Here is a 71,113-nt window from a genome sequence, read left to right on the forward strand (position 1 = left end):
AAGCATTATAAAATGCTTTCCTGGTTTTAATTGGAGCACATATGGAGGAACTGAACTCTGTCTGCAGGTGACAGACGGATAGTCTGGAAAGTTTCTATCCAACCTGCCTGTACGAGAGCAGGGAAACAAGAGCCCACATGAGAAGGGGAGAGATTGTTTGGTCATTGCGCCCACCCCCTTCATGGTTTCTGCTAGAATGCTCAAGGCATCCTTAGATAAGCAAACAAATTGTGTTAATGCCATTTATCATCACCATTAATATAATACGCCAAAAGAAACTTCCAGTAAGACTTTTTTGGTTTTGCTTTTCTAAAATGAGACAGACTTGAGCCAAACGCCAGATTTCTAACAAGACATTTCTGAAAACCTGCACAATTCCAGGTCCGTATCTGGGTTTGGACCGAATTTTGTCTCTGTGCCCTTTTTAGATATGCAGCAGGAAAGCCTGGATCTACTCAGTGTCACAAACTTCCAGTGTTCAAAATCCAGGTTTGAGCTATACACTCTGCACTCATCTCTGCCACCAGGGAGGGACAGCATCTACACAAAGCCTTTAGGAAAAGAACTACTGTAGCTTCATTCGTTCCCTATTCCACCAGGCAATTCCCTACAGATCAGAGCAGGAACAGTGCCTACCCCTCCATCTGAAGGAAGCAGGACACTATCCTACAGATGCTGTTGACTCCACTAACAGCCCATTGCTTACTTCCATAATATTCCCCTTTCTGTGCACAAAGCACAAGTATATTACTAAACTTCACTCAGACAGGAATGCAGTGCTGCTGGATCCTCAGAGTCTTGCTTTCAGAGAGCCAAAGGAAACAGGCCTGTATTTTCTCCCACAGATGCTCCATACCAACATGCACACACATCTCCTGCAGCTACACTTACACAGAGCTCACACAGAGCCTACAAACAGCACAGGCTTCCTCGCTCTGGGGACACATAAGTACCAGCAACACAGCCCAACTGCCCATTGACCATCACTGTCCAGGCCTGCAAGAGCTGTGTGTGCTCCTGCTGCTGGGAATGCTGGAGATCACCCTTCCCACCTCTGGCTCTGTGTGCTTGCCTTGGAAAATAACACCACAATTACATCTGAAAAACCATCTAAACTCAGTAAAGCAAGAGCTAAACACAGCCATGGTCAGTTCATAATACATCTGCTTATTCTCCACACTTGCTAAGAAAATGACACCATTATCTAGATTTTAAACCTCCATAAACTCCCTTTAAAATGTTCATCTGCTGAAGGAAGAGTTTGATTTGCCACGAGATGTATGGTCCAAACAGAAAAGCCTTTTATCATCCAAGCAGGTTTATCACTAAACTGCAGTCATTCCTCCCATGTTTACAAGGCTGTAGGTAAACATGTTTGGGAATTGTCACTCATGTGGAGAAGCCTCCCCAGAAGAAGAGTTTCCTATTTTCTTAATATTTCACATATATATACACATATATATGAGGATAGAAGAGCCGTGATCTAACGGCTTCAGAAGCTGAACTGCCCAAACCCAGCATTTCTCAGAAGAAATGTTCCAGATGTTGCACAGTGTTTAACCCGCACTAAAATCAGGAGGAACTTGTGCAGCTAAACCCTGCCTGGGCTTTGAAAGGGCAAGATTAATGTAAATACTGCACAGCTTTGCCTGATCTCCAGTAGGAAAGTGTTTAACACTGCAGCTTTCTCCAGCCTGAATCCAGATTACAGATTTAAGGAGCATTTCTGACATCTCCAATGCACTTCCCCCATTCACAGCAATGTGAATGCCCTGCAAAGAATAATTAATATTAAATGAAAGAAATTACTGCACAAATGGAGAACTCAAGCCTCTGGGGTGAAAAGCAGAGCTCAGATGGTGACTGGGGACGTCTGTGGACATCTGCGACAAGTAGTTGAGTGAAAAATGCACACATGAAGCTGAAAAATATACATAGCTGGTACTGCAAAAGCACGACTCCTTCAGATGGCTCCTTGACTATAGAAATGTGGGCAGCTTGGCACATTTTCATCAGCATCATTCAAATGTAAAGCAAATACATTTTCAGTCTATTACTACACTTCTGGCATCACTGAATCTACGTACATAGAGCCAGTCTAACATTAGAGTTGTTGGAAGTGCGTTATCTGGGGGGGGAAGATTTGGCTCAAAGGAACAGACACCAAACTGAAGATGGGTGGATGGGGCTGTTTGTATTTCCTGGTACTGGGATTGCTCACCACTGCAGACTGAGGGTTTCATCAGAAAGCATTTGGAGTTTCATTGTTGCCCCCATTCTGCTTGAGGTAGAAAAGAAATTGCCCGTAATGTTTAAATACAAGCCCAGAGGGAAAGCCTCACTTTCTTAAAGCAGCATTTAACCTGGAGCTCAAGCACTCACAGGAGAGAGATGAGAGCGCCTAGGTGGACCAAGGACATGACCTCCATCTACCAGAATCTCTATGCTACTAACTGTTCTGGACAGGATGTTTTACTGCTCATAAATATTCACCAGGCCAGAAACAGAAGCTGAAAAGAAACCAGGGCATGAATATCCCCAACTGGCTGGACAAAGAGACTGGAACAACTTTGAAGGAAAGTTGCACGTGGGGCATATGCCTAAGATGAGAGGAGCCAGGCTTCCGAGAAGGACACGAAGGCCTGTTGTATTTATTAGGATAACACCATCAAATGAGGTCCAACAGGAGACTACTACAAGTTCCCTGCTGTCCTCTGGGGCAGCTCCCAGTTCCATCATGTTGATCTCTGCTCCTGCTTCCACCCCTCCTAAGCTCTCTAGTTATTCTACTCTTCATAACCCAGTTATTAACACAGGTAAGGGCAAGCCCTTCACCTCCTCAACTGCCCCAAAAGCACTAAAACTTCATGTTCTGAGGCTCTTAGCTTAGTTAATCGTAAAATCATAGAACAGTTAGGGTTTGAAAGGACCTTAAGATCATCTAGTTCCAACCCCCTGCCATGGGCAGGGACACCTCACACTAAACCAGGTCACCCAAGGCTCTGTCCAACCTGGACTTGAACACCGCCAGGGATGGAGCATTCACAACCTCCCTGGGCAACCCATTCCAGTGCCTCAGCACCCTCACAGTAAAGAATTTCTTCCTTAGATCCAATCTAAACTTCCCCTGTTTCAGTTTGAACCCGTTACCCCTTGTCCTGTCACTACAGTCCCTGATGAAGAGTCCCTCCCCAGCATCCTTGTAGGCCCCCTTCAGACACTGGAAGCTGCTCTGAGGTCTCCACGCAGCTTCTCTTCTCCAGCCTGAACAGCCCCAACTTTCTCAGCCTGTCTCCATACAGGAGGTGCTCCAGCCCCTGATCATCCTCGTGGCCTCCTCTGGACTTGCTCCAACAGTTCCATGTCCTTTTGATGTTGAGGACACCAGAACTGCACACAATGCTCCAAGTGAGGTCTCACGAGAGCAGAGCAGAGGGGCAGGATCACCTCCTTTGACCTGCTGGTCACGCTCCTCTTGATGCAGCCCAGGGTACGGTTGCTTTCTGGGCTGCGAGCGCACACTGCAGCCGGCTCATGTCCAGTTTCTCATCAACCAACACCCCCAAGTCCTTCTCTGCAGGGCTGCTCTGAATCTCTTCTCTGCCCAACCTGTAGCTGTGCCTGGGATTGCTCCGACCCAGGTGTAGGACCTGGCACTTGGCATGGTTAAACTTCATCAGGTTGGCATCAGCCCACCTCACAAGCGTGTCGAGGTCCCTCTGGATGGCATCCCTTCCCTCCGGCGTATCAACCGAACCACACAGCTTGGTGTCATCCGCAAACTTGCTGAGGGCGCACTCAATCCCACTGTCCATGTCACCGACAAAGGTGTTGAACAAGACCAGTCCCAACACCGATCCCTGAGGGACACCACTCGTTACCGGTCTCCAGCCGGACATCGAGCCATTGACCACAACTCTTTGCGTGCGGCCATCCAGCCAGTTCTTTATCCACCAAGTGGTCCACCCATCCAATTGATGTCTCTCCAATTTAGAGACAAGGATGTCGTGTGGGACAGTGTCAAGGGCTTTGCACAAGTCCAGGTAGATGACGTCAACTGCTCTGCCCCTGTCCATCAGTTTCGTAGCCCCATCATAGAAGGCCACCAAATTGGTCAGGCAGGATTTCCCCTTAGTGAAGCCATGCTGGCTGTCACCAACCACCTCCTTGTTTTTCATGTGCCTTAGCATGCCTTCCAGGAGAATCTGCTCCAAGATTTTGCCAGGCACAGAGGTGAGACTGACTGGTCTGTAATTCCCTGGGTCACCCATTTTCCCCTTCTTGAAAATGGGGGTTATATTTCCCTTTTTCCAGTCATCAGGAACTTTACCTGAAGTTCTTTCAGTCTGGCTGAGCAGTTCTTTCAGTCTGTCAGAATCTGCTCTGCTGAAATAGAGAACTCAAATTTAGCCTTCTATTTAAACAAAATAACCTACTATTGCATGAAGGTCATTTTTAACAACAAGCTCTAGCAATTTTAGAATAGCATCTCCTTTTTTGAGTTAGTGAATATTTATGCTAAAACATTGTTGGCTAGAAACTGAACAGTTGTAATGTGATAAAGGGCTGATAATAGTGTACAGTGACCTAGAAATAAAATAAGACTGGCATTTTTGTCCATAGCTTACAAGCAAATTAAGAACAGAAATGTGAAACAGTTTAACTCCATACCATTAACTCAAGATCTACTCATAGTAAATTACACTGTAGCACTGCTATGAGTCTGCAGCAAGTATGTGAGACTTGCTCTGACGGAATGCTCCTGGAAAAGTACTGTCAGTGTCAGAGCCTGCACAGCAAGGGCAGTGCTGTTCCTGACCCCACAGAGGGAATGTTCACAGAAATCCCTTCTTCTTTGAATGTATATTGCAATGAACTTTGGTATCAATGCAGCAGGGTATACATGGCAAACAGCAGCGTAAGTGCACAGTGCTTTATTTAGCTTTACAAGAACCAGCACATATGCTCTGGAGCTCAGAACCATTAGGCAATGTAATTAAAGTGCAAGCGAGCAGTTCGTTGTGGCAATGAGGTTTGTGCCACCTCCTCTCCCCTGCCCCAACAGCAGCCTTCTCTGTGCCAGAAGCAGGGGTATGGTGTGTCAGCTGGGGGCACATTCACCAAGTCTCTCACTTGCTCAATGCATTAATCCTGTCTTTGTTTCACATGGCCAAGTTGTTCCTTCCGCCTCTCCCCAGGGGGTTGCTGAAAGGCTGTTGTTTCTAATCAAATCATGGTGATTTTCAAGTGCTTCCCTTTCTAGTTAGAATATCTCTCTTTTTTTCTGCATTTGCCCTCCAAGAAAATACTTGCATAAATAAGGTATTTATGCATTTAGAACATATTTAGAACCTTCCTGCATACACAGCACCTGTGGGTCAGGAAGAATCACAGTAACAGAGACAGCTCACAGAGGAAGGAGATAGACAGACCTGGTTGCTATGGAATAGAAACTCTGTATTGTCCCTTCTGTTAGCACTGCCAGCCCAAGCAGCCACTTGCACAGATGCTCTGGGACTCCCCCCACATGATCCCCACCTGCCTGGCTGCTCCTCCTTGCCGGGAGACTCCATAAACAGGAGGGGACAGGAGCAGCACAGGGGCTTTCACTGTGGCTCCTGCTGCCATTGCTTTCTCCTTTTGCCCAGGGAGGTACTCGTTTCCAAGCAGGACAAAATCAGAGGACTGTTTCAAGTTCAGTTTTGCGGTGTTCAAGAGAAACCCAAATAGAAGTGGCACTTGCCTTCACCACTAAGCTACAGCACACGAGAAGCTTTCAGAACAAGACTAACAAGAGACAGAGGAACAAAAGCCACACCACTTTTACAGTTCTTTTCCTTTGACTAGAATAAAGGTTCTTCTTTAATTTGAATTCCTACTTGAGCTCCTGCTCCAAATCCCAGCCTGTGAACACAGCTCAGGAATTGTGGATTTCAAGGACTTCTCAATTACTTCTTTTTCTCATAGTCATCCTTGGCTATTTCCCAGACATTCAGGAAAGCTTTCATATCCTCACAGGGTCTGCAGAATAATTTGCCCAAGGAAATCTGGACCATATCAGCCTACTTGAGAAGCCCAGGGACCACACACACCAGCAGCTACTACCACCTCTGTCTGCTGCTGAGCATCACTGCATGATTCATTCTCCCTGAGCAAGACAGTTATGAGGCTGCCAAGCAAGATAGCTTTGCAGGTTTCAGCCTGCGACAACATGAATTGGAACTAACACATTCCCAACAAGATGATGCCTAAACCACCCCATTACAAGCAAAAACTTTAGTTTCATCAAATGATGCCTAATGACTCAAAGTGTTAAGTTCTCTTTGAAAAAAAAAAAAAAAAAAAAAAAAGGCTCGTCTTTTTTCCTATGGGGACAAAGCAGCAAATGCAGGGAAAATACTACACTATGATGCCAGCTACAGAGACAGGGAAGCTGGCAATAACAACTCTGCTACTGTGCAACAGGATATTGATGACATAGTACTATTATAGCCTGACTGGAAAAGTAACATGAGAATTGCATCAACGCTTATTAAAATCAACATGTTACCGCGAAGTTGCATTTCACAAATAAAGCAGTTCCCATTGCTCCAGCTGGGCTTGGGAGCAGCTATTCAGGATTAGAAAGAGGCAACACCACCACCGTGTGGCCGAAATCAGCCATGTCACAACAAAGTGGTACACAGAGACCTGTCTGGAATCCCGAAGAGCAAGTGCTTGCTGCATTTTCTTTTTTCATTAGTCAGACACTCCACAGCAGGCTGCTGAATTCACGTGAAGAAAGCACGGACTCATATGGGTATATACGGATATATATAAAAATATATATATAATATATATATATATATATACGGGTATATACGGATTTCTGCTATTTCCCCCCAATGCAGCACATGGCATCATACGTTAAACTCGGCATCATGGATTATAGAATCACAGAATTCCAGACTGGTTCAGGTTGAAGGGAGCTCAAAGCTCCTCCAGCTCCAACCCCTGCCATTGGCAGGGACCCCTTCCACTGGAGCAGCTTGCTCCAAGCCCCTGTGTCCAACCTGGCCTTGAACACTGCCAGGGATGGGGCAGCCACAGCTTCTCTGGGCACCCTGGGCCAGCGCCTCAGCACCCTCACAGGGAAGAGCTTCTGCCTAAGAGCTCATCTCAGTCTCCCCTCTGGCAGGTTAAAGCCATTCCCCTTGTCCTGTCCTACAGGCCCTTTTCCAAAGCCCCTCTCTAGGTTTCTTCTAGATTACACTGCAGTTATTCCCAATCCTCATGACATTTTCCACATATTAACAGATACAAGACTACAGCTACCATACAAAGGTGTGCCGGGGGGGGGTGGGGGACAGAGTTGGGGGGTGAGAACAGAGAATGTGCACTGTCAAACATCAGGTGAGTGACAAGGTTGGATCAGAGACAGATTGTGGCCCTACAGTTCACCACTTGGTTTGACACTGATCACATTCTTCCAAGCAGCCAGGTAGAAACAGGCTGTTTTCAAAGCTTTGCTTCAAATCACAATAAAGCATCTTATGAATAGGATGGAAACAACAGCTCACATCCAGGTAATACGCCAAGTAATAGGAAATGAGCTCTTCTGGCTGCAGCAGTCCCCAGGTCAGCTTCTAAGCAGCTCCATGTACACCAAGGTGCAAGAAAAGTACAGTTGACCTCCCTCCTGCAACAGAGATGGTCATCTCTCTGCCTGGGCATATCTCCTCTCCAGTCAGAGCTCACAGGACAGTTGCAGCATGCAGCTCCCCAAGCCTTCACACAGAACCATATAGTTAGGGTTGGAAACGGCCTTAAGATCATCTAGCTCCAACATGCTGGAATTTAGCTGACCAGGTAAATCATTTAAGTCATCCCAGGCCCAGCAAGTGGTTATTCACCAGTGTGAAACACAGCCTGATGTGGCTGGATGCAGGAGACTAACCAGACAGGAAATCCTAGATCTTGTGCCTAAACTTCCCAGACATCCCTGAAGGAATTTGTAGTATTTGAAAGCACCACGGACTGTTCCCAAGAACAATTTGTGCTTTGGGTTTTCTTCATTTGTTCTCCTGTTGCTTTATCCAGGCTGTCTGGATCTTCAGGTCTTTTTACCAGGTCAAGAGATAAATAATCCAGATTTTCAGTTAAAGCAGTGCAGCCCCAGATGATGGAAGCAGCAGTTACAGCCTTAAGACTGTAAGCATGCAAAAGCTGCTGACTTTGTGCTGGAGCCCTTTAGACACAACAAAAGATCTAGGAAAATCCTGCAAGAAACTTTTGTAAATGTTTAGTTGCATTTCCTAGTGATCAAGACAGTTTCTCCGATGGTTTCTGCCAACATCACCTTTTCACAATGTTGTTTAACATGCCTGAGAGCTACCACCTTCCACACAAGGCACATCTGCATTTCAGAGACACAGAGAGAAGCACCAAGAATCACCCAGATGAATGCCTGTAAACATCTACAATATTCATGTTTCCCAGTGCTTCCAAATTGCTTTCATTGTAGTGACAACGAAAACTCTAGTCTGAGCATTCTCTCCTTTGCATACAAGTACCTGTCCTTTCCTAACAGCCAGGAGTTGTGACTACACATGGTTAGACAACCATACTCCATGTGTTACCCCACCCTTTGGTATCCTGAGCAACTGGTCTCCAAACCACTGCAATATGAAGCATTTTAATGTGTACTTTGTGAGAATAGCCGTGACCAAATGAATAATTTAGTAACAAAGTGTTTGGAGTAAAGCAGTTGAGTAAAGCTGCAGAGAGCATGTGCAATGGGGCTGGATTTGAGCAGCAGCTGCTCCACATTTGTAGAATAATAGATCTGATGAACATATCTGTGAGGAAGACTGGGCACAGCTGGGATGCAGCTCAAATGAGAAACAGCAAATTGTGAGCAACTGCATCAAAGGATTGTTTTTCAGACCAACTCCACTAAAGTAGCATGTAGATGGGTTTGGGAGTTTTAACATAATAGTTTGGCAGACAAGGGAAGGAGGGAGAAAATGCCTGTGTCTGAAGTAATCACTATTTAAAGGTCTGTAGCAGAGTCAGAAAATCAGTGTTCTTTTAGAGTACAGAAGTAATTCAATTGAGTTCAATAAAAATTATATGAACAGACATATTGAAGAGAAATTCCGTGCTTTCCCAGAGAAACAACATAGATCAAAGCTCATGGCATACTAAGTACAGATATTAAATCATCAGAGCAAACCTTCAGTTGCTGTTACACCCAAAAGGAACCTACAGTTTGCACCTTGCCTTCTAAAAGTCATCTCAGGAGCGGATGTCACACAACACAGGAGTCAAGATTTCAACAAAGCTGTTGGAAAAGCATCTGCCAATGGATTATTGGAGATTCAGTGCCATAGAAACATAACTGTGCCAGAGTTATCAGTAAACAGCATACAATTGAAACTATATTTCTGAAAGATATGAGGTGAAATAATATTGTTTCATCAGCTTGGGAGATTCCTCAGCTTAGTTCCACTAAGCAAAGCCAAAACCAAATCATATAGGCACACATATGTTGGATCAATAGAGATAAGAGTCCTTGCAGGATGGAAACAGCCCTGATCACTGCTTCATAGTGTAACCCATTAACTATGGATAGCCACACTCCTGAGGCCATCTTCCAGCAGTATCAGGAGGCTATCTCATAAGCAGCCCCCACACTGTACTGGTGAATAGGGACAGCCCATTCTGGGTGCAGGACTCTGCACTGTTCCCTTCCTTTCTTCACTGTATAATGAGCTACAATCCTCTACTCATCCTTACTCCCTCCCAGACCAGAAGAAACTGATTGAAACCCCACGTAGTCAGCTGTTTTCCCTCTATTTTCATCATAGAATCATAGAATAGTTAGGGTTGGAAAGGACCTGAAGATCATCCAGTTCCAATCCCCCTGCCATGGGCAGGGACACCCCACACTAAACCAGGTCACCCAAGGCTCTGTTCAACCTGGCCTTGAACACCGCCAGGGATGGAGCATTCACAGCCTCCCTGGGCAACCCATTCCAGTGCCTCACCACCCTCTCAGGAAAGAATTTCTTCCTTAGATCCAATCTAAACTTCCCCTGTTTCAGTTTGAACCCGTTACCCCTTGTCCTGTCACTACAGTCCCTGATGAAGAGTCCCTCCCCAGCATCCTTGTAGGCCCCCTTCAGATACTGGAAGGCTGCTCTGAGGTCTCCATGCAGCTTCTCTTCTCCAGGCTCAACAGCCCCAACTTTCTCAGCCTGTCTCCATACAGGAGGTGCTCCAGCCCCTCCTCATCCTCGTGGCCTCCTCTGGACTTGTTCCAACAGTTCCATGTCCTTTTTATGTTGAGGACACCAGAACTGCACACAGTGCTCCAAGTGAGGTCTCACGAGAGCAGAGCAGAGGGGCAGGATCACCTCCTTCGACCTGCTGGTCACGCTCCTCTTGATGCAGCCCAGGATACGGTTGCTTTCTGGGCTGCGAGCGCACACTGCAGCCGGCTCATGTTCAGTTTCTCATCAACCAACACCCCCAAGTCCTTCTCTGCAGGGCTGCTCTGAATCTCTTCTCTGCCCAACCTGTAGCTGTGCCTGGGATTGCTCCGACCCAGGTGTAGGACCTGGCACTCGGCATGGTTAAACTTCATCAGGTTGGCATCAGCCCACCTCACAAGCGTGTCGAGGTCCCTCTGGATGGCATCCCTTCCCTCCGGCGTATCAACCGAACCACACAGCTTGGTGTCATCGGCAAACTTGCTGAGGGCGCACTCAATCCCACTGTCCATGTCACCAACAAAGATGTTGAACAAGACCGGTCCCAACACCGATCCCTGAGGGACACCACTCGTTACCGGTCTCCAGCCGGACATGGAGCCATTGACCACAACTCTTTGCGTGCGGCCATCCAGCCAGTTCTTTATCCACCCAGTGGTCCACCCATCCAATTGATGTCTCTCCAATTTAGAGACAAGGATGTATTTTCATCTATTTTCTTCTACTCAGAAAGTAAAAGGATGTCCAGCCTCCCCAGATGAAGTTGTTGGATAATTTGGGACATCACCAGTTCCTTACTTCACCACATATTTCCAAAGGCCTAATAGATTAGCATAAGCAAGAACAGCAAAAAGCATTGATATTCCCATCAAATATTCAAGTACAGGGGGTGAGGGTGGTTATTATTATAGCTGTAACCAAAATGATTTGGGAAATGCTTTTCAGAGAGGAGATAAATATCCAGAGGAACTTCCAACTGTCTGGAGAAGAGTTCCTCCAGGTAGATCTGTGCTTTGGTGAATAGGCTGGATCCCACAGCAAGTAAACATTTTTACCAACACCATGGAGTGAGTAAGCAGCTTCAGTCCTCCTCCTATGCACCCAAGCTAGCAAGCAGCAAACACAGCCGAATCCCTTCACTAACCTATACTTACTATCCACTATTTAATTAAGTCTTAAGCTAAATGACTGGGGGAGAAAAAGCACAAGTTAATTAAGATATCATGATGGAGGATATAAAACCCCTTTGACAGAATACTACATAATACATGAAAGGCAAAGCAAAAGGGCTCTAATTTCAGATTGGCTGCAGAATACCTCAAGCCTCACACTGTCTATTAATTAAGTGTGTTTGAAGCCAGGACATCTCTAGTCTCCACATACAAAGACTTTATTTATAACTACAGCTTTAGATACATAGCACCAATACTTAACAGACTCAGGTAGAGCAGGTGAAATGGATACTGCTATGTCATTTTTATATGCAGTATCTTTGAACCCTATTAAAAATAAAACAGGCTTTCATTAAAGCTGCAGCCTTCATCTAAGATGGTTGCAAGCGCTAGTTGTTAATTATAGATTAAACATTGCCAAAAGACTTTGTACTTGAAGCTAACCCACATCAAGCAAGCTCCAAGCTCAGCATTTGAGAATTCAAAGATCACACAGCTTCACACACATTCTAGTTGTTTGCACGTACTCGGATTCTCTTGCAAAGAGGCTCTTCATGCACATCACCCTATAGTAGCATCAGGCTCATCTTACAACTACTCCTGCTAGATCTACTTACACTGTTATACACAATCCTCTCATCCACTTAAGATTATTTCCTTTAGAGCAACAATAATAATAGATAGATAGCTGTTACATGATTATTTCTACACTAACATTGTTCCAGACATGCCTTTTAAATATTTTTATTCAGCCCAAACAGTTATTTACATTCCAAGAGCTATTTATATTCCTGAAGTAATAATATAAATACAATATTCAACTGCTACAAGGTTAAGGGATTGTGTACCTTAAAAATCATAATATTATTAAAGACTTCAAGGTTTTTGTCATGATTTCTACAAAGCACCAGTACATTTCCACAAGCCACTACAGAACAGCTACTAAGAACTTTGTGCTGGAGAAACAGGATTAAAACCAATGATGGAACTGAACATTTTCCTACCTGGTGTTACAACAGCTTGGAATCTCAAGGTTTACTATCAGGCAGACTAGTAAAACAGCCCTCTCAGGAAATCCTCCAAGCAGGGCTATAGGCAGAGGAATGCTTTATAGACTGTGCTTTGCTTCTGTTAACCAGCACACTACTGGGGAGTGACCCCACCCCTCCTCAGGTGGGATCCAACAGGAGGATGAGGATGAGGATGAAGATGAAGGGCAGAGTCTGAGCAGTTCATGAAGCTTTTGTTAGTTCATTAGGAAGGAAGGAGGTAGGCAGCTAGGTCAGTGCACTGAATGACGTGAAACTTGAGTGAAAAGAAGGTGCACGGTGTTTCTCTATATCCATAAAGTGGAAGTTGAGCAGGCTGCTGTTACCATCCTCTTTCAGAGAAAAAAAAGAGTATGGTGCTCAGGTTGCTCGAGTTTAGAGAATGTGAGCACATAGAATTCCTCAACATTTGCAGGAGAGACAAAAATGCTTGAGGATCCTGAGTTACTGAGGAGTAGAGCAGAATAGCTCCAGTAACCATTCAAGGCTGAGCAGCAGCAGGATTTACCCTACTTATTTGGTTCATTTTTTTTCTATGCTCAAGCCTCCTCTCTAACTGGTTTCATGTACAAGTGACTGGCTCTACATGAGGTAAAGTGCAACAACAGGAGAAAAAGATACAGTTCTAAACTAAGATTCTTCTTCTCTTTCAAATTCTTACAAACACATTTTTATGATAAAGTAAAATTTAGCATTTCCTTCCAGTGCCTAAAGGGGCCAACAAGAAAGCTTGGAAAGGGGTTTTGGACAAGGGCCTGTAGTGATAGGAGAGAGGGGAGATTGAGATGAACTCTTAGGCAGAAGTTCTTCCCTGCGAGGGTGCTGAGGCGCTGGCACAGGGTGCCCAGAGAAGCTGTGGCTGCCCCATCCCTGGCAGTGTTCAAGGCCAGGTTGGACACAGGGGCTTGGAGCAAGCTGCTCCAGTGGAAGGGGTCCCTGCCCGTGGCAGGGGTTGGAGCTGGAGGAGCTTTAAGGTCCCTTCCAACTCAAACCAGTCTGGGATTCTGTGATAACCTTCTCAGGCCATTTTCATCTATTCTTATTCCCACACTGATCCTTCCAAAAAGTCTGTGCTGTCACTATAAAAGCACAGTCATTCCATCTCCAGAAAGCAGCAGGTCAGCTAAAGTGTTGCTATCTGAAAGCTGGTAAATTCCACTGAGCTGCTTTTCTAAGGAAAAAAAAAAAAAAAAAAAAAAAAAAAAGAAATTCAATAATATTGTAATGAAATGATGGCAATTGCTGCAGTTTGTCTTCAATGTGGATCTCCCCCAGGCACATCCTGCCTGGATTAGATTCTTTGTCTATAATATGTTGCTCTTACAGAGTGTCTTACTACACATGGAAAAAAATTCCTCACTGTTTAATATCCTCAAAGAATCATGTTCTTGGGGGCAAAACAATGCTTAAATGCTTCATCGAGAAATGTAAGCAGCTGAGTTCTTATCTGGTTACCTCAATGACACAGTGAGAACTCTGTTAAGGACTCAATCTTTCAACCTTTACACATTTTTATGCTTCTTGTTTATCTTACTAAATGCCTGGCAAGTTGTTTCACCTACTGTAAGTGTAGAAGCCATCCCCCTTATGGCAAAATTTAAAGAGATGTGCATGAAAGAAGAGGAGCAGCACATTAACAAAGCATGCTCTGTTATCTTCACAGCATTCATAGACACTGTGCTGGGGCAGGTTCTTGGCTTTCCTGCTGACTGGGATGTGTAGGTAAATACATGTTGTAAATGTGTTTGTATTCCTTAATGACAAACACAGAAAGCTCACGTTATCGCAGGCAGTCTCCATAATCTGTTCCCTTGTTTTAAAATCACTTTCTATTGGAACTTAAGGGCAAGAATGTTAATTCAGCTGCACTAAACATCAGGAGATCACTTGGCACTTCTAATAGGCTTTATTCCTGTGCCTCAAACCAGTTAAACAGAGACCTACAGCATATGCAGTGCATCCTTCCTCATCTGTTTAGTGAAACAGAGTGAAAAACAATCCAGAGGGGCAGCCATAACCTTGTGTTTAAATGAACTCAATCTCTATTTATTTTACCTTCTACTGTTAGTAGTAGTAGATACCATCAAACAATTATAAATGGAAAAGCAGAAAATAAAACTTTACTCTCCCCATGACTTTCCTTCACATGTTTTGCAGAACTCTGGATGTGAAGAGTTACCAATGCCCCTCTATAGCTAACGTGGGCTGGTATTTTTACAGATAGTTGGTATTCTCTAATGAGAATAAAGCAGAGAAAACCACTGAAAGATGAGGAAATCTCATTGTAAAGGCATAAAACTAGCTCTAAGAATATTTTTAGTGACCTGAAGGTACTCTCCAATCACTTTAAGACTTCTTGTATTTCCAGTTGATTGCATCTATTCATGACTGTGCAGTGGTAACAGTACAGAACACCTTCCTCCGTGAAGTAATTTTTCTTTAAGTAGGAAAAACTACAAGCAAGAATAGACTTGGAATTGAATTGTAAAAGCAGAACAAACTACTTTTGCCCCCTGGGAAATGAATTAAAGCACTTTAAGCTACAAGAGTGGAACACTGCTTACACTAGGTGCAAAGAAGATGGAATGCAGTAGTTCCCAGACTACTCCAACTGTTACTTCTACTGTATTTGCCAGACATGTCCCTAGAATCTCTTTACTTGATCTAAGATACGAAGTTTTACAAAATGTATTAGACCATTTCCAGGCAGGAGGTTGAATGCAATTCAAGGACTTCTCTAGTTACCGCAACCAGCATTGTATAACCTGAGAGAAGGAGTATGGGAAATGATCCATAGGGAAGCAGTTGGAGTCATCATTTTCTGCAGGCTTTACTGGTGGAGATTTCCCCAAGATAATCAGTAAACTGATTTATACTCTTGAGCAGGTTTAGAGCCTGGGTCATTGGTAAAATCAATACCACTTTCTGGCTTGGCAACCGCTCATCAGGCAGTTTTGTTAGAAAGGAAAACAGGAGGTGGGTTATTGAAATATATAAGTGATGAAGAGCAGCTCTAAAGTTTTTGAAACGAGGGAGAGAATACACATCTTTCTTCTTCTAATCAGATGCAAAACGTAAGTAAAGTAACACAGCTTCACTGAATTCTGACTTGTTTACTGACTCCTAAGTCTACAACTCCTGGCTTACCAGCAGGTGCTACAGCTCAGATCTGACAGCGGTTACTCAGAGCCAGCTTTGCTTGGCTCCTGCAATTAGTTTCTTAAGCACATAAAAGAACGACCTCTTTCTTAGTAGGGTCTCTACATGAGAAAGAGGTTTTCTCAGAGCTGCTCTAGACCTGGTTCTGCTGGGTGATGCAATCAAGGTGGCTGTGTCTTGGTGCTTTGGCTTTTTATTTCCCTTCTTTTCATTAGACTGCAACTTTGGGTCTTACTGCTTGAATCTATTTGTGATGCTGGTGTGTTTTGTCACAGCAGTAGCATTTTTATCTCTTCTTATAAAAGTGTCTGAGGCATTTGTATGTCTTTGCTGGCTATAAAGGACATTTAAGTGAGGAGCCTAAAATATTTGAGTGATGGATGGCTGTATCAAGAGGAGCTAAAATCCTCATGAGGTATTGATAGCTCCCAGGTTACAAGTGGGCTTGGTCTACAACCCCTGAGAAAGAACACTAAAAAGAGAAACATGGGAGCTGTGGCAGTGCAGTGTTTGTGAGGTTGTTTGGGGTTGGTTTCTGATGGGGTTTTTTGAGGGGTGGTCTCTGGTACACCTGTATCTATAGGAAATACACAGGATGAGACAAGGTACTTGAAAGAATGTGCTTTCTCCTGAAAGCAGTTACCATGTATTCAGGCAGGTGTGTGTAAGCTATGGAACAGAGAAGCTGTGGCTGCCCCATCCCTGGCAGTGTTCAAGGCCAGGTTGGACACAGGGGCTTGGAGCAAGCTGCTCCAGTGGAAGGGGTCCCTGCCCGTGGCAGGGGTTGGAGCTGGAGGAGCTTTAGGGTCCCTTCCGGCCCAAATCAAGCTGCGATTCTATAACCTAAGAATTGTGCAAGCCACGCTTGCTTCTTGAAGTATTGCCTGTGAAAACCAAGTCATGTAACACCAGTCTGGTTTTTTGGCATCAATAAGCACAGTAGGTTTCTGAGGACTGACCTGTGGCGGCATTACGGGCTTGTGTATGGCTTCTATTACACTTTGCTACTCCGTGCCCGCAGGGCAGGTGTCCCGGCTGAGAAGCATGGCCATCACCCGAGGGCAAACCAAGCAGGTGTCCCGGGGAAAGCGCAGTTCATTAACACACCCATGTGTAAAGACCCGAGGAACGCTCTAGTAGCTCTGCAGCCCCCAGCACACTCCTACACCGCTGTCCGCCGATGAACGCTACCGGAACACAACACAACCTCCGCTCTCTCCCCTCAGGCGGACGCATCCTGCGTCGCGCCAGGGTCACGTGCCCGCCTCCTCGCCCAATCCGCTCCCTCGCGTCCAATTCAAACCGCGGGGCGGTGGCCGTGGCCGTTGGGCTGACGCGCGGAGGGAGGGGCAGGGCGGGAGCGGGACCCGCCCTCCGCGGGGCCGCAGGGGCTGCTCTGACCGACATGGAGAGCCGGCCCGCGGCCCCGGGGCCCTACCGAGCCACCAAGCTGGTGAGGAAGGCGGGCAGGGGCAGCCCGGTGGTGCGCGGGGCGGGTTGGTGGCATGAGGGGAGGGGAGGGAGGTCGGTGGCTGCCGTGATGCCCGGGGCTCTCCCTGAGGGTAAAGCACAAATTAACGTTAGCCGTTCTGGACCCCTCGGGCAAGTGGGTTCCGGCCTTCCCGGAGCACCGTGGTGGGAGTACGGCTGTGTGGGCCCTGCGACCCTCCCCAGAGAGGGCTATGGCGCTGGCAGTGCCTTGCTCACTGAAAGCTCGGTGACAGCTTAGGAAGGAGCCTGCTAATTGCAGCGTGTCGCCTAATTTTGTGTGAGAAAAGAGTTTAAAAATGGACTTTCTGTGTCCTGCCAGCTGGATTCACCCGCTGCCTGACGGCTGCGGTGGTTTGACAGTGCCTCAGGAACTCGAGCTGATGTACATGCTGGGCATGAGCAGACAGAGTCAATAAAACTCGTTATGTTTGTGAAATTATAATCTTATTCTCAGTTAGATAAGAACAAGACAAAAACCTAAATGAAATGCTTATGCATTTTTTTTAATCTGAACTTTGTTTCTATAATGCTACTTCTACGTTAAGTAGGTCGAGGGAGGGGATCCCGCCCCTCTGTTGTGCTCTGGGGAGACCCCCCTGCAGCCCTGATCCAGCTCTGGGGCAGCAGCACAAGAGGGACGTGGAGCTGTTGGAGCGAGGGCAGAGGAGGCCATGGAGCTGCTGCGAGGGCTGGAGCAGCTCTGCTCTGGAGCCAGGCTGGGAGAGCTGGGCTGGGGCAGCCTGGAGAAGAGAAGGCTCCTGAAGGGGAGACCTGAGAGCAGCTCCAGTGCCTAAAGGGGCTGCAGGAAACCTGGAGAGGGGCTTTGGACAAGGGCCTGTAGGGACAGGCCAAGGGGAATGGCTTTAACCTGCCAGAGGGGAGACTGAGATGAGCTCTTAGGCAGAAGCTCTTCCCTGTGAGGGTGCTGAGGCGCTGGCACAGGGTGCTCAGAGAAGCTGTGGCTGCCCCATCCCTGGCAGTGTTCAAGGCCAGGTTGGACACAGGGGCTTGGAGCAAGCTGCTTCAGTGGAAGGTGTCCCTGCCCGTGGCAGGGGTTGGAGCTGGATGAGCTTTAAGGTCCCATCCCAAGTCATTCTATGGTTACTTAGGATAGCTATCCATATTTCTTAGTATTAAAGTTGTGATTTGGTTTATATGCTTATTAATGTAATACTGCTTTAGTTGATACTTACAATGATCAGTTTCAGGCTTTGATCTTGCATTCTTTCCTTGTTTGTTTCTCACGCAGTGGAATGAAATTACAAAGTATTTCCGAGCAGGCATGCCACTAAGGAAACACAGGCAGCATTTCAAGAGACATGGAAGCTGTTTCACTGCATCAGAAGCTATAGACTGGCTCCATGAAGTGCTAAGGAATAACAGTAACTTTGGTCCTGAAGTTACCAGGCAGCAGACTATTCAGTTATTAAGAAAGTTTCTCAAGAATCATGTAATTGAAGATATAAAAGGGAGATGGGGATCTGAAAGCTTAGAAGACAACAGTGCACTATACAGGTACTGAAATAAAGACCAGTTAACAGAGCTCTTCAGGTTGAGAATTTTATTTCAAAATCATTGTGTTCAGATTCACAAAGATATCTTGCTTTGGGCTGAGCAGTTCAGCCATAGACTAATCACTAGCACCATTTCCACTCACTGTTTATTTTACTCTGAATTGCAGTACAAACCATACATCCTGTGTGCTGAGGGCTGTTTACATGCCTTTGTCTAGCCTGGTTTTTCACTGGCAGGCATGCATGCTGCACTCAAGTGCTTTGAAGGGGAGCCAAAGAGAACTTACTGTAGTAGCTCCATGCTGTGCTACCAGCCCTGCATTTACTCCTCTTGTACATTTTACAGAAAATCAAGTGGGAAACAGCCTATCTTAAGTTTTGAAGTTAAAGGTATTAATGGCCCTCACTTCTCAAATTCCAGTCTCCGTGCTGTGTAAATATCTAAGTATCTTCAGCTTGACTTTGGAATCAACAAAAGTAGCCCAAAGCTGATTTATAATATAATGCTAAACAGTGTTCTAAAGAACACTGTTAATTTCCTGGATCTCTTCAGAATCTTATGGAATCACACTAATATGGAACCAGAGTATGGCTTTGGTTAAGTGACTTCTAATGTTTCTAATCTAGTCTAAATATATTTAACATCTTTTCTGTTCATTACAGATTTCCTTCAACATCTCCAGTTAAACCTCTACCAAGTCCATGTACACAAAAAGAGAACTTGGAAAACTTCTCTAGAGACAAAGAAAGACTTTTTAAAGTGCCACATTTATCCAAAAAAGCTTTTAAAAGACATGAGTTACTGCAGTCTCTGGTAATAACTTATGTTTTTTACATGTTTATAGTTGCTGTGTATTTTCTTTGTTCTTTAACAAATAAAACTGGAAGCAATCACTTCTTAGTGCCACTGTTCTGTTGTGTCATCTTCTCACTGAAGAAATAAATTAGTAGGTTCTTTTAGACAGTGAAGTAGAACATTTATATATAACTATGATAGAAAGATACAGCTATATTTTATAGCAAAGTGTCTTGGTGATGTGTGCTGTTTCTCTTCAGTGTGCAAAAAAAGGTTTTATTAAATAACCTGTAAATATTCAAACAAAATACGTACTTGTAAAATTATAGCTGTGACTGTAACATGGCATTTTTGAAATGCTGGCAGCAAATGACAGGGATTGTGCAGTTGATGCTGAAAACTATATGAAGTTGTTTCTTCTAAGCTTATTGGCAGTAGTTTCTTGGGAAGAGACGTGGGGGGTAGATTGTAATTAATGCAGACATGTTACTTAGAATGAAGGGTCATCTCACACCCACAAACACCCCTATTGCAGTATGGGGCTTCTTTTATGAGACTTACGAGATTGTGTAGAGTTTTGGGTCATCAGTATGGAGCCATTTGTTTTCTTTTAGATTGTTTGGTTTGTTTTGTTTCCTTCAGTGTAGTATTATCCCTGCTAAGGTATTTTAAAGTATTGGGAGGGCTGGACGGTGGAGTTGTAGAAACGATCTGGACAATGTATCCTTGTTGAAACTTAATACATTTTGTTTGTTGACAAGGCACAAATGATTTAACTCTTCCACTTTGTGGAAAAGATTGAATACAAGTGCTCGGTCCTTTATTTTTTTGAGATCTCTGTGTGTGTGTGCATACTTTGTGAATTTAGGTTGTGATCCTAAAGGAGAATACTTCACTTACTGACACGTTTGGATTTGATGTGTTTCAACTTCTTCAGTTCCTGACTTCTGAACTGATCAGGTCTTTCTTCATAGTGTCCACTTTTGCTTGGTAATTGGGCATGCTTACATTGCAGTGCAGGGACTGGTAAGGTTATAGGAATTCAATGTTCTGCAGAATGCCCTATACTTCTGAGACTAATTTTTACTTAGTTTTGAATTATTTTAAGAGGCTCCTTTATCTTATGGTACAAACTACTAATTTTCAGGAAAACTTGGAGAAAACAAAGCCTGAGAGAATAGAAGAAAACAAGGAAGATATGCTGCATAGGAAGGAAATAAGCCAGGAATACGTGAAAGAAACTTGGAGAAATATCATTCTAATACAGTGAGTAACACATTATAAAAAGCACCTTCTTGAATATGTGCTTTGTGTGTGTAACAGCCTGATCAAGCTCTTGGCTTGCAAACTTTTCTTGAATCTTTAAAACTATGTTTTATCTTGAACATTTTTACTGTTGTTTATGGATGCTTTCTAAATAACATTGGGTTGTTGCATTTAAGAAATTTGTTGAAATTTTATTATTGCTGGTGTTGAATATATTTTATGTACCATAGAGGCTCTTTCCTAGTAATTTTTTGGTGTTTGTTCCAGGCAAAAGTGCGTCCTCAAGTTGTCCTTCTAGAAGTGCAAGTGTATTAAATAGCAAGCTAGCTGTTGTTTGAGTAGACAAGGGAAGAACTTGTCTAAAAGGTTTACAAGTAATGAATGAAAACATCTGCTCTCTTACTGCCCACAGTTTGCAAACCATTTTAGGCCTTCCATCTTTGGAAGAAGTTCTTCAGCCAACACAGATCGTTCCTGAGTACGTCATATACAACATGACTAACACGAGCAAACATGGTGTTGTGATTTTGCAGAACAAATCAGGTACAATTTCTTTTCTCTGGTTTTTCTTAAAGATTCCATGTGGCCTAATTACAGCAAACAATAAATAATAATTAATGTAACATGTTTCATTGTCTTTTACATTTTTCCCCAAGCTACATTACAGTTCAGTATAATTGTCAAGAAGGTTTTGTAGGTTTATTGCATTCACTTTTAAATTACATGTGTAGCAATATTTAAAATTAGTTCCAAATTTCATCTTCTGTATTTATATAAATATAAATATAAACACACATATAAATACATGTGTGCCATTATTTATGTTGGTTATTAAGTCTTTGAGGTTGTGTATAAATAATGTGTTTGTGTGCTTATTTTAGAAGACCTCCCACACTGGGTGTTGTCAGCTATGAAGTGCCTCGCATACTGTAAGTTATTAAACACCTTTTAACCTCTTTTGAGAGTTGAAAGTGAATACACCTGCGAGTTGAGATCAGTTGTGATGTTTCATTTGGAAATTCACATAATCTAAGTGCCTTGATATGCTGAGAAGCAGTGACAGCAATCCATAGCAAATCATTGCACAGAAATGTAACCTAAATGAGCTAACACATGTTACATTTCAGGTAATCGAGATATCAGACCTCTAATCTAGCTACTAATCCTGCTTTTAGGCTGCATCATCTGCTTTCGACTTTCAGCAGTGTGAACTGATTAGGAATTAGTGGAAGAAGAGGGGCTTCAGTGTTCCTTAATCCAAGAAATATGCAAGAGAATTCATTACCTCTGCAAGCTTTCACTGGAGTTGTCCTGTCCAAGGCCATGGAAAAGCTAAGCACTGTAACAAAAATAATTCCTATTAACAAAGAGTCAGGCAGGAAGAAAACTAGTGCTTGGGCAAAACCTGTGTGTGGTTTTTTTCTGATGCAGTTTGCCAGGAGTAGAGGGGCTTTCCTTTTCCAGTTACTGCCTTTGAGCTAGACTGAAACAGTTCCTACATTTCATATTAAACTGGGGAGACCAATTCACAGAAAACCTGTTGATTTTTTATTTGTGTTAGAAGAAAGCAAACAAAATTTTGCAAAGGGTTTGATGAGATGGATTTTTAAAGTCTGACATTTTATCTGTGAAACATGTTTTGTGACAACTGAACTTCTATTGTCTGCAGACCAAGAGTCACTCATCCCTTGTTTTGGTATTAATGTAAGAAGTATCAAGCAGCAAAACTGGAAGTGGTTACAACTTAGAAAAGCTTGGTGCTTCTGGTTTGTTTTCTTTGTGTATTTGCTTAAGAGTAGAATTTAGGAAGGCACAATGTTAAATCTTAAACTTCAGAAAAGAAGAATCAGTTACCAAAGGCATCAGTATTATGTGTACTTGAGCAGCTGCCTTGGAGCTACTGGGAAAGTATTTACTGTGGAGTAATAGAATTAACAAAGGTTCTCACAAGTTGAGGAGGGAAAAATACTTTCACAGAGAACCTGATCAAGTTCAGTTTCTAACGGCTCAGTCTGATGTGGATTCTCTTGCTAATAAAAGGTGTGGGTTTGTTTTTTAACAAGTGCTGCAGCAGACCTGTGTGGTACTAAGTCTTTCTCCTTTACAGTACCATTGATTTTTATGAAACTTTGAAGAATCTATTGGTCTTTGAAGTTTCTTTTGTCAGATGTTTGAAGTTGTTGCAAACACATACAGATCTCTATTCTATGTAAGATTTGCATCTCTGTGAAGCAGATTCTGAAAAGATTCTGGAGAAGAGAGGATAATTTCTTCTTACCCCCCCCCCCCAAAAACTGCCTCTTTAAATGTCTAACACTTAGATGAATGCCTCTCAAATGAAATCAGAGATGATGAGCTTTTTATCTGTGTGCTTGTCCTGCTGTTTGACTCTTGTCCCTTTTCCTGGCAGTCTCCTTCGCTAGCTTCCTGCAAAGCTATACCATAGTTAGGTGGCATGTGTTGTATACACCTTGTGTGTATGTCTGGCTGCTCAGTGGAACTGTGGTGGGGTCCGTGCAGGGTTAGTGTGTCTTCACAAGTTCAGTTTGCAGCATGCAGTCTTATGACAATAACCCCTTTGGTACTTGTTCAACATCTCCCCTTCCTTCAACTGCATTCCCTAAAAAAATAGAGCCTCTTACATGAAGAACACTAGTACGAAAAGCAGGACAGGGAAGAGCTTGGTGAGCGGATTTAAATCAGAGTGAAAAATACAGCTGAGCACTGGTCTCTGAGCTTTTCGATATCTTAATCCCAACATCAGTTCTGTACTTAGAACTAACAAATAGGTCTTTGTGGGTTGGAAACAGCAAGCAAGATTCCTGGGCTTTTGAATTCTCCATTTCTAATTTGAGTGAATTAGTTCAAGTGGAGACTTTATCTCTGCAGATGACAGCTATACTGTAACCAAATGATTTAAGGCAATAGTTACTTTGCACAGCAAAAACTAAGTATTTATACTGTAGGGGGAATACTGCTCTCCTGTATTTTTAGTGTATGGTAATGTGATTATGATTATAAAGATTGATTGTATCAAATCTTACCTGGTTCTATGTGTAACTTAAACAGCCATCTCCCAGTTCATTAGAATTGTCTTTGTAAGGCAGCTGATTTCATTTGTAGGAGCTCAGCGGAGTATAACATTAGGGTTAACAGTTTTATGCCATGTCAAGTTTTATTCCTACATGGAACAATTTTGTTTGTTCCTTTCCTGTCTGTAGCCACACAGGCAAGGTTTAGCAACTAGATCTCTTGGATTGCTCATCTGTCCATGTCTGAATAAAATCAGTTGTGTATAGCAGTGATTCACCATGAGCTTAGTGGTGAACAAAACTCTGCTGGTGGAACTTTTCAGTAGATGAGTTGATAAAAGTTGCTCCCTGCAAAGGGAAGATGCTGTTAATGTCTTTCCTGTCAGTGTCCAAGGCCAGGTTGGGTGGGGCTTGGAGCAACCTACTCAGGTGGAAGGTGTCCCTGCCTGTGGCAGAGGGTAGGAACTGGATGAGCTTTAAGGTTTCTTCTGACCCAAACTGTTTGGAAATGAAGGAAAGTGCTTAGAGTTCATTATTATTTTGCTGAGGAGCCTATGAAGGGTATAAATGAGTTTTCATTTATTTTCTTGGTGTAGAACAGCTTGTCAAAACTGAATGCAACTGTTCAGTGGCTACATAGAATCTCTTACACTATTTTTGCTTACAGATGATACAGTACTCAACTAAAAAATTTGCATATTGCTGACATGATTCTTTCCTTCCTAACAGAATAAACCTATATTCACTTTTTTTAAATTAATTTAATACTGAATTTGTGAAAATTTGTTTGTGATTTTTCTTTCTTCACCTCTTTTTAGGGCCTAGAAATAATGACATGAGCCAAGCAACTTACAGTGGGTTTGAGCGTGATGTGTTCCGAACGGTTGCTGATTACTTTCTCAATCTCCCTGAGCCATTACTTACTTTTGAGTACTATGAACTTTTTGTTAATATTTTAGGTATGTATGAATTGAGAAATACTCTGTGCAAGCTGTAAGTTTATATCAACTGGGGAACAAATCAGTACCTCAAAATCTGTACGGCAGATCTGAGGAAGATCGTCAATGATATCTTTCTGTATTATAGTATTAATTGGCATACAGTTCTGTCTCATAATTCCCTATGTAAATTGCTGTCTGAGCTAACATCCTAAATATGCAGTAACCATAATCTAAAAACTACATGCTCGTTCTGTCTGTCCCTCATTATTGCAGTGTGTTAACTATCTGTCTTCTTGCATGGTGGTTGTTAGATCACTTTTGGACTGAGCTGATTTCTTCTTAGGTTTTACTAACATGATCATCTATAAATTAGTATCTTATATTTGTTGTCCTCTCTGCTCAGTTAGCATCTTTCTTTCTAAACTTGTTCATTTTTCATACCACTTGCATCTTAACTGATATTTCATTTTCTGATAGTTATGTGTGGCTACATCACAATTCCAGATATATGCAGTGGAAAACATTCTGTCCAAGATGAGAAATGTGACTCTCAGCCTTCAAAAACTCTTCACTTGAACTCTTTCAAGTCGACTGAGTGTCTTCTCCTAAGCCTCCTTCGCAAAGAGCCTGACAAAAAAAAGAAAGAATGTGACGCTTCCATGAAGTGTTCTTCAGAAGAACTAACTATTCAAAAACAACGTGCAAATAAATTGTGGCAGCATAAACAGACATATAAACAAGATAGTTCTCCTAATCTAATAGGAGGAAGCTGTCAAAATCTTTCAGCTTTCAGGAATGAACAAGGTCCACCTCAAACATTTAGGACAAGATGTTACTCTTTGGAAAGAATTGGAGATGCTACTTCAAGTGCATGTAATAAAGTAGGATCCGATTCCCTCAGGCAAAGTGATGTGAACACCATCCTGAGCACAAGAAATGGAAAAAAATCACTACCTTATGAGCATAAAGCTAATTCTGTGTTGGAGCTTGGTTTTGATAACACAGGTCAAGACCAAACCCATGCTATCAAAAGAGTGTCTGCATCAGCTCTTCAGGATAAAGAGCTATTTATTGAAGATCATGGACTGAAGCAAATGCATGGGTCTCTGAGTTTACTTGGCAAGAGGAACTCCAGAAGTTGTGCTAGGATTAATATGCCAGTTGCTGAAATCACAGTGAAACCAAGTTCTCCACTTTGTGGGCAAGGAAAACCAAATACCTGTGATGTGGCTACTTCAGTGGACATCAGGACTGAGGTTTCTGATACCACCATGAAAAAGAGACTCTGCAAAAGTACCACAGAACTTTCAGAATGCTCTTTCACTCACTCTTCTTATATGTTGACTGGCACGCAAAGTAAGATGGCTTTCTAAAGCATGTTGTATTGGCTTATCATGTTGGCAAACTAATCTCTGCTTCCTTAATCTGGCACTGATGCTAGGGATTTTTTGATATGTGTGTAACATGACATGTGGGGTTTTAGAAACCAAAATGGTTGCTAAACTGCATTATTTAAAGGTAGCCCTTTGTACCTCTGCTAACGAATAGTAGTGGGTAGTATCTTTGGAGTCTTAAACTTGTTGTGTCAATAATTCGCCTTTCTTTGAGGTAAGTGGTAAGTAATTCTGACCTAGACACTTAGTGTGGCAGGGAACTAGCAGAGACCTGCCTGGTGGAGGCGATATCTTTTTGCAGTCTTTGAAACACAGTTTCTGGACATAGTTCAGGGAGTAACAGTAGTGCCATTGTATCAGCAGTTTATCATGATGAAGCAAGTTGAAGATGGCCACACACAAAAAGGCCACAGAACTATGTAGTATGTTACAGCTGGTTTCTATGAAACATAAATTATCATCATTGGATAATGACACTGGCACAGGGTGCCTGGAGAAGCTGTGGCTGCCCCATCCCTGGCAGTGTTCAAGGCCAGGTTGGAAGGGGCTTGGAACAACCTGCTCTAGTGGAAAGTGTCCCTGCCCATGGCAGGGGGCTGGAACTGTATGTGCTTTAAGATCCCTTCAACCCAAACCAGGCTGGGATTCTATGATCATGGTTAAAAAAAATTACTTTCTTGTTCCTAGATTAAAATATCCTGAAAATTGTTTCAAATTGTACTGACGGCTGTCTGTACAATTAACTTGTAGATCTCCTTCAGCCTCATTTAGAAAGAATTGCTGTTGAAGCACTGCAGATATGTTGTTTGTTGCTTCCACCACCAAACCGTAGGAAGATTCAGCTCCTCATGCGCATGATCTCTCGGATGAGTGAGAACGTGGATATGCCACGACTGCATGATGCAATGGGCACACGCACTTTGGTAAGAGACTCATTGGTGCTGTGTATTTATTGGTCTAAGGATGTTGCTGAGAATACTGGTAGTGTTCTGTACTTGAGGTTCTTGTCTCATTGCAGTTAAATAGTGCAATTAAATTAGATAGGCTTTTCATCTCCAGAATGTTCATCAAAATCTGACTTGAAGCAAGAACTTTCTTGTCCACATCCTAATGTATTTCAAGTGCTGGTGTTGCTTTTGCTGGCTTTGGGAGAAGGGAAGTAATTTCTTAAAGAAATGCAAATGATTGAGTCTTGACTTCTCACCCAACTGCCATTCAGCTTAAAAGGTGTTGGCAAAGTGTCTGTAGAAAGCCTTTCTTAGGCTAAAATTTGTGTATGTGAAGATAGGACAAAAACAGTTCCAAAGAATTCAATTTTCTGCCTAGTGAGTTTAAAGACTAACTTCAAGGTCTGCATTTCAGCTTTCAATGGAACAGCTAAAGATTTTTTTTTTTTTTTTTTCAAAAGCCATAAAAATGTTTTTAAAGCTATTTAAAACGGGACCTCAGTGTGCATTAGCTGTTGGTTAGGCTGGTTCTGCAGTGTTTTTTGTCGTGTCACCTGTCTCCAGATGGCTAAGATGTACACTTTTCTGCAGGGTAAGGCTTCTATCATTACTTCTTTAAAATATATATTAATTGAAATTACAGTTCAAAAAAACGGCAAGTCTAATGTTGGAAGAAGTTACTTTATTACAGATGAGGAAAGCATTACAAGCAGTTTTCCTCCTCTCTTAACCAGCAGTGCAGGCAAGAGAGATTGCCCTGAAAGCTGGTATTGCAGAATGTGCTGTGTAAACTGGAAAGAGGGCAAATCCTTCAACTGTATGTACTAACCACCTGCTAACCACTTGTAGATGATCCAGACCTTTTCTCGCTGTGTGCTGTGCTGTGCAGAAGAAGTAGACCTTGATGAGCTGCTCTCTACACGATTAGTTTCATTTCTAATGGACCATCAGCAAGAAATATTTAAAGTACCCAGTTACCTGCAGGTTGCAGTGCGAGATCACATAGAACACGTGAAGATGGCTCAGGTTGGTGGCAGGTTCATTTGCTGATTGCAGTGTTTGTTATTTCTGAAGGTGGGATGGGAAAGCTGCAAATGAAGTCACTGTTTCGGATCAAACTTGTATTAAACTGTTGTACAGTCATAGGTACTAGCTATGTTATCATGTTTTGCAACTTGAGATGTTGCTGTAAGTTATCATGGCTGGATGTTTAAGTGCATTTGTATTGAAATAGCACATAATTGTGCTCTTCTTCCAGTGCAAATACCCAAAGGAAGAAATATGTGCCATATTGCCAACATATTCATACTGCAAACAAATAACTCCTCAGGAGTTTGAAGAACAAAAGGTTTCTACCTCTCAAGCTGCAGTGGCAGAGCTCTTGGAGAACATTATCAAAGATAAGAACTTGTCTGTCAAAGACAAGAAGAAAAAATTAAAACAGGTAAGAAACTTGGTTCATATTTAATTTACTTATGGAAATGCTGTTGTGAAAGAAGGATCTAGTACGAGGTACTAGACCCTGGTACCCTTTAAGAGGTCGATTTCTTTACAGTCCTGAAACATTCCTTTCTGTGGAATTCCATTTGAGTTTTGTACCATATGTCACTCAAGATTATTTGGCACTTCTGTGGCCTACTAACATATTGCCTAATCCTAAAGCTGAAATACAGCAATTCTGGCAGGATTTAACACTGGAGGGGTTTTTTTCTCTTTTGGAAAACCTTTGGCAAGTATGACTGACCAATTGAATAGTATTGTGCTTGTCCTGAAATCTCCTAAGTGAGTCTTGTGACTCAAATTGGAAAAAGCAGCTTTTCAGACCAAGCACATTTCTTTCTTTGGTGCTCCTCCCCTGGCTTCTGCAACACTGACTTTCACGTGTCTTGTGAAAACCTTCTAGTTGTGGAAAAGTGAAGGCTGGACTTGAATTCTTCAAGTTCATTAACACTTCTTGCATGTAAAGAACAGTAGTTAATTACAATTGATTGAAACTTGGTGTAAGTAAGAAGTAAGAAGCGATACACAGCACCACTAGAAGCAGGTGAAGTGGGGAGGAAGGATATCTACTAAAATCTTCTAATAGTAAAAACCTCAAGTACATACTTACATTTTTGATGAGTTCCCACTAAAGTCCAGAAGCAGCTTGTACTGCATGGGCAATGTGTTAATGCAGTTTATTTGTTAAATTCATGCAGCTGTATCATTATAGGCTTGCCATTTGTGCTGGGATAGCTACTGGTGTGGTAAATAACAATGTTTTGGAGCTGTTACTCAGTTTTCATACTTGGAATTAGGGAAAGCCAAATACACAGCACATTCTAGAGGCTTAAGTCCAACTTGTATCAACACCCAAAGTTACAAGTGGTGTAATTTTCCCTAGGTTGGATCCATCAGCAGTAAGCTTTGCCTGATGTATAGATGTATTTAGTGTTAGTCTTGTCTTCCTGAGGCCTTATATAGGGAATAGGCAGAATGTCAAAAATGTGTCTGTAGCCAGATATCTTTGAGTTTTATTTCACAGAATCTCAGCCTGGTTTGTGTTGGAAGGGACCTTAACGCTCATCCAGTTCCAACCACCACCATGGGCAGGGACACCTTCCACTGGAGCATCTTGCTCTAAGCCCCTGTGTCCAACCTGGCCTTGAACACTGCCAGGGATGGGGCAGCCACAGCTTCTCTGGGCACCCTGGGCCAGCGCCTCAGCACCCTCACAGGGAAGAGCTTCTGCCTAAGAGCTCATCTCAGTCTCCCCTCTGGCACGTTAAAGCCATTCCCCTTGGCCTGTCCCTACAGGCCCTTGTCCCAAGCCCCTCTCCAGGTTTCCTGTAGCCCCTTTAGGCACTGGAGCTGCTCTAAGGTCTCCCCTTCAGGAGCCTTCTCCAAGCTGACCCAGCCCAGCTCTCTCAGCCTGTCAAAATGCCTGGGAATCAAAGGAGATGAGAAGCTTTTCTTATTTCAACGGAAGATGAAGTGCCTTACAGAGTCTGACTTGCTGTTTGTTGGTTGTGAACTCGTGAGCACAAAGGGCTACAGCTACTGTGTTCAAGTGTCACAGCCTTGCTCTTCCTGCTGATGTGCATCCTCACGAGGTGATTCATACTCAGTCCTGCACAGCTGGAGTTTTTAGCGGAGTCATGTTGGACAAAGAAGAGATTCAGAGCAGCCCTGCAGAGAAGGACTTGGGGGTGTTGGTTGATGAGAAAATGAACATGAGCCGGCTGCAGTGTGCGCTCACAGCCCAGAAAGCAACCGTATCCTGGGCTGCATCAAGAGGAGCGTGACCAGCAGGTCGAAGGAGGTGATCCTGCCCCTCTACTCTGCTCTCGTGAGACCTCACTTGGAGCATTGTGTGCAGTTCTGGTGTCCTCAACACAAAAAGGACATGGAACTGTTGGAACAAGTGCAGAGGAGGCCACGAGGATGATCAGGGGCTGGAGCACCTCCTGTATGGAGACAGGCTGAGAAAGTTGGGGCTGTTGAGCCTGGAGAAGAGAAGCTGCGTGGAGACCTCAGAGCAGCCTTCCAGTATCTGAAGGGGGCCTACAAGGATGCTGGGGAGGGACTCTTCATTAGGGACTGTAGAGACAGGACAAGGGGTAACGGGTTCAAACTGAAACAGGGGAAGTCTAGCTTGGATCTAAGAAATTCTTTCCTGAGAGGGTGGTGAGGCACTGGAATGGGTTGCCCAGGGAGGTTGTGAATGCTCCATCCCTGGCATTGTTCAAGGCCAGGTTGGATGAGGCCTTGGGTGCCATGGTTTAGTGTGAGGTGTCCCTGCCCATGGCAGGGGGGTTGGAACTAGATGATCTCAAGGTCCTTTCCAACCCTAACTATTCTATGATTCTATGAAGCAACAGATCTTCACATAGTTGTTGCATATTGAAACTGTAAACCAGGCTTTCAGAAGCCGTTCAGTGATGCCCCATCCCTGGCAGTGTTCAAGGCCAGGTTGGACAGAGCCTTTCCAACCTTAACTATTCTATGATTCTATGAGTCTGATATAATTGTTGCTGTTGTGTTTCTAGTTTCAGAAGGAATACCCTCTGATCTACCAGAACAGATTTCCAACTACAGAAAATGAAGCAGTGCTGCTTGAGAACAAACCCACCATCAAACAGCCGATGCTCAGCTTAAGGAAACCCAGATTTCGTAGCCTAAGATATTAACTTAACCACACTTCAGCTGCTTATTTATTTGTTGGGTCTATGTGTGGATAACATACGAAAGGGCACTCACTGCGGAAGTTCGGTGGTGGCTGTGTGTGGAGAAGGGAAAACTGTTTACATGGACACTGTGCTGAAAGGTGCCAAAATACCTTTTTTGTGTGTGTGTGCAGATAACTTTTGAATAACTAAGAGAGAAATATTTATCTGTTTACAAATTATTACAATATATTATGTTCAGTAAAAGAAATGTGAAAATAAGTGTGAAGCTATTAGTAACCAAAAACTGATACATGGTTTCCATATGGGAAGCTGATGAGATGCATATTGTTGTAACATTTTACTGTCTGTTCAGGAATTTGTGCCATTTATCATAGGTTTTAATGTCTATGTTATGAATAAGTGCCTTCTTTTGTGTTATCAAAATATTTGTCTTTAAACAAAACAATGTTCTTTGAAGTTGGGACTAATTTAAAAGTTGGTTCTGTTGTTTTCAATGGAGGCAATAATTCACCATAAATAAATGATTATCTGACTCCTAAAGTACTTCTGTTCATCTCATCTGTAAAATCCACATAAGCTTTTGTGTATTTATTTATATTAGAAGTCTTAGGTATAGTTCTGACAATTTCATGGAAAATTTATTTTAGGTCTATTGATATTCTTCCCGAAACAACAGAAGTGATGGATGATATGTGATGTGACAAGGAATAGACTTAGAATACACTAAATTGCCCTATTTTGTTTCCACAATTGAGGGTTTGCTTATTAATTTTGGTGGGGCCACAGCTTCCCCATGAGAGTATAAATCTACTTCAGTAATTCAGAGAGAATAAATGAAAGTGTTTTCATAAAGAAGATCCTGGATTAATGTTTAGACAGAGATGCTTTAGGTAAAAAGAATAGGCGGTCTTGAGCGGAGAATGTTGTTGTAATACAGCAAAAAAATGGATGAACCTTTAAAGATTCATTGAAATGTTGTTTATATTAAAAGGATTTTCGTTTTGGAAAGGCAATTTGGAGCTTGGGTTCTGTCGTGAGAGCTGTGGCTGTCACTGCTTTTAGCCTGGGAACACAACTGTTTTGTTCAGGAATGATTTTAAGTGATCTGTATGATAAGTGTTTTATAGAACATGTCCTGAGAGTAGGAGCACTACCAGATCTGCCTGCCACTCTGGACACACTCTCCCACCACCTTGTCATCTTGGTCTGAGGAAAATGTGGCAAAAGGGGGTCAGAAGCAGTGCTGGTAAGGGTTATAAATGGGGGAAATCAGTTGGTAAGTGCAGCTGAACTGACTGAATTAATTTGATAATAAGTCAGCTAAATGGCCTTGGAGAAAATATTCCACAATGTAAAATGGAGTTCTCTTGTTAATATCCAGAGGCTTTAATATATCCTATGCTATGCCAAAGTAGGGAACAACGTACTACTGCTTTGTGTAAGTGGTGGTTGTGCTCAACTTTGTTGGACAGATGTGTGTGATTTGGGGCTTTGAACATTCACTGTGCATGTACTGCTATCCTTGAGCTTCTCAGATGGGTCTAATCACTTGTCAAGCCATAGCCTGAGCTGTGACCTCTCCCTAGACTGATATTCAGGTGCACTCCTTGCTGTGTAATACTGCCATGCTGCTTTTCAGTTAAAGGTTTCTTTAAGATCATACCATGATAATCAATAATGTGTCATAGACTGAAGCAGTGTCTGAATTGGGGTTTGTTGTGAGGAATTTGTGTCCATGCTACATTTCAGTTGTAATATTGCTTCTAGATAAGTCTAAACTATCTGCTTAATTTGGCTCTAGTTGCAGAAAAACGGAAGGAATGCACTAGGAGCAGTGGACAGCAGAAGAAGGTATGTTTGAATTCCAACTTTGGTTTTACTTTAGGATTTGGGGTTTCTTTTTATTAAGTAGTTCTGTGCTTTATAGAATCAGGTATTTTAGAGGCACGCGTGCTTTCTGTGAGCCATTTGGTTGTCTGTTACCTTTTTGGTTATCCTGCACAGTTCTGAGCTATGCAGTTTTGGCATGCTTTGTCTTACCCATTCCTAGGGCAAGAAACTCGACTGTGGTTGTGCCTGTACATGCAAACTTTCACAGTAACTTAATCTTACCAGTCATGAACTGGTAGAGAGAATTAAAATTAAAGCAAATCTCAATTACTCATTTCTTTACCTGGTTTGGGTTTGTTTGGAGGTTTTAGCATCTCTTGGGGCAGGGATGTGATGGGAGGTCTTGGCTGAGGATTGTCACTTTATATGGGACATCTTGGCACGTAACTGCTGCAGTCTGAAACCATGCTTCAGTTCTTTTGGGTTCTCCTCTCCTTGGAAAAATGAGGCAAAACCAACTTTCCATTCTGATACTTAACTGTATGCTTACAATTATGTATGTACCAAACAAGTCTGCAGTTGGCTTTGCAGGGGTAGAGGGTTACTGCAGAAATTCCCTTTCTGCCAGCTGAGCTGTGTCTAGCACAATACCTACTTTGCAATATATGATTTTGCTCCTTCCCTTAAGAAGAGGAAGGCTTTGTAAGTGAGAAACCAAGATTAGCTCAGATTTAGTCTGTATTAGCAATGCTTTGATGTCCTGTAGATAACTTTACCCTCACGTAGTAGATGGCAGATGCTCCTTCTTTAACTCATGTAGTCAGCTCCTCTTAAAAACCCACTACCTGCCTAAGCTTCCTTCTAGTTATTCTCAACCTGTCAAGTGTTGTGTAAATGCTTTATTTATGTGCTCCAGTTAAGCAACTTATTAGGCAAGAAGCTCACATTTCTTAGGATTTAGTTTTCAAAGGGCTGCCCTCATTATTCAGAGTCCTTGATCCATGTTATTTAATGTTCCCTTCTGAGGCTTTGGCAGAGCCTAACAAAAATGTGAATAAATAGATAAATTGACTGGCTGTTGGATAATTAAAACTTTCCAAATGAGTGACAGATACAAATTTAATCTAAACCTTTCTTTGAGCTGTCATTTATATATTTTGAGTGAAATATTTTACTGGAAGCCTTTTGAAGGGTTAATGGGAGGCCTCAGTCAAAGAGCTCCTGAAGGTTCAACTTGGGATCTTGTTTTGCAGTTAGAAGCCTTAAATGAACCTTCAGTCTAAAAGGAAACACTTTATCTTGTAAAAAGCAAACAAAAACAACACAGAAAGCAGCCAGCCTTTCAGCTGATGGTTGTTGTAACAGATTGAACACATTGAACACAGGGGCTGTTTAATGTCCAGTCTTCTCCTTTCACCACAGGTTTGGTTACTGCAGCCCAGCTTCTGTTTGTGCTGAAGGTATGTTGTATTATGAAATGTCTTCATGCTGCATCATGGGCTACCCAGGAAAGCGGTAATCATTCTAATCCTGTTAATCTTTAAAATCACTCTGTAGAGCACTGTTGCTTTCATACGTGTCTGCTCTTACTAGAGGTGGTTTCTTAAGGTGATATTTGTGTCATTTCCAACAGTGGCTGCTGCGCTGCGTGTAAAACAAACAGCGATAGGGTTTGATGTCCTTCTGAGTGTGTAGGGCTGTTAACACCCTGTGTGAAAGCACCACTTTATGTGCACCAAGTCTTAAGAAATCTGCCTTATGCAGCAACTCGAGTTGCTGGTAATGCTACTGTACTGAAACTCTGAATAGAACAAGTAAGGAAGAGGGGAAATGATGCTGTGCAGCAGCAGTAAGAGCAGCACTGAGGGGGATGATGACTCCAGCACACTCCTTTTCCCTTCTCTGTATTGAGCTCCTTTTTCTTTGTAATCACTTCTGCTTGGGAAGAATTTCAGTCTCAGTGAAACATTCAAAGCCCTTTCTTGTGCCAATGGCAAGACAAAACCCCTCAAAGCCCAGGAGGATTTTGGTGGTGAAAGCCGGCTCTGTTCCCGGGCTTTCTCATTGGCAGGGGTGCTTCTGGGCACAGGGCTGCCCTCAGCAGCACTCAGAGTCCCATAAATACCCGGCGCACGGCTCTCATTGTGAGCTTGGCTGCTGGAGGCTCAGGCCCTTCATCAGGAAGGAAATGTACAGCCAGTGAGTATTCCTGTGGGCTTCTTTCTGGGAGCAGGTCACTGATTGCCACCATGGCTTGCTCCATCCCTGCCGGTGTTCAAGGCCAGGTTGGACAGAGCCTTGGGTGCCATGGTTTAGTGGGAAGTGTCCGTGCCTGTGGCAGGGGGGTTGGAACTGAATGATCTTAAGGTCCTTTCCAACCCTAACTATTCTATGATTCTGTGGCTCATTGGCTTGGGGGTGCCTTGAGGCTGCGGGTCAGCACAGCCCAGGGAAGAGAAGAAGAAGGGGAGTTCTTTGTGGGTGTCTGTGCTATGACAGCCTGTGATGAGGCTTAATTCTGGTCTGGGGGAGCAGGCTCAGCAACAGGTACTGGAGAACAGTCTGTATTTTGGAGTACATCAGCCCATGTCTGGTGTGTCTCCACGGGTTTTGCAGCAGATAAAATTGGAACCTAATGAATAATTCTCAGCTGCTCACTCAACTACAATTCACTTAAAAAGAAAGGCAAAAAGAGGAAAACAAATGCTTTTCCAAGAACTGGGACATTCAAGTTGGATTTTGCTTCTAAGAGCTCATCTCAGTCTCCCCTCTGGCAGATTAAAGCCATTCCCCCTTGTCCTGTCCCTGCATCCCTTTTCCAAACCCCCTCTCCAGGTTTCTTGTAGCCTCTTTAGGCATTGGAGCTGCTCTGAGGTCTCCCTTGAGCTTTCTTCTCCAGGCTGACCAATATATCCTGATACTCTGAGTTTGTCCGCTGGGTGAAGGTGTTTGCCTGCCCTTCTCCTCCATGTGCTCAGGATGGTTCTCAAGTGGCTGCAGAGTGATAGTCCCTGAGCCTTTCACCCCCTGGAGGCTGATGCTTCTCCCTTCTGATCTCTCAAGTTATTTACACATCACAGATCGCTCCATCCAGGAACAAAACCCACCCCCTTGGAGGGGGTTTCCAAAGCTATCCCAAAGCCAGGCTAACCCCAGCTCTCCTGGCCCTTTCAGAGTCGAGCATCCCGCTGGAGGCTACAAGAAGCTCTTTGAGACGGCGGAGGAGCTGTCCTCTCCAGTGACTGCCCATGTCACAGGTTGGTGACAGGAGAGAGGGTGGTCTCCTCTTGCCCAGGTTTTGTCCTCGGGAGCTCATGGCCCAGCTGAGCTTGGAGCCTTTACAAGGGCTGGGGCACAGGGCTGGACATAAAGGACCCAATAGGCCTAGTGTGTTTTAGGGTAGAGGAAGGACAGTTGGATGGGGGAATCTTCAGACATTTCAGTAGCGAATGTCTTGGCCTACAGTAGGTGTGTAGTTGAAGAAAACAGGATAGTTGAAAGAGTTCATGCATGTTGAAGAAACAAGTGTAATAGACATTAAAATGAGGTTTGTTCTTTTTGTTGACACAATGAAAATGTCTTGGTCTCATCCACCATGGGCTGTGCACATACCACACTGCATCTTTCACAGGCAGGGTACCCACCTGGCTGCGAGGAAGCCTCCTGAGATGTGGTCCTGGCTTGTTTGAGGTGGGCGCAGAGCCCTTCTATCACCTCTTCGATGGCCAGGCGCTCCTCCACAAGTTTGACTTCAAGGAGGGGCACGTCACCTATCACCGGAGGTATGTGGCTGTTCCCAGGCCAGATAAATCAATAACGAAGCATTTGCTCGACTGTAGGTGCTGGGCACAGGCTCTGCTGCCTGGGAGGTGCTGGTTATGTTAAATCCATGCTGTTATTGGAAGAGCTCTAATGGTGAGATCGCTAAAACCAGCTGAAAATAACCAGAACTTTCTCACAGCTGGCAGAAATGCAGCTTTTTGAGCAGATTGCAAAACATCTGGAAGGAGAGGGCTGGATGCAGCTGCAGTCAGTGACAGAATGAAATTGCTGTCTGGAAACTAGAAGCCAGTTTTGGTTAAAGCTGCAGAACTACCAGCTTTGAGGTGCTTGGTGCAGAATATTTAGGCAAAACACTGTGTTTCCCATCAGCTTCAGTTCTCCCTTCCTTCCATTCCTTCCCGGTGCCATGCGGGGATGGTTGTTGGACCCCACGTGCTGCAAAGGCACTGTGAGGCAGCAGCTTTCAGAGGTCTCATGAAGCTCATGACCACAATGTTTGTATTTCAATTGCACAGCCCATTGCAGTTCCAGCTCTACCTGTAACGTGCCCTGTCTTCACCCTCCCAGGTTTGTCAGGACCGATGCTTATGTGAGAGCGATGACGGAGAAAAGGATCGTGATAACGGAGTTTGGCACTTATGCATACCCAGACCCGTGCAAGAACATCTTTTCCAGGTACCTCAGGGTCATGGAGATGTTGCAGCAGTGTCCTGTGGTGCTTCCAGAAACCTCTGAGTGCCTCTCTGTTTTCTGTGCTCAGGTTTTTCTCATACTTCAAAGGTGTGGAGGTCACTGATAATGCTCTGGTTAATGTCTACCCCATCGGTGAAGATTACTATGCCTGTACTGAGACCAACTTCATAACCAGAATTAACCCAGAAACGTTAGAGACAGTTAAGCAGGTGGGTCTTTGGACTGTGCTTCTGAATAAGAGGAGTGAAACTAAGATGAAAATGTTTAATAACAGCCTCTTACAACACAGCAAGAGTTAGGGTTTGGCAGGGAGATGATGTAGAAATGAAGCCAGCTCTGAGGATTAATGAGAGCAGAGTTGGAAGGAGTTCTTAAATGAACTCACTGCTGCTGATCTGAGTAATACCTAATGAGGAGGTGATGGGATTCTGTAGTCCAGAGCCTCATGCTTGGGTTGGGGTTTGCAAACTGGAGTGAGGTTGTAGCCTGGCCAAAGGTGACTGTTGATGGGAGGGCTCCTGCCAGAGCTTCACTGCTGCCTTCAGTTACACCAGACCCAAGCTATGTTTGCCCTGTAAAACTCCCATCAAAGGTAGAATCTATGCTTTGATGGTTTTTCTTTTGCTGTGTTGCCGATGTCCAGCCTGTGGAGCCCTTCTTTTTGGACCTCAGCATCCCAAACCTCTCTTTGTAACAGTGTGAATTGCTTGGCTTTGTTGCCATTCTTTCCACAATATGAATGGTGATCTCGGGTAAAAGAAGAGCTTCCCATATCTGAAACAAGGACACATTGACCTTATGGAGCTGGCAACTTTCCCTCTCCTGCCAGGAAAGCTCCTGACTGTTCCATCTTGTTCCTCAGGTGGATCTCTGTAAATACGTGTCCGTCAATGGGGCAACAGCTCATCCCCACATCGAGAATGATGGGACCGTTTACAACATTGGGAATTGCTTTGGAAAAAACTTTGCTCTTGCCTATAACATTATACGGATCCCTCCTCTTCAGGCAGGTGCGTCCACCCCACCTCTGTGTGAATGGAAACAATCTTGTCCTAGCTATCACTTTTTTATCCTTCAAATTAGCTTTGTCATCAAGTTACTTGTTTTAATCTTGTTTAGATTTTTATTTGCCTTTTGAAGTAACAGGAATGTTATTTTTAACACACCTCAGTAGTTTCTAAATCATTGAATCATGGAACCCTTGAATAGTTTGTGTTGGAAGGGACCTTAAAGCTCCTCCAGCTCCAACCCCTGCCACGGGCAGGGACCCCTTCCACTGGAGCAGCTTGCTCCAAGCCCCTGTGTCCAACCTGGCCTTGAACACTGCCAGGGATGGGGCAGCCACAGCTTCTCTGGGCACCCTGGGCCAGCGCCTCAGCACCCTCACAGGGAAGAGCTTCTGCCTAAGAGCTCATCTCAGTCTCCCCTCGGGCAGGTTAAAGCCATTCCTCCTTGTCCTATCACTACCTGCTCCTCCCATGAACTTCCTTACTGGTTAAACACTATAAATACAAAGTAAGTGAATCCCCCGTAACCCTTTGTCTATCCTGTTCCAGACAAGGAAGACCCAATAAACAAGTCAGAGGTGGTGGTGCAGTTCCCTTGCAGTGACAGGTTCAAGCCCTCCTATGTTCACAGGTAACATGTCCCAGGGTCAGCACAAACTCCTACGTGGTTTTGTCCAAATGAACTCCAGTGAACTTAATGTGCTCCCTGTGCATTTCCAAACAGCTTTGGGCTGACAGAAAACTACATAGTGTTTGTGGAAACACCAGTGAAAATCAACCTCTTCAAGTTCCTCTCCTCATGGAGTCTTTGGGGAACCAACTACATGGACTGCTTCGAGTCCAACGAGACCATGGGGGTAAGCAGCACGTTGTACCAAACTGGCTGTCCTGTGCAGCCAGCTCTGGACTGGGAGGTCCATTGTATTGGTTTCACCAATCTGTTCTGAGCAAACCCAAGCTGCTGCTCATTCTTCAGGTCTGGCTTCATGTAGCAGAGAAAAAGAAAGGCAGGCTCCTGAACATCAAATACCGCACCTCGGCCTTCAACCTCTTCCATCACATCAACACCTATGAAGATAATGGATTTCTGATCGTTGACCTCTGCACCTGGAAGGGGTGAGTCCTGGTGGTGCTGAGGGTCCCTGTGGCATCACCCCCACCCCTGCATGAGCGGGAGGGGGCCAGCAAAGCCCCAGCATTGACACCAGTCCCTGCACGGGTACATCTATCTCCATTGGAATCACCTCTGGAACTTGCATTGACTCTCTGCATAGAACCATAGAATCCTGGAATGGTTTGGGTTGGAAGGGACCTGAAAGCTCATCCAAAGTTTACCATTGTAGCACCCTATGGGTTTAGAAATCTGCAAGGACACTGTCCTGGAAAGCTGGATAAGCTGCAGTGCCCTGATCTCACAGTCTTGTGAAGGTTTGGGCACAGGCACTAGGTGTGGATCTTGCTGGAAAGGTTTTGATGGAAAACTGCGTGCTAACAGAGCAGGTCTCTGCTAACAGAGGTTCAAGATTCTCTTGGCTGCTGAAGAGAAAAAGCACCTTCAGCTTGCTGAAGAACATGGATCCTTCACTGGGGATGGGAACATGAAGGGGGGAGATTCAGGAAACAGCCCTAAGGCTGTTCCAAAAACCAGATGGCAAATGAATGTTAGGAAGAAAACAACTGCACTTGACACCCCAACACTTCCAAATCCCATCTCGGATCTGTCTGTGATGCTGTTTGTCTGCAGGTTTGAGTTTGTCTACAACTACCTCTACTTGGCCAACTTACGGGCAAACTGGGATGAAGTGAAGCGCCAGGCGGAGAAAGCCCCACAGCCCGAGGCACGCAGATACGTCCTGCCCCTCACCATCGACAAGGTACCGGGGTCTGCACTGTTCCCTGCAGGGCTGATGGCTGAGCATCGCTGGTGCTATGCATGGCCCTATTAATCCAAATTGAACCTTTTAATGGCAAGGGGGAAGCTTGAAGTGTGGGTGTTCAGAGAACCTTTCTGTTTTCTTTAGCTGCTTCATATTATTCTATTTCCCATATGTTACTGTTCAAAGCTGAGACTCTGGAGCAGCAGTTAATCCTGGTGGATTAACTAGTGGAAGGTGTCCCTGCCCAGGGCATGGGGTTGGAACTGGAGGAGCTTCAAGGTCCCTTCCAACCTGAATCACTCTAGGATTCTATGGAATGGAAGAAGCAGACACTCCCAAGCACATTGCCATTCTGCAGCTTGATAAGGCTCTGCTGCACACTGCTGCCTTCGCCCTTCAATGCAGTTTGCAGCACATCTATGCAAATGAAGTAAGAAATTGATTTCTCCATTATTTCTCCTGGGTGTTTTCCTTTCTCCCAGGCCAACACGGGTAAGAACCTGGTCACCCTGCCCTACACCACAGCTACAGCCACCTTGCGCAGCGATGAGACCATCTGGCTGGAGCCAGAAGTCATTTTCTCAGGGCCACGCCACGGTACGACAATGACCCTGAAGCAACAACACCGGTACCTCCTGCACCCCACATCCCACTGATCCTCATGCATAAATGTGTATTCTTTTTTATTGCAGCCTTTGAATTTCCACAGATCAATTACAAGAAGTACTGTGGGAAACCTTACACATATGCGTATGGGCTGGGCCTGAACCACTTTGTCCCAGACAAGGTAAATATCAATGACTGGGTGAGGCACGTCCTTTCAATGAGCTTTCAGTTTAAAGACATGCAAGTGTATTTCTGAGATGTGGTTTGGGTTTTCCCTCCTTTAGCTTTGCAAGCTGAACGTTAAAACCAAGGAGACGTGGGTGTGGCAGGAACCAGATTCGTACCCATCAGAGCCCATCTTCGTTTCCCACCCGGATGCGCTGGAGGAAGATGATGGTAAGACTGATGTTTTGGTCAGTGGCAGTGTGATTTGGAAATCCAGTTATTCCCTCAATTCCTCATCTCCAAACAGGATTATGGGATTAGTCTTGACTCCACTGAATTTAAAAGCAAACTCTCACTGGTTGATAAAGAACCAGATTTTGTATTATCTGTTCCCAGTTCAAGAAAGTGCCTGTGCAGGGCATTAAGTCCCACTAAAACCAAAAGGTTTTAAGCTTGTTCTTAACAGTTTTCTTTAACTGAAGCAGACAACGTGCATTTTGGGAATATCTTTAAGTCTCTCTTACTTCCTTGGACTTAATCTCCTGCAGAAGCACTCCCTGAAAGCTGAAGCAACCCCAGGCTCCATGCTTGCATTTCTCTCATCTTCCCCAGTTTGATGCTTTCACAGATGATAGGGTAGGGTTGTTCCCGTGTTCTGAATGGCTGATCCAGACAGCACAAAAATAACCAACCTCAGGGCTAAGCTGTCCCATCCATTCCACACAGGGACATCAGGAGCCAAAATGGGAGTGTTCTCATGCTAAGCTTCAACAGAATTATGAAGTAATTTATAATTGAATTCATAATGTGGAAAAATACTAATCCCAGCCTGGTTTGTGTTGGAAGGGCCCTTAAAGCTCATCCAGCTCCAACCCCTGCCACGGGCAGGGACACCTTCCACTGGAGCAGCTTGCTCCAAGCCCCTGTGTCCAACCTGGCCTTGAACACTGCCAGGGATGGGGCAGCCACAGCTTCTCTGGGCACCCTGTGCCAGCGCCTCAGCACCCTCACAGTGAGGAGATGCACCAAGCACACCAGGACAGCATCCTGTTTTTCTTACTTAGGGGTGGTGCTGAGCATTGTGATCAGCCCGGGCGTGGGGCCCAAGCCTGCCTACCTCCTGATCCTGAGCGCCAAGGACATGAGCGAGGTGGCCAGGGCTGAGGTGGAGGTGAACATTCCCGTGACTTTCCATGGAATGTTCAAGAGAGTCTGACTGCTGCCTGCAACACGTCACGTTTGGCTTCTTCCAGCTCTGGAAAGGTGCCCCCTCTCTTTTTAAGTCCTCTGGTAACATTATGTAGAAGAGTCTCTGTGCTCTGCTCTGTGCTTTGAGGAAAAGGTAATTTTTAGCCTATACTGAAGCCTTATGCATTTAAATCCCCTCCTGTAGTATCCTCAGAGCAATCTGAGTGGAGCCTTTCCATGCTGCTTTGGAAATTCGAGCCAGCAGGCCCGAGGGTGTATGGCAGCAGCATTTTGTCCTTCATTAGTTCACACACTGGTCTATGTGTTTGCTCTTTGCCATTTCTTTTGTCAAAGTGCAGTTTCTGGAGTTCTGGATTTGATGCTGAAACATGGATATGAAAACACTCATATCACTTGGGATGAATTTGCTTCCTCAGAGTGTTACAGCCCCTCAGCTGAATCCTTCCTTTCACAAGATCAATTTTCAGCTGATGTAGTAAGAGGTTGTGGTTCAAAACACAAATTTATTGCTGATAGAGTTAAAATCCAGGATTCTTGTTTGGCTGCCATGGTTTAATGTTTTTATTAATGGTATCAAAGAATTAGAAAATCACTTATAGTAAAGATTTCTAGTACATGGTGCAACTTCAAAAGGCTGATCTGACTGTGGCTGTAGTTACATCCTGATGACAGGATGCTGATGCCGAGACGCGACCTGGTACTTCTGCTGTTCTGTGATCTTCAAACACTGTGCAATCACCTGATTAAAACCAGAAAATAATAGAAGCAATGAGGCTCTGAACCAAGAAATGAGTAAAACCTCCTCATTCTGCACTCGTTCAGTAAAGCATTTGTTCTTATTTTCTGCAAAGCAGTGAGTGAGCAGTTGTTGGCTGTACTGTCAGGGGCAATAGCTGTCAGTGTGAAGTACCCCTGGGGCAAGGGAACTGTAAAGGAAGAAATGTCCTCTGGATCCCAAACTTCATGCATTGCATGCAGACACAGCCCAACCCTTTTAAAGTCCTTGTGGTGAATTGCTGTAAAACTCCAATGAAAGTAGGTTCTGTGATAATTCATTTCTGTTATTACACAGCTCTGCTCCTAGCCTGCCAATCATGTATCAGAAACTAGAACATTCTGCTCTTCCACATCCATCTTTTTTTAGGAAGTCATCTTTCGTGTCTCATGCCAACAGGGACTGAACCTACAGAACTGCTTTTGGCCTTTAAATACAAGATCATTCTCCCTATTTCACTGCTGCTGCAGCACACACTGTCTTTGAAAAGCCTATGTACAAAACAACACAATGAGGATCTCAATGGGCACATGGTGTCAGTTCAGAGACAGCTAAACAGGAATTCCACCTATTAGCACAAACTGGGATAAAGGAGCAAAACAATATTGTAAGAACAGCTACACATGCAAACAGGAGATGTGTGCTGGTGAAAATGAACATGAGAGTGACAATGATTCATTTCAGCTATCACTGTGTTCTTTCCATGTGTAGCTCCTAGAGAAGGTCTAGTATTAAAAAATACTACTTGGTGCTCTTCCATCATCCAATTATCCATCATCCCATAAACTCCACAGAAAACACTTCTACATCCTTCCATAACTACGTATCACAATTAGAAGGATTAGTTGATAGCTCCGTTTGTGATCATAAAACAAGCTGCAGAAGTGTAAAGAACATTTTGAGTATTGTTAATAAAGAATCTCACAAGGAAAAAGCAAAGACCAAAGGTGGTGGCTTTCAGGAACAACCCAATGGGGTGGAGGTTTGTCAACTTAAAGGAATCAATAAAAAAGGCAGGGGGGCATCCCAAATGTAGCAGCAAATTAGAAGCAGGAAGAGGAAGTGGCAAAAAAAGAAGTATCTTATGTCAAAAGACTGAAAACATATGAACAAAGAGCTGAACTGCAAAGAGCAAGGATACAGTGGTGATGCAAGACTGAAAAGAAAGGATTTGGATACCATTTGGTTCTGTAAAGTTAACGGAGACGTTCAGTGAGGAAATGCTATCAGAATTCAGCAGAAACGTTTAAGACAGGCTACTGGGGAAGAAAAAAGATGCTAAAGCTAAAATTCCACAGAGAAATGGGAGAGCCGGTTCTGGGACTTGGTGTGCCACTGACATTGAGTGAGTCACAGGCATTTGCCTCTAGATCCTTTGGAGATCCTAGAATAAAACATTCTAAAACAAGAAAACCCACCTTTCTAGTGTTTTGAGGTAGAATTATGCCATCATCCCAGAGTCTGGCAGAGGAGTAAAATGCACTGCTTTCTTCCTCTAGCCTGGAGAGGACACAGTATTAAACAAGCTTAAAAGCACAACAATGTATTAAAAACCATTGTGCCAGTGAAACAAAATCATAGATGGAAAAGGCATATGTTTAAATCTCAAGTGAATATGCAGACCTACAGTTAAAATTCATTAGAATCCAGTAAATAACATGTGACAGATCTGATCATTCTGCAGTACAGACCATCCTCCACATACAGATGATCACTGTTCAATATACAGCAGAGTATCTTCATTTGGGGTTGTATGGGAGGTTTTAGGCAAACATTTATGTTTCCTTGAGAAGATCTCAAGAGGAGTCATAGAATTACATGGAAAAGTAAAATATCATTCAGTAGGTTGAGGTTTGCTTTATTTGTCTGGGGTGTGTTGAGCTGTAAGATGAACAAGCAGGTAATTTAACTAACTAAACCCTGCAGGGGGTTCTATTTCGTGTCCTTACTTTTCTTTCAGCTGTTTTAGCTCTGCTTCCTCTCCTCTGTGGTCACTGTCCCCAGCTTGTGGGACTGTGGAGAGATGTCTTGAATCCACAAGAGCAACTCTTGCATTAGGCCACAAGGACAAGAAGTTTGGGCTGAACGATCTCCCACACTACAAAAAGAAAGAGCAGAGTAGAAACTCATTGAGATGAATCACAAGAAGATGGGTGTGGGATGGTAGAACCATTCTGCCTTGACCTTGTCGTACAGTTTAATTTGTAACAGATTCATGACACAGCCCATTATCATCAGAACTACAGCTCCTCTACCAGTACAGACACCCTGTAGCACCCTCACCATCCCCACTGCCCCCAGTATTGCTGTTTTATCTTCTCATTTTCCCTCAAGCACTTAAATGTCTAATTCTGAGCAAAGAACCCTATTGTACTCAGGAGCAGGGTGAACAGGACACACACAAGGAGATGTGCTCCTTGATCCATGGAAACATGTGCTGAGGAAAAGGCAGGATTGGCCCCAAGAAGGGATGTTTTCAGGTCACATGATTTTCAGACCTGGCTCTATGCTTTTAGATGCAGACCAAGTTTTCAGTGATAGGAGCTTGAGCTGCGTGTTTTACTCTGAAAGCAGTTAAAATAACAGACTGAGTTAAATGTCTGTAACAACAGCCAGCTGTGGTTTAAAAATGAAGCGCTGTGAGATCATGGTATAGTGTCAAAAGCCTCTTGCCAAACCCATCAGATTTATACCACTCCTACCATAACGTAACTCTCGCTCCCGAAGCAGCCACCGACTACAATGGTTATTTTGGGAACAGCAGCACAAGCAACAGCAGCCATCATGGAGGCCTGGGCTTTCAATCTGCTGGCCTGAGCCTCTGCCTGGAAGGGAAACAAAAATTTTAGACCTTTAAGTCTTTCTTCCACATTCCCTCTGCTCCCACCAGCTCTGGATTTCCAAACCACTGATTTCTTTACGATTCTCCCTCTCTCCTGAGCTCTGGGGAGACCCCCCCTGCAGTCCTGATCAAGCTCTGGGGCAGCAGCACAAGAGGGACGTGGAGCTGTTGGAGCGAGGCCAGAGGAGGCCATGGAGATGCTGCGAGGGCTGGAGCAGCTCTGCTCTGGAGCCAGGCTGAGAGAGCTGGGCTGGGGCAGCCTGGAGAAGAGAAGGCTCCTGAAGGGGAGACCTGAGAGCAGCTCCAGTGCCTAAAGGGGCTGCAGGAAAGCTGGAGAGGGGCTTGGGACAAGGGCCTGTAGGGACAGGCCAAGGGGAATGGCTTGAACCTGCCAGAGGGGAGACTGAGATGAGCTCTTAGGCAGAAGCTCTTCCCTGTGAGGGTGCTGAGGCGCTGGCACAGGGTGCCCAGAGAAGCTGTGGCTGCCCCATCCCTGGCAGTGTTCAAGGCCAAAACCATGCTGTACTTTAATGCCTCCTTTTCTAAAAGATTCAAAGCACATTGCAGTGAACATCCCATACCTGTGAGATGCTTGTTGGCTCTGCTGCCTGTGGAGCTGTGTTCTGGAAGAAGAGGATGGGAATGCTCCACTGGCTGCACAGCTGCACAAAGTGGCTACCCTTGAGAGAAGCATAGAATCATAGAATAGTTAGGGTTGGAAAGGACCTTAAGATTATCCAGTTCCAACCCCCTGCCATGGGCAGGGACACCCCACACTAAACCATGGCACCCAAGGCTTTGTCCAACCTGGACTTCAACACCACCAAGGATGGAGCATTCACAACCTCCCTGGGCAACCCATTCCAGTGCCTCACCACCCTCTCAGTAAAGAATTTCTTCCTTAGATCCAATCTAAACTTCCCCTGTTTCAGTTTGAACCCGTTACCCCTTGTCCTGTCACTACAGTCCCTGATGAAGAGTCCCTCCCCAGCATCCTTGTAGGCCCCCTTCAGACACTGGAAGCTGCTCTGAGGTCTCCACGCAGCTTCTCTTCTCCAGGCTCAACAGCCCCAACTTTCTCAGCCTGTCTCCATACAGGAGGTGCTCCAGCCCCTGATCATCCTCGTGGCCTCCTCTGGACTTGCTCCAACAGTTCCATGTCCTTTTTGTGTTGAGGACACCAGAACTGCACACAGTGCTCCAAGTGAGGTCTCACGAGAGCAGAGCAGAGGGGCAGGATCACCTCCTTCAACCTGCTGGTCACGCTCCTCTTGATGCAGCCCAGGATACGGTTGCTTTCTGGGCTGCGAGCACACACTGCAGCCGGCTCATGTTCATTTTCTCATCGACCAACACCCCCAAGTCCTTCTCTGCAGGGCTGCTCTGAATCTCTTCTCTGCCCAACCTGTAGCTGTGCCAAGGATTGCTCCAACCCAGGTGTAGGACCATCATGAGACAGCTCACCGTTGTTGGCCACTATTCCCACCAAGTGCCTACAAAGCAAGACTCAAGAACATTTTCACTTCTAAACTCTAGAAATCATGACACTGTAGCTTGTAACATTCTGAGGGATGGAAATATAAATATCTGTACACACACGCACAGAGATCTATCATTTACAGAAGTTCAGCATGTAAAAGGATACAAGTACACGTGTCATTTCATTCAAGGACCCACACACGCCTAACGAGAAGCCTTACAGCATTCCTGATACATAAAGCATGGAAGTATTAGAATGGACTAATACCCAGAGAGCAGGTAAAGCTATAGATGACCTTGTCAGAGTCAGAAAGGTAACATTACTACAAGGTAATGTACAAGGTGCCTGGCCTCTGGGCTCTCTTTAATTCCTGTATCATGCAACAAAACAGTCAACCTGAAAAGTTTATGATTTCAACCTAAAGAGGCTCAAACACTGTATTTTGCTACCTTTTTTTTTTCCCCTAGTATGATTTGACTGGAATGTTATATGCTTCATGAATGTGTTAACAATGCAGTCTGATCTGAATTACACAAGGTTTTGTTGCATATTATCCCATCTCCATCACATGGGGGAAGGGATGAGAGCTTTAAATTCAGTCTGAAAAGGAACACTTTTAAAAGATGCTGTTTCTGATTTCCTAAGGAATCTGCTGAGACTTCAATGTTGCAACTGTCTGGCTGGTAGTTCCTGTGAACAAATAAATCATATCACCAGGTTATGAAAACCATTCATTTGTCATCACTCCCTGCTGCTATTGGCCTGGGACGTGGTGAATTCAGAGCTCAGAGACAGAAATCAGCCTATTTTATTACCAATCTTTGACTGACTCAGAACTTCATGAACACTGTTACTGTAACACTCTAAAAACTGATGATGATGTGAAAGCTATTAGACAAGTAGAGAGGAGATGTAGATTAGATATTGGGCAGAAGCTCTTCCCTGTGAGGGTGCTGAGGCGCTGGCACAGGGTGCCCAGAGAAGCTGTGGCTGCCCCATCCCTGGCAGTGTTCAAGGCCAGGTTGGACACAGGGGCTTGGAGCAAGCTGCTCCAGTGGAAGGGGTCCCTGCCCGTGGCAGGGGTTGGAACTGGATGAGCTTTAAGGTCCCTTCCAACCCAAACCATTCCATGGTTCTATGATATGCAATATGTCCATACATTTTGCTAGCCTTACCCTTCCACGTGGCCAAATCCTGTTACTCATGTCTTTCCATAATTAGCCTTGAATTCCTGGAATCTGCTTCCGTCCAGCAGACGGCTCAGAATCTGTAAAGAAACAGTCTTTTACTATAGAAATCCAAGTGAAAACAGGACAGTTCTGCTAAAAGACACGCTCTTATTCAAACAGTCAGCCTAAATGAGCACTGAAGCCCTTCTACATCTTCCACTCCACTGAATACTCAGTATGCGCAAAACACCAGATCTGTGTTTACATTTCATTACCAACCATGTATTTTGAGCCAAAGTTCAGCTCCAAAATTACTTCAGTGTTACAGAGCACAGTTGTTCATGTGCATATAAATGCTGTACAAAACCCAGCGTGTGCAGCTATGGCTTGTGTGCATAAGGAACACTCAGCTGCGGATTGCTCAGGCTTTTTCCAAACACAATTTAAAAGCTGCCTTCAAAGCTGCATCACTTTCTACAGTCAACCCCCTCAAATGTAGGAATTTACCTCCGGAAAAGATACTGGATTCACATGGAGACTAGATCTCTTCTAGAACAACACAATGAAAACAACATGGGCAGCTCAGCATGTCTTTGCTTCTGTGTTAGCATCTGTCCCGACTTCAGACAAGTCTTTGTCGGGTTTTCAGTCAGTTTTTCCATTCAACATGCACGTGACAAGACAAAGCCTTGATTTCTTGGAGGAGGAAAGGCAGGGGAGGAGACTTAAAGAGGTGGCAAAAGGGGTGCACATGCTCAAGGCAGCCAACATGGTACATGACATACTGACACAACACATGAAGGGGCTACAAGAAAGCTGGAGAGGGGCTTGGGACAAGGGCCTGTAGGGACAGGCCAAGGGGAATGGCTTTAAACTGAGCAGACTGAAAGGAAGAAGGAAGAGAGCATCTGTCCACATTACCAACTTGATAGGAAGAGTACACCTGTAATCCCGTGGCGCCAGTCCCAGGAGCTCATCAGAGCTATATAAAGGGCTGTCATGCTCTATGGCCTCCTGTGGCAGGGGTTCCTAATTCAGTGTGGAGATAATGTTTCAAATACGTTCATAGGCTTCCTTTTCTGAAGATGCAAAATGGTCACTGCAGCCACTGACACTGGGAGAGAGAACAACATTATTAACACTGAATTAATGAAACCTGAATTCCGACTGATAGAAAACAAACTGAAGGAAAAACCTTAATCCATACCGGGACTCTCCAACCTGCCTGAAAACACTGTGTGATGCTCTTGTACGAATGAGCTGAAAGCAGTGAAGTCAGTGGAATTTCTGTGCAATCCAACCCCAAACCAAATGCACAGTAAGGACAAGTTCTTCCCTGTGAATTTTGTGTTTTATCTGTATTAAAGAATTCCTGATGCCTTTTCCCCATCACCACAGGATTTGAACACTCCCTGTTACTTTCTCGATATATGTATCCTGACAATGTTTCCATTAGGAAAACAAAGACACCACCTCTCTTCTATAGCTGGTCCCTCTGAGGCACTGACTTGCCTGAGCTTGTTCGGAATGTACGTGGGAGAATGGGGAACCAAATCCAGATTTGTCCAGTCCCTGCTTCACCCCTTAACATCACTTAATTCTACTTCCATTCGGCTTCTCTAACCTGTACCTGGGGAGGAAAGCAGTGTGATAACAGGTTCCACTTTTGACCCTGATCCTGACCTCTGTACTTAACATGAGATTTCTACCAGAGTGTGTGAATATGCATATATTCACAATGGAATTCACTTCCACAATGGAAGTGGAAAGTTCCTTGAACAGTAAAGCTGAAATTACAATGCCATGTTACTCTGTTCATTTTAAAGAGTTGTATCTAACCCCATGATACTTCCATGTATATAACTGAATAACAACCTTTATAATAATTCATGTACCATCTCTGTATATAATAATAATCATTCATCCATGTACATTCCCACAGAAGCTGTGGCTGCCCCATCCCTGGCAGTGTTCAAGGCCAGGTTGGACACAGGGGGCTTGGAGCAAGCTGCTCCAGTGGAAGGTGTCCCTGCCTGTGGCAGGGGTTGGAGCTGGATGAGCTTTAAGCTCCCTTCCAACCCAAACCAGTCTGTGATGTTGCATCAATTTAAGATAAAAATAGCAGGTTTTTAAAGCTAAGTATGCTGAATTCTCTACTATTCCTGAGAACTATTTCACATACTGAGAGTGAAGTCTGGCTCCTCCCAGGTCCTCGGAAGAGACATATTCTCCTGTAGCAGCTTTTACCAGAGGTGGGCCAGCAAGAAATAGTGTACCAATTTTATCTATAATCACAGCTTCTTCTGCCATGGTTGGGATATAGGCACCTCCAGCCACACAGGAGCCACACACCACTGCTGCCTGAAGGACACAGAAACCAAACAAGTCAAGATGCTGGGGAGTGGAGAATGGAAAGGCAAAACCATTAACGTTGATTTCAGAGGCTAAATCACAGCTTGGGGAACAATAAACTAGAGATATAAATACCAGCATGAAGAGCAATGCTGGTTCTGAGAGAGTTCAGTGCTTACTCTGAAATAACCCAGTGATTTGACGCTTTTCCAACACAATCAGTCAGTAAACACTTAGAAGATCATAGAATCCCAGACTGGTTTGTGTTGGAAAACACAAGCTTAACACCTTAAAGCTGATTCAGTTCCAACCCCTGCCACAGGCAGGGACCCCTTCCACTAGAGCAGCTTGCTCCAAGCCCCTGTGTCCAACCTGGCCTTGAACACTGCCAGGGATGGGGCAGCCACAGCTTCTCTGGAAATGCATCCTTAAGGATGAAGTATTCAGTTATGTGAATTTGAATCTCCCTTCCCCACAATTCATTTGAATCTCCTGCAGCCAGGAAAGGTGAGCTTCAGGAATTTTTTGCTTGTTTGAGAGTTGTTCCTAGAATCTGTACTAGAACAAAACTGTTTCAGGGCTCTGTTGATACATCTACACGTACTACAGGTCCTTGTGCTCCAGGTGACACCGTACCTGAGGGATTCTCATGGCAGACATTATCGCTTCATTGTAGAAAACTCTGCCACCGTGTGACTTGTCAGGAAACAGCTCTGCCTGTCATTGCACACAAAAACCAAAGTGAGTTTCAGGATCACCTTCAAAAGCCAACGCTTCCTCCTCATTCATTCACAAATGCCTTGTAGCTGACTGGGAAGGTCAGCATCAACAATCACACCTGAAGCTTCCATATCCAGCATTCCCTACAGTATTTATTCCCCTCAGACACAAAAATACCCGTGTGGTTTGAAAGCAGAGGTAAGTTTTGTCATTTTGGTGAAACTCATTTATTCTACGCAAACTGAGACTGCAAACAGGGGGAAGGGGAAGCTCACGTTCATCCTTTATCTGTGACATGACTTCAGCAGTTTCCCTTTTTACTTAGTTTTTGATACAATTCTTTAAGTCAGGTCAGAGCTTTTTCTGTGTTCACTTTCAGTGTGAAGAGGGAAAAACTAGTCTTTGTGATAATGTGACCTCCGTACACTGGAAGTAACCTGTGCCAATTCTCCTTTTACAGTAAGAATTTAAAACCCTACATTTTTAAGGGCCATGGAGGTTACTGCATTATTATCACAGACAATGCAATAAAACAGAGAGTAACTTTATAGACTTTGAGGTTGAAAATAGAAGCCTCAGACCATGTAGTAGTTTACTAGAGACACAAAAGCATTCCAGCACACTGAGGAGTACCCACACTCAGTCAGCACTTTGTCTCCCCACTGACATTCAGGTTTCTAAACTTTGACTGGAAGCTGGATGCAGACAAGCCAAAGGGATCACCACTGTTCTAAACCTTCAAGTAATATCCTGGAGTCTGATTTGTCGGTGAAACTCCATGGAAGTGTAACAGAAAGCAGGGCAAGAAAACACAATGGAAATGTGAGTTTATTGCTAAAAAATACTGTGATTTAGATAAACATTGGTGTTTTCTCTCATGAAGTGGTCTCAGTGTTACCTGCAGTGGCAGGAATGCTCCCCCGCTGTCAACCAGGTACACGGATACCAGCCTGTTCTGCATGGCTATTTCTTGAGCTCTTAACTGTTTCTTCACCCCAATGGCATTAATCGTTCCTCCTTTCACAGTTACATCATTTGCCATGAAGACACACCAGACCCCACAGATTTTGCCAATTCCTGTCAGTGAATTGACAGACAGACACTTACCAGGACTCTCCAAAATTCCCCAGATGGAACAAGGGGCAAGTTACAGCTAGGATGTTCTCTTGGTAATACTGTATCAAGAAGCTGCAAATCAAGTTGCAGACACCACAGAGGGCAGAAATCTGCAGCTCCTCTGGCAGAGGCATTTAAAAAAAAGGGATTTAATGACAGAAAACAGGTGTTGAAATCAACTTACTCCTGGTGACAATATATGAGAAGAAAAGGTTGACTTTCATCCCTTGAGCTAACAGGGAAGGAAATTCAAATTACCTATATAAAGCTGAAAACCATAGCAATCTGTGACAAAAGAGAGGATTTCATACTCTGCCCTTCTAGTTACCTTTTAAACTGGATCCACTCTTCAAAATGCAATGAAGACTTGCTTATGATATGAAAAATGATACAAAATGAACTGTGTCTCACAGTAACTTGGTTCCCTTTCCTCTAACAGACAGCAGCTTATCTGACACATCATCCTAGATTTTTCGAGACAAAAGGCAGTAACTGGTAAGTAGAATAAGTCACTGAATCTAGAAGAAATGAACAAACTTTTTTCTTTAAAGGCTTCTCCCAGATTTCCCAGCAAAAATCACTGAAAAATAATACAGCTGAACTTTTCCATGTTGGGATCTGCAACTTGCTAGAACTGATGTTCATTTTCCTAGGAAAGCATATTCTTAAGATACTAATATATTCCATAAAACTTACACTGTGCATCCTTCTTTCTTTCCCAGCAAGAGCAAACACTTTACCTTCCATGAGCAAGGCTGGTTACTCTGGGAAGGTGTACAGCACATACAGAACACAACTGATGTGCCCTGCCTGCCATCACCTACTCATTGCTGCACTCAAACAGCATCTCTTAAATTGTATTAAGGATAATGTTGCTTCAAAACCCTTTTTCCTTCCAGGCTGCATCCCCACAGGGATGCTCAAAACAAGCCCCTGAACTCAAATCCATCTTTAGATGTAACATGGATCATGTTTAAAGATGATTTCCCATCTAGATGGCAGTCACTGCCGTTACCGGTAAGGCACCCAGCCGCAGGAACATCCCCATAGGGCATGTCGAGCCCTGCCAGTGAAGACAGCTCAAGGAAAGACTCGTGGTCAAGCAGCAGCTTCAGGCGCTCCCAAACAAACAGCTTCTTGTTCCTCTGGGTGTGACGCCAGACGGCCTTGTCTCCCCCTCCTTTCCTGACCAGCTCCAGCAACCCTGAGTATCTGGTTTGAAAAACAAAGTTTCCATGATCAAAACCACCGTTACTTACAAGTGACACTTCAGCAGATTGAACTCGGCACTTAAACATAGTGCAGTCTTCATATAAACGGTGGGACAATGGAGATGAAGTCACATCTTTGGATTATTGTTTCTTACAAAGTGTAATAAAAAGCAAAGCTATGTAATTTAAAGCAAGCATTTAAGTTTTGTCATTCAAAACCTATGTAATAAAGACAGAACCAGAGTGAAATAATACAAATATTCTATCTGCAGTTTATGTTCCTAGCTAGCAGATGTTACTAAATCCCTGTTCTGCACTGGGTGTTGCCCATATACACCCAACAGAGTATTTCACAGCATACCATCATACTTAATCTCTGCCAGCAACCCCGTGAGCAGAGTACTGACAGGGGCTGACCATCAGTGACCAAAGCTGACTTCGAGAGATAGATACTACAACAACGTCAGCCTCTACACTTGCAGCTATCCATTAGGCTCTTACAATCTGACAGTCTAATTCAGCATGGAGATTTACCATGTTCCAGCTACTCTAGGGATGAATCCAGTCAGGGGCTGCCTCCTTCAGTTCCCCTGAACAAGTTTATCTAACAAAAATCCGTATCTGGTAAGTAGAATAAATCACTAAATCCAGAAGAATAAGTGGAATGAATCAGTACATCTAGAAGAAATGCACACTCAACAGCACGGAAAATGCACTTTAAAAGTAGTGAACACTGCAGTGCTACTGCAGCCATGAGGAGGGGAAGTAATTACCACACATTGCTAGGCAGCACCAAGTTCAGATGAAGAAATGCCACCCAAGGCTCTGTCCAACCTGGCCTTGAACACGGCCAGGGATGGAGCATTCACAACCTCCCTGGGCAACCCATTCCAGTGCCTCACCACCCTCACAGTAAAGAATTTCTTCCTTAGATCCAATCTAAACTTCCCCTGTTTCAGTTTGAACCCGTTACCCCTTGTCCTGTCACTACAGTCCCTGATGAAGAGTCCCTCCCCAGCATCCTTGTAGGCCCCCTTCAGACACTGGAAGCTGCTCTGAGGTCTCCACGCAGCTTCTCTTCTCCAGGCTCAACAGCCCCAACTTTCTCAGCCTGTCTCCATACGGGAGGTGCTCCAGCCCCTGATCATCCTTGTGGCCTACTGTCGTGGTTTAAGCCCAGGCCGTAAATCAGAACCACGAAGTCCACTCCCCCCCCCCCCACTTTTCTTCCCTCCGCTCCTGGAGGGACGGGGAGGAGAATCAAAAGAATGCAACTCCCACAGGTTGAGATAAGAACAGTTTAATAACTAAGGTATAACACAAATCACTACTGCTACCACTAATAGTAATAATGATAAAGGAAATAACAAGCAAGAGAATACAACCGCTCACCAACCGGTACCTCACCCCCACCCTGCCATCATCCAGCCCTTCCGGGCCACTCTCTGTTCTACCTCCTGGGCATGACGTGCTGTGGTATGGAATACCTCTTTGGCTAGTTTGGGTCAGGCGTCCTGTCCCTGCTTCCTCCTGGCTTCTCCTCCTCCCTGGCAGAGCATGAGACTCACAAAGTCCTTGGTCAGGGTAAACATTCTGACCCACAACTGAAAACATCAGCTTTATCAGTATTATTCCCAGGTCAAAAGTCAAAACACAGCACTGCACCAGTAGAAAAAATGACTGCTACTGCTAAACCAGGACAGTATCCACCCCTTATTCCATACCATTCACGTCATGCTCAGATCCCACATTTTCAATATACCCTCACTCTCATCTCAGTGCACTCTTATCCTCATGCACAGACCAATCCCTATAAAGCTGCTGAGTCCATTTGGTCCATGATGGTGGGCTCCATCCCTTGTAACAGTCTTTCAGAGCAGGAGAGGCCCATTGCAAAGTCCACCCCTCGATCATGAGTCCATCTCTATGTTGCATCTCCGCCCTGATGGCCTGAAGTGCCATGGGCCCATCAGGCTCAAAATAATTCACCCTCCCCTGCAGCAGTCTCTGCAACTTGTCGTCGGGGACTCCACACAGCTGCCTTCCATCTCCGACGCTTCCAAAGCACTGGAGGGGCCCAGTGGATTAGATACTCGCCCATGCTGTCCCACACACCCTGACACTCATGACTGTCCAGCCTTGGGGAAAACCTCTCGGTCCCCCTGTATTGTCTAAACCCAGACAAGACCCAAACCTGACTCTGCTTAACTCTCGGGATCAGACAAAATGGTCGTGGGTAGAACACACTCTGTGTGTGTGCCAACATGGTGATCCCCATCACAATCAGCAGGCAGGTCCCAAGGGTACCCAAAGGCCATTCAAAACCTTCAAAACTCTCAAATGATGCTGCTGTACTTGTCACTGGGGCTGGTGTAGCTGTTGTGCTTGAAGGCTCTCTCACCACCAGCTTCTCTTTTTCCGAGTCCAGATCTTCCTCCTCTGCCTTGCTGGAAAGTGCTGCGGGGTCTCCTGCATCCTCCTGCGGCTCAGGCTCACGGGGCTCGGCAGATGGCTGCTGGGGGATGCTCTCGGCCGCCGCGGGGCTGGGCTCGGCCATGGGGCTCGGCTCCTCCGCCGCCTCCTCCCGCTGCTCCGCGGCCGCCTCCTTCCCCTCCTCGGCAGCCGCCTCCTTCCCGGCCTCCGGCCCCGCTCCCGCCGCCGCTTGGTCCCCGGGGCCGCTCTCCCGGGCCGCTTCGGCCGCCGCCGGCTCCCGGGGCCGCTCCCCCTCAGCTTCCCGCAGCCTCACAAAGACGGAGGCGAGGACGAGGGCCAGGACAGTGAAGAGCAGCGGGACGGCCAGGTACAAGTCCACGGCCACGTCCATCCCGCCTTGCTGCCGGAGCCCCCCCGTATCGCAAGCCATTACCATAAAGTACAGTGAAACAAGAACCTTAGGCCAAGGCCCACACTTGATAAACACTAACACAGCAAATACCGGCTCCAAGCAATCTACGACATACAGAAACTGTGGTATCAAAAAGAACAACTTTGAGAGCCCATAAATCAGCATTGTGCCTTGGTCAGATCTGTTGTTATCTCAACCCTTCGTGCCCCACGTTGGGCGCCAAAAAAGAACTGTCGTGGTTTAAGCCCAGGCTGTAAATCAGAACCACGAAGTCCACTCCCCCCCCCCCCACTTTTCTTCCCTCCGCTCCTGGAGGGACGGGGAGGAGAATCAAAAGAATGCAACTCCCACAGGTTGAGATAAGAACAGTTTAATAACTAAGGTATAACACAAATCACTACTGCTACCACTAATAGTAATAATGATAAAGGAAATAACAAGCAAGAGAATACAACCGCTCACCAACCGGTACCTCACCCCCAGCCTGCCATCATCCAGCCCTTCCGGGCCACTCTCTGTTCTACCTCCTGGGCATGACGTGCTGTGGTATGGAATACCTCTTTGGCTAGTTTGGGTCAGGCGTCCTGTCCCTGCTTCCTCCTGGCTTCTCCTCCTCCCTGGCAGAGCATGAGACTCACAAAGTCCTTGGTCAGGGTAAACATTCTGACCCACAACTGAAAACATCAGCTTTATCAGTATTATTCCCAGGTCGAAAGTCTAAACACAGCACTGCACCAGTAGAAAAAATGACTGCTACTGCTAAACCAGGACACCTCCTCTGGATTTGTTCCAACAGCTCCATATTCTTTTTATGTTCCCTGCCCCTGGCAGGGGGTTGGAACTGCATGATCTTAAGGTCCTTTCCAACCCAGCTATTCGATGACTCTATGAAACTGCAGAGAAATGTGGTATCTTGCATAGGTCTCATCTTAAATAACCCAGGTTCTTCATTTATTTCAAATAGAGCATTTTTCACCGAGATGAATCATCTTGAACCTACACCACAGCTGACATAACTCCTTACGCAGCACTGTGTGTGTGACTCCCTTATCTTACTGTGGCTTCCTGCGGGCAGCAGAGATTGGAAAACCTCCGGAGCAACAAGCTAAGGATCTTCACTACTGCTGTAACTGCCACCGCCGGAGGGCACAGTGTGCTCTCCCAGCTCCGCCTCCAGCTCCTCTGAACCCCTCCGAACAAAGGCGGTTGCTTCCTTACCTTGAAGCGGCACCGCACAAAATGCATTCTCCTGCTTTCATCGGTGAATCACGACCGAGTGCAGCAACTGCCACCGGCCCGCCCCGAGTCACCCTTTGTGCCTTCGCGTTCACAATCGAACACAAAAGGGTTTTTCCGAAGGTCTAGAAACAATTTTCTAGGTCTAGGAACTGTTTTAATGCAGCCCACGCGTAGATTTGGGCATATTCAGGCTCCTCTTTTAGGGGGGTTGAAGTTTTTAAGCCCTGATCGTGGTAAAATTCACTTTGCAGAGAAACTGCCTGAGAAAAGAGCAGCGAGGGAGCTGGGTTAAGCTCCAAAATGGTAAAAATCCCATCCCCAGATTTATTATTATTAGGGGTTTTTAACCTCTGGGCTTCTCAATTGGGATTGCAGGGATGGAAGCCCTATCCCTGGCAGGGCTGGACGGGGCTTGGAGCAAGCTGCTCCAGTGGAAGGGGTCCCTGCCCGTGGCAGGGGTTGGAGCTGGAGGAGCTTTAAGCTCCCTTCAACACAACCCATTCCACGATCTGTGCTTCTTCCTATGTTAAGCAGTTCCTAGAAGTGCCCATAAGTAACTCTCACATCACCTCACAAGCAGCAGCAGTTTTAGACCGCCCCAAACCCAGCTTATTACCTTTTAACAACAGCCTCGCTGTTCCTCAGGTTGTCTTCAAACACATGCCGGTACACAGGCGGGATACGTCCGTCCGGGACAGGGTAAGCTGGTGCATACTGTCTGTATTTCGCTTTCCTGCTCGCTAAGCGGCAGGGCAGCATGCTTCCCGGCCCCTCACCTTGCAGCCTGCGCGCTGGCTGCTCACACAGATCCCTGTGTTCCCTTCCAAACACGCGGTTTAAGGTGTGTAACCTCGGGAGCAGCAGGGATGCGGCTCTGGGGGCCGTGCCGCAGCACAGCGCGGCGGGGTTCCACATCACCCTGAGGGCTGACAGCAAGAAGGAAACAGCTTTCATTCCACTGCATTAACCCCATGCCCCTCGGCTGGACCCCGAGCCTCAGCCCGGCTCCTGAGGGAGCACCCGGGACCGGGGCCTGCGGGCCGGACCCCCCTCAGGCCCCGTGCCCGGGGCTCCGCGGCCTGCCCGCGGCCCCCCCTTCCCCTCCCCGCCGAGCCTTACTCCGGTCACCGCTGCCGAGCCGTGGGGCCCGGGCCAGGGCCCGCCTCTGGGGGCGGCTCCTCAGGCCTCACGGCAGGCGGCCCGCTCCGAGGTGCGCTCCCGGGCCTGCGGCAGGGCCTTGCTGCTGCCCCGGGGCCGGGCTGGGCCCTGCGCGGAGGAGCGGGGCCGTGCCGCCGGGTCCTGCCGCCCGGGGTGTGCCGGGCCCGGTCAGCTCGGCCCCGGTGTCCTGGCTCCGGGTCTGCCCTGGGCACGGGTCTCCTGTGCCTCAGGCCGCGCTGGTGGCTCAGGGAAGGCCGCGGGTAACGGTGCCATGGGAGGGCAAACGTTAAAGAGATAACGTGGGGAGCAAAGGGAATTGCTGTTGTGGGAAATCAGTGCCAGTGAGTGCACACACAGCACAGGGGCTTCCTCCGTGAATTATATGGTGTCCCTGCCCATGGCAGGGGCGTTGGAACTGGATGATCTTAAGGTCCTTTCCAGCCCTAACTGTTCTATGATTCTATATGTTGTTGGAGAATAGATAACATTACAGTCCCTGCAGTAGCTTCAGAAACAACGTGCTGGGGCTTCACCCACTGTTAAATACACAATGGCCAGAAAACGTCTTGTTTACAACACCCTCTTTCCATGCAGGTGATTGCACGTCTCTGCTCCCAAGGAACCAGGGATGGGACAAGAGGAACCGGCCTCAAGCTGCCCCAGGGCAGGTTTAGATGGAGCTGAGGAACAATTCCTGCCCCAGAGGGTGCTCAGGCATTGGAACAGGCTGCCCAGGGCAGGGCTGCAGGCACCGTCCCTGCAAGGGTTCACAGCCCGTGGAGACGAGGCCTCAGTGCCATGGGTTAGGGGTGGCCTTGGCAGTGCTGGGGTAAGGTTGGACTGGATGAGCTTAAAGGGCTTTTCCAGCCTGGTTGATTCTGTGACTGTGCCCTACAGAGAGCACTGCTGGGCCCTCGCAGACAACATTTTGAGTGGTGCCATTCCTCTCCAGAAGAGCTTTAACCGTTCAGCGCTGTGACTGCTCAGTCAAAAGGCCTGAACACTTCCTAATTAAAGTCATCATTAAAATTTTAACATTAATCTGATTTTCCTTTTCCTTCCGTACCTCATCCTGTCCCTGGGCTGCTTCGGTCAGTCAGCTACTGTTAGTCATGGCATGGCCTTCTAGACATTACTGTGTGCTGCCTTTCAGTGATTCATTAAAACGCATTCCTGCCCGAGGGCTCTTTATCCATTCCTATGAAGAAGGCTTCCCAGCGATAATTAAGCAGTGACTAACATGGGTGTGATGTAAGGGTCCAGCACGGCAGGAGGGAGAGTCTGTAGGTAAAAACGTTGTGTACGTTACCAAAGATCACCTCCTGTCCTGAGCCCTGCAGTGGGGAGACGAAGCTGTGCTGAGCCCTGAGAGCTCAGGCAGGAGCAGGCAGGGCTCTCTCAGAGCAAATACAGTGCTGAAGAGCATCACAGGTACCTCAAAGGTAAAACACTCAGAGTGTCCTGCTCTATCCGGGGTGTGGGGTGTCCACAGGTACCCCAACACCAGAGGGACGTGGAGCTGCTGGAGCGAGTGCCGAGGAGGCCATGGAGATGCTGCGAGGGCTGGAGCAGCTCTGCTCTGGAGCCAGGCTGAGAGAGCTGGGCTGGGGCAGCCTGGAGAAGAGAAGGCTCCTGAAGGGGAGACCTGAGAGCAGCTCCAGTGCCTAAAGGGGCTGCAGGAAACCTGGAGAGGGGCTTGGGACAAGGGCCTGTAGGGACAGGCCAAGGGGAATGGCTTTAACCTGCCCGAGGGGAGACTGAGATGAGCTCTTAGGCAGAAGCTCTTCCCTGTGAGGGTGCTGAGGCGCTGGCACAGGGTGCCCAGAGAAGCTGTGGCTTCCATGGTGTAACCAGAACTTTCTTCTCTCAACAGTCTGAGAAGCTTGTAAAGAGCTGAGGATGAGGGACAGAAAACACTTTGCAGCTTTGTACAGATCGTTGGTGTTTCCTGTGGGATTGTATGTGAATTCTTGTGCTTTCTGGTGCAGGTGATAATGGGCAAGGAAACAGAGTGACAGAAATCCATGCAAAGCAGGAGAATACATTTGAGGAGGTCTGAACTTCAAAGAAGTGTTGATGGTAATGAAAATGCCGGGTGCTCAGCTTGCTGAAGGAGGAATTACTGATGCAAAGGCTTGAGTATGTATTTAAAGTGAGATTTGGGTTTCCTGTTGTTTCTCTTTGTTGGTGGGTTTGTTTTAAATGGACCCATATATCATTCCCCTGGATTCATTAGATTTTTAGTAGTTTGTTCTTTGGATGTATTGGGAGGGCTACTGTTCAATTCTAATTCTCATGCTCTTATTTCATTTTCTATAATGAACTGTTAGACCTTCATTAAATCATTTTCTCTAAGCTGCTGGTGTTGCATAGCAGTTTCCTTTATGTCGCCTTCATTTGCAGGCCATGTATTGGCTTATATTGTGGTGTACTTGGCAGTACTGGGTTAATACTTGGACTTGATGATCTCAGGGGTCTTTTCTAAACAATTCTATGATTCTATATAATTTTACAGCTTTTCCAGTAGCTAGAATCCGTGTTCACAATCACAAGATGCTGTCTGTGATCCAGGTTGCTTTCACTCAGGCTTCAAAGGGGATTAAGCATTCTCATGGAATCTGAATGCTGCTTGCTGAGAATAGAGGAAAACGAAACACTCTTCAGTTCATTGCAGCCTCCACGTGTATCCAAGGGAATGTTTATCACGAAGAGAAGGCCTCAGTCACTGGGGTTTTGTACTGGGAGGCAGCCTGGTATAAATAACAAATCCTGTAATTAGGAGCCAGGAGATTCTAATTGACTTATGCTAGTCCGGAGCGGAAATCCAGCCTTTCTCTCTGGTCATGACACGGAGCATCCTTTGTGTAATGAGCACTGAGGGGAAATTGAGTGAGGTGAGAGAAAAATAGCTCTTCTGAATGGATGCAGCCTCGTGTGAGTGTTTGAAGTTGTTATTTTAAGTGCTTATTTTAGCAGCTTTCGAGCTGAGGATTTAGAATATAGAGAGCAGCCTTTAGGAGAGCTGTTAATGTGGTTGCTGACTTTACCATGAGCTGCAGCCCCGCCAGCAGGGATGAGATGTGCCATTTAAAGCAACACCAAAGCCCTCAGTGAAGTTTTGACTCAACTTTATTTAGCAACTTGCTGGAGTGCACCGGATGCTGGGGGAAACCAGAACACACTCTCTGGATTGTCAGACCAAAGGCAGGCAGGTTCCCACAGAGCCCTCCCCTTCATGGAGCTTCTGTTTCTTATTTCAATTCCGTTCTTTAATACCCAAGAGCTTTCAGCGGTGTCCTGACAATTGTGGCCTGGAATTAAAGCAGGTTTTGTTTGTTGGCTTAGAAGTGCCAAGAGGCCCACACAGGCCCACAGCATTTTTCAGGGCTTGCATCATCCTAAAATAGATCAGATCAATTCAAAACAAATTGGACAAAACAAGTCGTTTCCTTTGCCCACTTGGTGTTATTTGCGTTCCTACCAAAGGAGCAGCAGGGCCCTGGCAGGTGTGCTGAGCACAGTGTCTGGAATTGCTGGTGAGAAGATGATTTTTGTCGTTGGAAGATACAAGAGAACACAAGGAGTCAAATGAGCTGCTCTGACGATGTGAGACTGAATGTGAGAGAAGCTGGGAGCCAGGTCCTCAGCTAACGTAAGTAAATGTAAGTCCAGCTAAGGGTGTATCGGATGAAAGGCTGTTTCTGTTCTGTTCAACTTCTTATTTTGGATGATCTGAGGTTTTATGAATCCCCACATAAAGAGGTGTGAAGGGTCAGATATGTCTTACGAGCTGTTAATAGATGAGGATGATCCGTTGAGTTATGGAAGTTTTCTTCATGTTGGTTCATTGCAGCTCTATGAGACAGTAGCTGTATCACACCTATAAAAATACGTATTAGCATCAAGCCCTTGCCCATATTTATTTATCACAGAATTAAACACAGGATCACAGTGGGTTTTAATTCCAGTTTCACCTTCACAGACCCTCAGTCCCAAGGAAAAGCACATGAAAACTGCTCAGAGAAGAGGAAGCTGCCTCGCCGTCCAGGGCCACGTGCTGAGCTACTCCTGTCACTTGACTGCATCACTTTTGAGGACAGATGTGTTAGATCAAGTACTGTGAGATACCAGCCAGGGAGATACCAGCCACCACAGCCATACAGAGGTGGGTAAGCAGAGGGTCTGGGTGCTCCAGAGGGTTAACACAGCCCCGGAGGACAAACCTCCTCTGCAGCCCCAGGAGAGAGGGGAATAGAAAGGAAGGCAGCAGTGATAGGCAGAGGGAAGTGCCCCATTCTCCACTGGCTGCAGAGGGAGCATTCAAAGATGCTCTGGCAGAGCTGAAGTTTTTGAAGGTGGCCACCTCTCTGTTTCTCATTCAGAGAAGTCGTTTGGTGTTGGTGGCATGTCCTGTGCAGAAGAGAGAGGCTGAAGGAGGAAGGCATGTGTTTTGGGCTTTGAATTTCAGCAGGTGAGAGCTTTTAGGACTTAATCATTTATCTTTCAAGTGAAAAGACTATTATGTAGGCCTACACATGTGCTTGGAATACTTAAAACAAGGAATTCCCTAAGGAGTGAAGTACTGTGCAGCTCTGTTCCTACATGGAAGCTCTTCTGCGTTAGACTCTGCCCCTCTTCCAAAAATATGGGAGACCAAACTCCTGGGAGAGATTAAAAGGAGATGAGGGAGAGATCTGAGAGTGACAGTCTGGTTCGTGGCTGTGGGATTTGGCATTTCTCTCTTGCCACAAAGAGCTTACAAAGCCATGAATAATTACATGATAATTACAGCTGTGGAAACATGGTTTATCTAGGGAAGCCAGGGAGTGTGTGTACACTTGCTTAAATGCTGCAAATGTGAGCTCTGATTTGTCTTACACCTGCAAAAATGCACAGGAGGAAAAGAGCAGAGTTCTATTCGAGTGAAGGTATAAACTAACAATGTGCACAATTCCCCACTGCAGGATCAGAGTCTGTCCTGATCTGCAATGAAACAAGCTGAAGAGAATAGAATTTGATTCTGCAAATCCAGACAACTGATGGTGATGCCACCAAATAAATGTGACTTTCATGGGTTGAAATGTCAGAGCTGGAAAATTACTTGTTGATTGTACTTATACAGTTACCTGAAATCATGGAATCCCAGCCTGGTTTGGGTTGGAAGGGAGCTCAAAGCTCATCCAGCTCCAACCCCTGCCACGGGCAGGGACCCCTTCCACTAGAGCAGCTTGCTCCAAGCCCCTGTGTCCAACCTGGCCTTGAACACTGCCAGGGATGGGGCATCACCGAATGGCTTCTGAAAGCCTGGTTTACAGTTTCAGTATGCAACAACTATGTGAAGATCTGTTGCTTCATTCATTTTAAAGGCCTAATCAAGAGTCTTCTGAAGTCATCAGAAAGCTTTTTATTGCTCAGAGGAGATGCAGATCCAATTGCAAATAGTTAGGTTGCTCGCTGGTGTATTATTCTAGGCAAGTGCTGATTGATTTATTCTCCTGTGCAAACCTTTGGCAGTGAATGGTGACACCAAAGCCTCAGTCTGTGTTTGACTGTTTAGAGTCCCTTGAACATGGTTTTGTAAGGCCATTGCTAGCTAGTAATTGGTGACTGGATGTGGTTAGGGTAGTTAGATAAACATACAGAGGAAGAGGATGAATCACTGAGTAAATATAATATTGATGCTGTAGGAGCTGCTGTTATGTACAGCACGTTTGTGATGTGTGTGACGTAGTTCTTTGCTGTTGTCAGGAAAATGTTACTTGAACGAGGGATGGAGCCCCATCTGCATATCCACACCTTCCTGATGCATGTGTTGTCTCTGTTCAGACTCTTCACCAGCTGCCAGCTTTTAACATATCCCACTTCTCTTTACATATCCCCTTCGAATCTGATCCCCTCATCTGAGGTTGTATCAGAGATGTTTCCATTGCTGTAAATGTCAGTGGGGTTGCATCATTAAAAGCCCTAAAGTAGATGGTCTGTGTTAATGTATAAAGACATTTATGCCAGTGAAACAGCATTATAGTTATTAGTGGAGCATGCTGGCAGTTTCAGTCAGCAATTTTGGCAACCACGTAGCATAGAAAGGGATAAAAATACCATTTACTGTGATTTTCATGCCACATAACAAGGATGGAGTGATGCAGTACCAAAATCACAAAGAAAAGCCCTGCAAGTCATTTACTGCTCTCTCTTTTTCACTCTTCCAGGGTGTTGGTGGGTACATTAAGTCTACCTGAAGAGCATGTGGGTGCTGGGGCACCTCTTGAGCCAGCAGCCATGGGGTAACCTGGTCCATCCTTCATCAGATGGAACTGTCAGGCTGTGGGGAGGGAAGAGGAACTGAGACAGAGTCATCGACACCAATGTGTGTGTGTCCAGGTAAAGGATTTATTCCTCCCTGTTTAGAGTGCTGAGGATTTAAGCATTAAAAGGCCTAATTAGAAGACAAAGTAGATGTTTGCTCACCCTGTTGCAACCAAGATAAAAAGCATGCATATATATATATATATATATCAAATGATGTGTATATATACGCATACGTGCTGCAATGAGTTCTCCAGTCCCCTGGTGTTTGTTTGTAATGAAAAATCTTTGTTCGGAAGAAAGAAAGATCAATGGCTATTTCAGAAGCACAGTTAGCACATCCCTTCACATGTGTGCACGCACACACATGCCCCTAATTCACAATGTCCAGCCCCCAGTTCCCAAATCCTTGATCCCGCTCTGCCACGGCAGAGTCCTCGTTCCTCAGCAAAGCTGGATTGTTTTGGACTCATGAGAGACATTTTTTGAAGACAAAACCCTCCAAGTCTGAGCTTTGAACTCTGTGAAAATTGCTGTGATTTATAGAGCGTCTCTATCTCGAGTTTGGGTGCAAAGTGGCAGCAAGAACTTTGCACCCAATATCAAGCAACACCACATAGAAAATTACATGAGCTATTGCCAGACAGGCTACTGCAGTGATACCATAAAATCCTTCTCCAGTCCCTCCTTTTCTGAGCCACTTGGCATGAAACGTTATCTTGACTTCTACTTACTGTTACCATAAAAACCACAGGGGTTTCTTCTTGCTGCTACTTGTTTTGTCAAAGATCCAGTAATTGGGAACATGTGGATGAGCATTTTGCAGCAGAAGAACAAAGGGCACAAACAACAATGAGAAGTGGTGTTCTGAGAAGCTGCTTTAGCATTTAAATCGATGGCAAGCATCAGGGCTAAAAGCCGCAATGGACTTACACATCAGGTAGCTTATATTCCTCCTGCTGGTAAACACCTATGTGAATATCTACAGCTATAATGGAAGCATGATAAAAAATTAATAGTTATTGCAGATCATTTTATGCAGTGCTTATATTTTTGTCAATTGCTGTAGGAAATTCTGTTGTAACTTCACACTGGAGTTGTTTTATACTTGGTTTGCACGTACCCCCTTGCAATATTACATCATGCTACCCTGCTTTGTTGTAATTTTAGTATCGGTAACATGTTTAGCTTGGTTTGGTGCACTCCAAGTGATGCATATGGACTGTGACATTGATTGTGGAACACAGTGAACAACCAACACCACCAGAAAAGGAATGAGAAAGAAAACTCAAAACACCCTGTCAAGTCTTAAGGTGCATTTAAAAAGACTGGTGGAAGGGTTCTGAGCTCTCCAGCTTCCTGTGGGTTCACCTCTGCTACCCTGGCCAGTGAGTTACTTGGATCATCTTCCCCGGACACCCTTGGTTTAACTGAGCTGTGGTGTGAGAAACATTCACTCAACAACTGCAGGCAGTGGCACTGCAGGGGGGCTCTTCAGCCGGGCTGGAATGGGGACTGATAGAGCCTCAGAGATCATTCAATACAGCCCTTAAAGCACAGTGATGGATAAAGCCTCCTTGAAACCTCTGTGCCATTGGATACGTCTTTTGAATCGAGATCTCTTTGAACCAGGGTCACCTATGGCTCCTTTGCAGCTCTCAGCCTTGCTGTTGCATAAAGAGGCCTTCAAATTTCACCCATTTTGTCTGACAAGATCCTTTTTTCAGCATTCATCCTTCAGGACCACAATTTAATCATTTAAGATGATAAAAAACCCTCACCTATCAGTGGGTTCTCAGTTCTAATGGAGCCATTTTTAGCTGGTATTGTTAAAAATAAAGTAAGAAAAGGGACACAGGCTTTCAAATTGGAAGCAACCTGGTACTTTTAAGAAGCTTTTCTGGATCACTGAATGAGCACTGCTGGAGAAATGGAAGGAATATAAATTTTGCCCTTGCAAGGTACTTTAATCCAATATTTATATCAGCACCGTAAAATCAGGACTGTCAGAGAAAGATCTCTAAGTCTAAGCCTGTGAGCTGGCTGGGCTGCAGAGCAGGCAGCTTGCACACAGTGGGGTGAGTAACAGTTTCACCCCCCACAGAGCATCCTTCACAGAACAGACTAAGGCAAAACTGCAAGGTCTTTGCTGGGCTCAGTAATTAATCCATGGAGAATGGCTTACTCAATACTTCTGCTTTGTCTGCACATGGAGTTGGATCATAACAGCCTTTGAAATGATGCATTTTCATTTCTTCCCATGCTACAACACAGTCACAAGTTACTTGCTGTGCATTTTTCCAGTGCAGGGTTCAGAGCTGTGTGGTTTATGTTTATAATTGGCTAAATAATCCAGATGCCAGGTTCTGTTTTCTTTGTGATTAGCTATTAATGGTGTTTATTATATTTCCATGTGGAATATCTGAATATTCCCAGAGGTATCAGAGCGGATTTCAAAGCACGCACAAAACAATAACTAAAGTAAAAAAGTTCACAGAATCTTGCAGTATTTGCTGATTCACAAATGGCAAATGACTGCCTATGTAATTTATGAGCGTATGTGGAAAAATGGATCATCTGTCACATTTCCTTCCTCTTGATCTTTACAATAGTAACTGGAGCTGCTCAAGGGCACACTGCGGGAAAATCAGTTTGTCTTTAGAGAAAGTTGGGGAAACAGAGAGATGTGAAGCTTTGCACATATTACAAACGTTTCATCACGAGCATCTGAGACTTTACACTTTTCAAGCATCAGGGTGGTTCAGTGATGTTATTTTATAGTAGGGCCTGTATATAGTTGGAATTCATACACACAGTTTCACACAGTCCCCAGGTACCTGGTTGATCAGACAGATCCTTAGTGACTCTCTTCTAAGATTCAGGCTTTCTGCTGAAGTGTGGCACTTCCAGAGCCTTCCCACCATCCTGTTCTGTTAAGTCTTGTTTTCATAATGACCCTTTAATTTGATATTTAATTGTTGTCCAGTCTGGAAAGAAGGAGGGAGCCAGGGATGAGGGTTTGGGGTTTGCACCTTGCACTTACATATCTTCATAGAATCAACCAGGCTGGAAAAGAGCTTTAAGCCCATCCAGTCCAACCCTTACCCAAGCACTGCCAAGGCCACCCCTAACCCATGGCACTGAGGCCTCGTCTCCACGGGCTGTGAACCCTTGCAGGGACGGTGACTGCAGCCCTGCCCTGGGCAGCCTGTTCCAATGCCTGAGCACCCTTTGGGGCAGGAATTGTTCCTCAGCTCCATCTAAACCTGCCCTGGTGCAGCTTGAGGCCGGTTCCTCTTGTCCCATCCCTTGTTCCTTGGCAGCAGAGCCCAGCCCCTCCTGGCTCCATCCTCCTGTCAGGCACTTGTAGGGAGCGATCAGGTCCCCCCTGAGCCTTCTCTTCTCCAGACTGAACCCCCCAGGTCCCTCAGCCCTTCCCCATCACACTGTGCTCCAGGCCCTGCACCAGCTCCGCTGCCCTTCTCTGGCCTCGCTCCAGTACCTCATCCTCAGATCTCAGGTTGCAACCATCTTTATGCTCCAGAGATCTTGGCTTAAACATTTTTTATGCCTTTTCTTGTAACGCGGCCTATCATCTGCATTGAACTCAGGGAAGTTGGGGGGAGCTTTGTAACTTGCCTGTAAAGCACCCCAGCAAGTGGCAGCAGCATTGAATTTTCCTCTGCACCCGCTGCCTGTGGCACACAGAGAACAGAGGAGTGGGCAGAGCAGAGGCAAGGGGCTTCCCCCCCACAGCATTACATCACTCTGGCCCTGCCGCTGGCTATTTGCTCGCTGTATCACTGCCCCCAGGGGGGCTCTAAGCAATCAGCACATCTCCCCAGCAGAGCTATGAATCCCAAGCCCGGTTCATTCAGGCGCAGCGGGAAAGCCGGGGATTAGCGGGAGCGGGAATGCTGTGAATTCCTGCACGCTCTTTCTTCCCCCGGCGCAGTTGGTGCTGGGGACTCTGCCAGATGAAAGCGGGGCTGTCAGCATCCATCAGCTTGGCTCCCGAGGCGGCATTCCAGGGGATGGACTGGCCTCAGCTGGAAGCTCTGCTGCTGCATCCCCCTGCCAGGTTAGATGCAGGAAGAATCCAGATCCTGTCACACCTCGCTCTTCCCGCTTTCCGTCTGTTTGCTGGAGTTATCAAATTCTCTGAGGCAAAATCAGAATGGAGTTAGTTATAAATGTTAGGCCACAGAGCACAGAAACAGGGGACGGGAGAATTTAATGACAGCCCATCTTCTTGATGTTCTTTTCCTGATCTTAAATAAGTGAGGTTTCTGCGCTGTAGCAGGGAAACTATTCCCAAGGAGCTCTTCAGAGGGAATTCTGTTTCCTCTAGGATGTCATTGTTCAGTTACAACTTATTGTTGTAGTTCTCCACAGTGGTAAAATACCCACTGATAAAGCTAAATTATTCCTTTTTGTATTTTCTTCACAGAATCCCATTACATGTATTAATCATCTTCTGTTCTCCAGCCACCAAAGCATTGTCCACGTGTGTAACTGTTATGTAGCTGTGGTGTGGTCACACATGAGTCACCGGGTGGGAGCCCACGTTCTCTACTGTCGGATATTCATCTGCATCGCAAATAGTAAACAAGTATCAGAAATACTGTGATAAATGAATGAAAGAACAGCACAGCATGAAGTAGTGCCCCAGCAGCCACTTGGGTTGGAAGGGACCTTAAAGCTCATCCAGATCCAACCCCCTGCCACAGGCAGGGACCCCTTCCACTAGAGCAGCTTGCTCCAAGCCCCTGTGTCCAACCTGGCCTTGAACACTGCCAGGGATGGGGCAGCCACAGCTTCTCTGGGCACCCTGTGCCAGTGCCTCAGCACCCTCACAGGGAAGAGCTTCTGCCTAAGAGCTCATCTCAGTCTCCCCTCTGGCAGGTTCAAGCCATTCCCCTTGGCCTGTCCCTACAGGCCCTTGTCCCAAGCCCCTCTCCAGCTTTCCTGCAGCCCCTTTAGGCACTGGAGCTGCTCTCAGGTCTCCCCTTCAGGAGCCTTCTCTTCTCCAGGCTGCCCCAGCCCAGCTCTCTCAGCCTGGCTCCAGAGCAGAGCTGCTCCAGCCCTCGCAGCATCTCCATGGCCTCCTCTGGCCTCGCTCCAACAGCTCCACGTCCCTCTTGTGCTGCTGCCCCAGAGCTGGATCAGGGCTGCAGGGGGGGTCTCCCCAAGCAGAGGAGGAGAATCCCCTCCCTCAACCTGTTATTGCAGTTAATGTTTTCCTTTCCAACCTGAAACTTGAATAATGAAGACTTCTGCAGACCATGTAGGCACTGTTCGAACACTTCCCATGTAGCTCCACTGGGATGCTTCAATCTGTCTTGCTAAAGAATAAAAAAAGATTGGTCATTCTTGGGGTTTGTTGTTTTAGGATACTTGATTTTGACAGTGAAAGGAGTTTATGTGGCTCAACTGTGATGCAGACACTTGCCTACTCTTGTTTGAGTCATCCCATCTTATTTTATCCAAGTTCTTAGAAATAACTCTCAGAAAGGTCAACCTTAGTTTAGATAATTGGGATTTGGG

At 45.3% G+C, this 71,113-nt stretch overlaps 3 protein-coding genes and 1 pseudogene across 6 annotated transcripts; 2 read left to right on the forward strand and 2 right to left on the reverse strand.

Annotated features, from left to right (window-relative positions):
• Positions 1 to 17,038: 17,038 nt before the first annotated feature.
• On the forward strand, positions 17,039 to 31,243 carry DEPDC1 (DEP domain containing 1; the record flags this gene model as incomplete). 3 transcript variants are annotated; one of them, XM_080623833.1, is made up of 12 exons in its annotated part: positions 17,039 to 17,086; positions 18,374 to 18,639; positions 19,302 to 19,452; positions 20,582 to 20,700; positions 21,113 to 21,243; positions 21,582 to 21,629; positions 24,551 to 24,691; positions 25,151 to 26,029; positions 26,818 to 26,990; positions 27,864 to 28,040; positions 28,273 to 28,458; positions 31,043 to 31,243. In XM_080623833.1, 12 exons carry the CDS (start codon positions 17,039 to 17,041, stop codon positions 31,181 to 31,183), a joined length of 2,460 nt encoding a protein of 819 aa, XP_080479959.1. In that variant the 3' UTR covers positions 31,184 to 31,243. The 3 variants fall into 3 exon arrangements, with proteins under 3 accessions (XP_080479959.1, XP_080479960.1, XP_080479961.1); XM_080623834.1 differs by having other exon boundaries at positions 21,585 to 21,629; XM_080623835.1 differs by lacking the exon at positions 25,151 to 26,029.
• Positions 31,244 to 36,194: 4,951 nt separating this feature from the next.
• Positions 36,195 to 42,360, forward strand: RPE65 (retinoid isomerohydrolase RPE65; the record flags this gene model as incomplete). Its single annotated transcript, XM_080623229.1, has 13 exons — positions 36,195 to 36,274; positions 36,649 to 36,795; positions 37,364 to 37,471; positions 37,557 to 37,698; positions 38,352 to 38,499; positions 39,046 to 39,127; positions 39,221 to 39,353; positions 39,473 to 39,612; positions 40,241 to 40,370; positions 40,856 to 40,970; positions 41,066 to 41,160; positions 41,264 to 41,375; positions 42,209 to 42,360. The coding sequence occupies exons 3-13, from the start codon at positions 37,395 to 37,397 to the stop codon at positions 42,358 to 42,360; spliced, it is 1,326 nt and encodes a 441-aa protein (XP_080479355.1). The 5' UTR covers positions 36,195 to 36,274; positions 36,649 to 36,795; positions 37,364 to 37,394.
• A 648-nt stretch (positions 42,361 to 43,008) lies between these two features.
• LOC308223787 (methylcrotonoyl-CoA carboxylase beta chain, mitochondrial-like) lies at positions 43,009 to 59,017 on the reverse strand (annotated as a pseudogene). Its single transcript has 13 exons — positions 58,719 to 59,017; positions 53,823 to 54,019; positions 52,590 to 52,768; positions 51,608 to 51,688; positions 50,802 to 50,980; positions 49,541 to 49,733; positions 48,626 to 48,717; positions 47,417 to 47,463; positions 46,552 to 46,661; positions 45,831 to 45,953; positions 45,078 to 45,226; positions 44,547 to 44,628; positions 43,009 to 43,092 (listed from the first exon to the last, which is right to left on the reverse strand). The product of its transcript is annotated as a methylcrotonoyl-CoA carboxylase beta chain, mitochondrial-like (transcript).
• LOC308223407 (uncharacterized protein) lies at positions 54,227 to 56,842 on the reverse strand (the record flags this gene model as incomplete). The annotated part of the gene is made up of 2 exons (XM_080622298.1): positions 54,227 to 54,237; positions 56,374 to 56,842. 2 exons carry the CDS (start codon positions 56,840 to 56,842, stop codon positions 54,227 to 54,229), a joined length of 480 nt encoding a protein of 159 aa, XP_080478424.1.
• Positions 59,018 to 71,113: the final 12,096 nt, after the last annotated feature.

The sequence above is a fragment of the Psittacula echo genome (genome assembly GCF_963264785.1).
Source record: "Psittacula echo genome assembly, chromosome: 7".
NCBI lineage: Eukaryota > Metazoa > Chordata > Aves > Psittaciformes > Psittacidae > Psittacula > Psittacula echo.